This window comes from Mytilus californianus, unplaced genomic scaffold, assembly GCF_021869535.1.
Source record: "Mytilus californianus isolate M0D057914Y unplaced genomic scaffold, xbMytCali1.0.p SCAF_13, whole genome shotgun sequence".
Taxonomy (NCBI): domain Eukaryota; kingdom Metazoa; phylum Mollusca; class Bivalvia; order Mytilida; family Mytilidae; genus Mytilus; species Mytilus californianus.
This window is the reverse complement of record NW_026262615.1, coordinates 36,661,226-36,726,524: the sequence shown is the minus strand read 5'-3', so window position 1 is coordinate 36,726,524 and position 65,299 is coordinate 36,661,226. Positions and strand designations below refer to the sequence as shown.

The 65,299-nt window shown below is 32.8% G+C and overlaps 1 protein-coding gene and 1 long non-coding RNA gene across 2 annotated transcripts; both read right to left on the bottom strand.

The window, feature by feature from the left end:
- Nucleotides 1-4,619: 4,619 nt before the first annotated feature.
- On the bottom strand, nt 4,620-34,747 carry LOC127723582 (FAS-associated factor 2-like). The gene is made up of 14 exons (XM_052230254.1): nt 34,595-34,747; nt 28,758-28,826; nt 26,636-26,745; nt 25,588-25,703; nt 24,936-24,965; nt 23,977-24,077; nt 21,759-21,844; nt 20,145-20,236; nt 18,908-19,006; nt 17,177-17,255; nt 14,887-14,968; nt 10,313-10,402; nt 7,478-7,621; nt 4,620-5,786 (listed from the first exon to the last, which is right to left on the bottom strand). The coding sequence occupies exons 1-14, from the start codon at nt 34,652-34,654 to the stop codon at nt 5,607-5,609; spliced, it is 1,338 nt and encodes a 445-aa protein (XP_052086214.1). The 5' UTR covers nt 34,655-34,747; the 3' UTR covers nt 4,620-5,606.
- A 20,160-nt stretch (nt 34,748-54,907) lies between these two features.
- Nucleotides 54,908-55,718, bottom strand: LOC127723813 (uncharacterized). Its single transcript, XR_007992267.1, has 3 exons — nt 55,666-55,718; nt 55,356-55,406; nt 54,908-54,999 (listed from the first exon to the last, which is right to left on the bottom strand). It is a non-coding gene; the product is annotated as an uncharacterized LOC127723813 (long non-coding RNA).
- Between the last annotated feature and the right edge of the window lie 9,581 nt (nt 55,719-65,299).

Below are 65,299 nucleotides of genomic sequence, written 5' to 3'. Positions count from 1 at the left end.
AAGTATGGACACAACATTCAAGCTTGATACAGCTCTGAATTTGGATTGTTATTAAATATTTGACACAGCATAGGTTTCTGACACAGAAAGAATGTGGTCTAAGAACTTGAATTTTTTTATTTACCTATTATGGTCCAATGTCCAAAATCAAAATACATGGTTAGATTCAGCATATCAAAGAACCCCATATATTCATTTTTTGTTGAAATCAAACAAAGTTTAAATACTGGACCCTATCTTGGACCAACTTGAAAACTGGGCCCATAATCAAAAATCTAAACACATGTTTAGATTCAGCATATCAAAGAACCCCAAGAATTCAATTTTTGTTAAAATCAAACTAAGTTTAATTTTGGACCCTTTGGACCTTAATGTAGACCAATTTAAAAAACGGGACTTAAAATTAAAAATCTAAATACACGGTTAGATTTGGAATATCAAAGAACCCCAATAATTCAATTTTTGATGAAATCAAACAAAGTTTAATTTTGGACCCTTTTGACCTCAATATGAACCAATTTGATAGCGGGGCCCACAAATAAAAAATCTAAATACATGGTTAGATTCAGCATATCAAAGAACCCCATATATTCAATTTTTGTTGAAATCAAACAAAGTTTAATTTTGGACCCCAACTTGGACCAACTTGAAAACTGGGCCCATAATCAAAAATCTAAAAACATGTTTAGATTCAGCATATGAAAGAACCTCATATATTCAATTTTTGCTAAAATCAAACAAAGTTTAATTTTGGACCCTTTGGACCTTAATGTAGACCAATTTGCAAACTGGACCCAAAATTAAAAATTTAAATACACTGTTAGATTCGGCATAACAAATAAATAAATGTGATCAAAGATTTTACAAATCTAATGCGCCATACTGTGCAATTAAAGATTACTTCTTGAAATTTTTCAATATTTGAAATTTGAAAAAAAAAATAATATTTGAAGAATAATTCTTTTTAATTTCTAAAATGTGAAATGAGAAAAAATTGACCCCCCACAATTTCTTTTTATCCCCCCCCCCTTTTTTCCCCAAAAAATTCTTTCCCTCAAGATATGGTCATAATCTCAATTCAAATTTCCAATGGAGTTGGCAACCATAATTACCCATTTAAATTTACCATAGTGCTAACTTAATCTATTTTATAATAGAATTAAAAATATAGTGTCAAATCTTTCATATGGATTTTTTTGTAAAAAAAAAAGATGCAACATTTGCAGATATTTTTACTGGTCTTCCTTTATAAATATGCATTTCTTTAAACATAATTTAAAAGCAGTGTAAGGGAAGTAACCAAAACGTTGTATTTGGATTACCTCCCTTACACTGTTTTAAATTATCTTTATTGTTCATTAACCATTACTTTATACATAATTTAAAAGCAGTGTAAGGGAGATAATTTCAATGATGCATTTGATTTATCTCCCTTACACTGCTTTAAATTATGTTTTGTACTAAAGTATTTGTCCATTAACCAGGACAACCTTGTTTTTCCCCCTTTTTTGCCCCTAATTCCTAAACGATTTGATCCATAACCCCCCAAAGCAAATCCTAACCATCCCTTTGTGGTATGGAAACTTGTAGTATAATTTCAGAGAGATCCATACACCGTTCCACAGTTATTGTCTGGAAACTAGAAAATGCTTATTTTTGGCCCCTTTTTGGCCCCTAATTCCTTAACTGTTGGTACCATAACCCCCAAAACCAATCCCAACCTTCCTTTTGTGGTATTTAACCTTATGGTCAAATTTCAAAAAGATCCAATCACTTAAACTAAAGTTAGAGTGCGAAAACCAATGTGTATTCGGACGACGACGCCGGACGACGACGCAAACGTCATACCAATATACGACCACAAAATTTTTTTGCGGTCGTATAAAAAGACCATCAGACATCAGAGCAATCTCAGACTATGTGTTCAGAACAACCAAACCAAACTCATGCTTCAAAGCCATGCACTGTGTACATCTATCACTGATGATATCATTAATGCATTATGAAAAAAATAAATGGGGAATGTGTCCATGGGACACAGATGATGCTCCTGCTTGCATATAACGTTATAAAGGGACATAACTCAAGAACTGTAAAAGTGACGCTACCCAAATTTGAACTTGATTTGAGTTTTGTGGTAATACGCATTGTGTATAAGTTTCATAACATTTGGTTTAGGCAAACTTAAGTTAGAGAATTGAAAGGAAAAATCAGCAATTTATCCATTTGTAAAGGAACATAACTCTAGAACAGTACAAGTGAAGCCACCAAAATTCACACTTGGTCTGTGTTTTGTTGTAATAAGCAATGTGCATAAGTTTCATAACATTTTGTTGATGAAAACTTAAGTTTGAGAAGAGAAATGAAAAATTCAGCAATTTTTTTACCTGAATAAAAGGAGTAGGTTCGATAAGGGCCTAATATGGCCCCTACTTCTAGCTGAGATTTGAAATTAGGATTTATTGACCAATGTCACAAGGAATCATAGGTAATATGATGACTAGATTGGAAAAACGTTTTTTTGTTGACGATTTATGTTTTTGCGTTCTATTCATGACGTCACAAATAGCACTCATTTTGATTTTCCGTGAAAATTGGATGAATATGGGTAAATTTACGATGATTTTTTAGCGGTGAAACAAAGAGCACATGCGGCGATGACAAAGATACTTAAAAATGTTAAACCTAATGTCTGTTATGACATTTTACATATCTGACTTGAATATTTTGTTTGTCGATGCCTGGGCTCTATGTTTCATAGGTCTTAATTCGGTTGAAATTCGGACGATTTTATCCAATTTTGCAAAAATCTCTATTTTTAACCTATTTGGGATGTCAAAATCAATACTAAAAAAATAAAACTCTGGCAAAAATAGTTCTATATAACTTTTTCACAAGTCTTTTCATCAACTTAAAACACATTTTATCCTGAAACTTTGAACTTAATAATCGGGGCCAAATTTAGCCCTTACTGAGCTTACTCCTTTGTTCCCTATGACGTTTATTCAGATGATGAACTTTCAATGGAGTATTTACACTACAGCTCGGGTGGATTTTGCTTTGTCCACCGGCCCACCATGGGAGTGGGCACCGGGTGGGCAAAATTTGTACCTTGTCCACTCTGCCCACCTGTAGGAGTGGGCATTCAATTTCTTTTGTTTCATCTAAAGACTTGCAAGTACAATCACTTGAAAAAAGCAGATAAGCATTTGTAATCAATATTTTTACAAAAAAGAGATTATAGCTAGAGTGGGCACGGGTGGACTGCCCATGGTGGGCCGGTGGAAAAAGCAAAATCCAATCCACACGGGCTGTTGTGTATACTTCTTATATGTTTCATACAGCAAATCAAAACTATTTTTTAACCATTTCCAGATTTTTCTTAGAAAAACATCAATAAATTCAATGAAATGTGTTTATTCCATTTATAAAAATTCTTAGAAACCAAGTAAGTGAAGAAGCACAATAAACTTTGTTTATTATTATAGTAATCATATATTTAATTAACCGAAAAATTTAAGTCATCAAAAAGTTTACCTCTGCTTAAAAGTTCTGATCATGCCGTCATAAAACTTTGGAGCATGATTATTGTACTCAGACTCAGAAATCAACCAATCAAAATACTGGATTTGGTGTTTCAAGCACGAATTTTGTACTCCGAGTACCGAGTAAAGTTTTATGACCGAGGGCCCAGATCTTTAACATGTTTAATATCATAATGAACATGTGAACTGTTTGAAGTTGATGTGATCATACCTTTATGATAAGCTATCGTAAACCAAAACTTTAACCTGATTAAAGATGAGGAACAGATGGACACACAAATGGATAACATAATACCCCTTAATATCCTAGGCGGGGCAAAACAGCAAGAACTTTTACAGCTAGGGCAAATAATTATACATTGGTTCAATATTGAATTGATATTTTAATATTTTTCTGAAACTTTTTGATATTTCTAGCATTATGGCATTTATCCTTGCATTAATATACCACATAGCCATTAACAATACCAGGATGTAAGTTTAGATTGTTTTCTGTTGATGTAATTTGAGGCAGAGTTACTTCCCTTTGCCACCATTTTAGAGGACAATATTCAAAAACTCTTTCATAAATAAATCAAATCCAATTGTTATACTAATTGCTAGACTTAAGAAAAAATTGTTTTCTTCACAATTTTCATTCATGTAAGCATTGTATACTTCTTAACTTTCAAGACTACCATCTAGGAAGAATACTTTATCAGATTTTCTTGTTCCATATGTTTAAATTCTATAATAGTCAAATAAGAAAATCAAGAAGAAGCTTACCAAAATCAAGGGAAAAAACTCACAACTCAAATTACATCAATGGAAAACTATCTACAGCAACCAATATATTAAATGGATGTAAATCTTTAAAAAAAAAACTTGGACATTAACTTTTAACTTATGTCTTATGTCAATAAACCATGAAATATGGTTAACATGAACTTCTGGTAGAAAGTAGGACTATAACTTTGATGCAATGATTGATGATCGTAGGCCAAGCAGTTCTCCAGATGTGACTCTGGATGCGAAACTTGATGTTGTTGGTACTCCCATAATTCTTAATCAACTTTGTTGAGACAAACTAAAAACTATTTCTCATTAGTTTATTATTTATCTATAATTATTACTTTAAAACAAAAATAATCGATTTTTTTTACTTTGAATGCATATTCATTTCCACAATTGTGCATTAAAAACAAATAAAGGTGTATTTTGAACTGAAATGCTGATTTATTATAACATTATTAAGCATGGACTTACTTTCATGCAAAAAATGTACTTCTAACAGAAAACAACAAAATTAATATGCTACCAAAAAAGTGTAAAAAAGAATTACTTAAAATATGAAATTCATTATTAATTTATTTGGTAAGATATTTCCAAAATCTTAACAAAAAATCTAGCAAACTGATATTTATAAATTGTTCATAGCAACAGATTTTGAAGAAAAACGTTCAATGGGGTTTGAAAGTCTGCAAAAATAAAGAAAACTTTAAGGGTACAACTACTAAATCTAAAGGATAAAAAAATACCATTCTTATGATTTACCTTTCATATTTAGTGGTTGTCCCAAGTAGGAGTTTTCTGAGATATAAAAACAAAGGATCATACTTGTACAGAATAGAACAGGGTTTAATTTAATTTTGTATTTTGTAACCAATTTGCAACATTTATTCTAAATAATAAACATACATGACATATGGGTGATTGATATACAAAAATTTTAAAAAAAGGAAGTACTTTTGATTTCTTTTAAATATTAAATTCCCCTTTTACATTTTTCAGAATAGCCCTTATTGAAGAATATATTTACATTATAAATATGCATAACTACCAAATGTTCAATTCCCTAATTCGTTTCGCTAAGCTTTAGGCAATTTACACATGGCTGCTTCCAAACTCAAACCTGATTCAAACAGAATATATTCTTTCAACATGTAACACAAAAATTCCTTTTTTGTAATTCGAACCTTGTCAAGATTACTCAAATAACTTATATAAATGCACTTCTTCCAATTTCTGCAAATCCTTTCGCACTTCAACATAACAAATTCGATTTCAATCTATTTTGGGAATTTATGCCTCGTTATCTTGCACAAATAACATTTCGTTTTTTCCAAGTCCTGCTTCAGCAAAAGTTGGAGGTTCGGGTTCACCGTCTTTAGGTTCACATGGTAGAGTCCGTCGTGGGAAGTTTGTAACTATATGAAAGTCATCAGGACAGTCTTCATGACAGAAAGCGAAGTGATATAAATCCTGCAATAGAAATTGTGACATTTATTAAAGTATCAATTTCTTTACAACAATGATTAATGATGATGATGATCATAACGATGATGATGATGATGATGACAATGATGATGATAATGAGGGTAATGTATGGCTGTTTACCATCAAGTGTCAAATCAAATGCATATTTAGGAAAAGAACATGTAATCTGATAGGAATACAAACCAGGCTTTGTACTAGACTGAGACAGATTTTTAATGTGTTACTTTACAAGATAAAAGTTCGCAAGAAGAAATGTCCCCCTACCCATACAAATATATTCTGACTCCAGGTCGACTGGTCTTTGTTCTTATTCCTAAATGTAGCATGCATAGCAGAAGCAAATACCAGTTTACAAGAGTTTACATTTGTCCAAGCTGTTGATTGAACACAAGATATCCCAAACTGGAGGCGAGCAGGCAACCAGGGGACCACGGAGGCATTGTAGATTTAAGAAAAATAAAATTTTTGTGATCATACTTAATTTTATGGTGTTGACTAGATCATACTTGATTTTATTGTGTTGATGAGATCATACTTGATTTTATTGTGTTAACTAGATCATACTTGATTTTGTTGTGTTGACTAGATCATACTTGATTTTGTTGTGTTGACTAGATCATACTTGATTTAATTGTGTTGACTAGATCATACTTGATTTTATTGTGTTGACTAGATCATACTTGATTTTATTGTGTTGACTTGATCATACTTGATAGTATGATTTAGACTAAATCATTATACAAGCCTGTATATTGTTATTTTTTTTGTTGAACACTACTATTCGTTGATTGCCTTTACCTACAAAATCCACTAAAATCAGTACCTCACATATAATTAAGAATACATAGTCCTCTACTTAAACAGTGAGGGGGCATTTTTTTCTACATTAGGAACTAGAAATATCCATCAGCATAGAAAAATATGTATAAAACAATATGGAAGTCATGTGAGCCTCAAACTTTCTTCAGCCCATCTTAAAAAAATTTGTTTATTCAACTCATCCATATAATTACCTTTTCTTCTAGTAACTTTCATAAATTACTAGTCATCTGTTTTCTAAGTATATAATTAAATTATTGTGATTTTTTTAATCAATGAAAAGAATGTGACTGGTTAGCATTATTTCTTAATCAAATATTTACTCTAATCATGCATACATCAATTAAACATCTATCTAAGATATAAGAAGATGATACATTTCAAAAAATTCTTATTTAATAATTGCAAGCATTAGTTCCAGACTTTTGGCAGATCTTCTAATTATCTAAAAAAAAATTTACAATTTGTTCATGTATTGTATATGAATTTAGAACGATTCCTCATTATATGTTACACACACAATTGTGGGCTGATCTATCTATGAACCACCTATTTACCGGCAATCACTAAGGCAGATAAAATATGTATTACCTTTTCCAATAAAAACAATAATTTTTTTACCTAAGCAGTTGATTGCAATTGCAATACAATGGATTTTGCCTTCGTGTACTGCAAATTTTGAAGTCTCTGCTATACAGAAGTGGGTAATAGGGTGTTTATTATATTGCTATGTCTCTGAAAACAGAGAGACAGTATCTTTTATCCGCAAAATTTTCGTATTCAAGAATTTAACAGAATGTACATAATTTGTAAAGACACTATCATCTTTTTTGACTCGATCTAATGTTTTTTCATACCTTTAAAGACTGAGATTTTAAAAATCGTCTCTCTACTCTAGCTCCATGGGGAAGTTTTAATACAATTTTTACGGTATCTGGGTCAGTAGAATTTGGCTCTGCAGGTATTTCATTCTTTAATACTACTTTTCTATTTTCTTTTTCCTAAATATAAAATTGCAAATAAATTAATTTTCATTGCATGGTCACAACATATTGACATTTTAATATACACAACAGCCCTTGTGGATTTTGCTTTTTCCACCTGCCTGCAGTGGACAGCCCATCTGTGCCTAATCTATCTATATTCTTTTTTTGTAAAAATATTGATTACAAATGCTTATCTGCTTTTTTCAATTGATTGTACTTGCAAGTCTTTTGATTCAACAATAGAAATTGCATGCCCACTCCTATGGGTGGGCAGAGTGGACAAGCTAGAAATTTTGCCCACTCAGTGCTCACTCCCATTGTGGGCAGATGGACAAAGCAAAATCCACCTGAGCTGTAGTATATGGCAGTGTTCTCCCCAGGCCCTTAAAGGACCGCGGGCCCGCGATGTATAATTTTTTACCGTGGTGGTATCGTTCTTACCGCGATGTATAATTTTTCTCCGTGGTGCTAAAATTTTCAGTTAAAAAATCGTAAATCGGTAAAGTTTTAAAATACTTGTTAAATCTTTTCCGTGCGGTATAAAATTCCAGGTGAAATTTGACCAGTTCAAACCAGTTCAACACAGATTGTTTACACCACGTGATCGATTTACCTTATGAGGTTAACCTTGTTGATTGGATTTAATCGATGTAATTAACACTTGTAACATGATTCTTTTGTGTTTTAATTAAGAGTTCATAACTTTATGATCACAGATAACTATTTTATGGCTTCACTCTCCACCCAAGCACTGACCTGTGACAAGTCGGCAAATACTTTGTACACAAACAGTGTCTTGACCCGATAGGATCATTTTTTGTACATCATAATGGTGGCTCATTACGTATAATGGACAACTATACATTTCCCAATTCTTATATTACAGTATTATATGTCTCTGATTAAACCATGGCCAATATTATCTTTTATTATGACATTGTTATTGCATGAAAGTCGGGTTTCAAACTGTCTGTACATATCACATGACCCAGTTAGTTCACGTAGAATATTCAAGTTTATTTACAATTAATTGCAATCTATTATATTTTATAAATAAAATGCATGACTGTACCTTCAAACTGGATATCTATATCCATAATTAATGAATAACAGAAGTAATCTTGCAAATTTTATCCATAAGCACATGTTAAATCTACTTATATCTACTTCCTGTCATTTAGGCGGGAAAATAGGGAGACTTAGTTGTTGACATTGAATATGGTTACTTATAGATCTATAGACCAAAGATAAATTTATAGATTTAGGAATTCTTTTTAAATGGTTCATGACAAATAAAGATTTAGATTTTAGGGCAGTATTAAGTCTGTATCTATGTTTGATTATCACCAAAGACAAGAAAGGTTAATATTTACATGAAATCTATGGCAAAATGTTCTAAAATTTATGAAAAATTTCTTTTTATTAAAATCTAAGACAGAAACTGGTTCAAATAATAAAACAATATTTGCAATTGTTCTTGTTTATTTTAAATCTTTTTATGACAGGAATCCTTTCACATACAACAACTTTTTTTCTAGAAACTAGAAAAGTTTTTTAAATTGAACATTTTTGTTCTCTTTTGAATGATATTTTATTTTTATTGATTTTGGATTTTATAAAAGATTTAATTACTTTAAATTCAGATGAATATTTTATTATGAGTCATAATTTATTTATTTTAAAAAAATATTAAAGTATACAAACTGTTTTTTTTATTTACTTCTTTTTTACCAATAATTTTCTGAATCAATGTCTACATAACACAGTACCACAGTGTTAAAACAAAACAAGAGACATAAAAACTACAGTAACTAGAGCTAAGCGAGGCGACGCGACACAACTGATTGCATGAAATATTTCACCAAGAAGTCCACATGCGTTACCCTGGTGCTATCCAAAAATCCTGGGGAGAACACTGTATGGTACATGTATGAACTGTGGATTAATTATTATTCATTGGGTACCAGTTTTCATGTATTTCATAGGTTTAGATGAATCATGAATTAAACATTTCAACAAAGATAAAACTTCTCATAGGCTTGTATGCAATACCACAAATTCAAGTATCCACGAAAAAATACAATTCTTCTTCAATCCACGAAAATTTGTACCCATAAAAATAAATGAATTCACAGTATGCTACAAGCATTTCCTTGCATCTGATGGTATCATTTGTTGTTCTTTCTAATGTATTGCAAAGATTAGTACATGGCCATCAAATATGGATATCATCAAGACTTTTTACATTTGTCATTTCAGGGCCTTTTATAGCTGACTATGCGATATGGGCTTTGCTCATTGTTGAAGGCCGTACGGTGACCTAACATTGTTTATATAATTTCTGTGTCATTTGGTCTATTGTGGAGAGTTGTCTCATTGGCAATCATACCACATCTACATTTTATATGCTATACATCATTTTTTATAAGGTGGTTTACTTTCAGCAAAGGAAAAATAAATATCGTGAATTTAGCTTGGGAAATTTAAATTGACAAATCCCAGAAAGTTTTGTAAAGTAAAGAATCAAAATATGTATTATGTCAAAATAATTATGACCCAGTTCTTATTTGTTGTCACACTTACCAATCAATCACTGTCAAGCTGCTAAATTAATATGAAGGTAGTTCAATAATACTGAAGAATTGTGTGACAAAAATTATAAGTTAATTCAACATATTGAAAAATTAGTAGTATCAGCAAAATAACCTGTATTAATCTTAGTCTCTCTAATTCTTCTTCTTCCTTTTGTTGCTCTATCTGCCTAACTTCCTCTTCTTCTTCCTGTCTTTTTCTGGCCTGAAAAGTTGATATAACACATAATTAAAAGTAATTTATAAATAAAGATTTTTCAGGAATTATGAAAAATAAAAAAGTTCCTACAAAGATTATTGAAGCCTGATATCTATTAAAGATTTCTTTTTAAATGCGTTAAAATCATGACATTTTGATTGGTTGATTTGCCATCATATGTCAAAATAGTGGCCTACCCAAACTTAGTTGGAAAGATTCCATTGAAAGACTACACTATAACTTTGTGAAAAATTATGCAATTTAACTAACCTCCCTTTTATAGGTTACTTTTTGGGTTTTGCTCAATGTTGAAAGCATATTGATGTTTCCATTCTTGTCATTTGGTCTGATCATGGTGGATAGTTCTCTCATTGGCAATCATACCACATCTCCTAATTTTTATACATATTACTTTCTTTTTTTCATTTTAAGGCGAAGTGTACGTAATATAACTACTCCACAGAATTTTTTTATATTTTACATGTTGATTCTGCTTGTAAAATTACATCAGAATATAAAATAAAAAAAGGGGGTAACTGTTCTCGTTTTTCAGATACAAGCTGTTTAAACTAACAGCATGATACGCCAGAAATACAAAGGATATATAGGGAAAATCATAAAAAACCTCAGATATTTTTACTTAATCATGATTTTCTAATTCGTTGGTCAACGGATTTTTTTTAAAATTCGAAATGCTATTCAAAAACAAATGACGAATCCATTGGTGCAAAGAAAGTCCTTAGCAACCGTGCTAGTTTTCAAGCTATATTCTCTTGAAGTTTGATTTAAAATTAAAAAATATTCGGCGACGTTATTGATGTCTGCTGTAACGTCACCACAAATTCTACTCTATAACGCTAGTATACCAATTGTACTGTACAGTATTGTCATACAAATCGTGAGTGTGTGCAACACATTTTCCTAAGTATTGGAAATGCTAAAAAAAATAAAAGCGTAATCGGTTGACATGGTTGATAATGATACAAACTGAAAAATGTTTAAGGATATCTCTGCTGCCAAAATAATGCAAATTGGCAAATAAATATACAGGAAGTGTTAGAAAGTTACTGTATAGACTTTAACTCCATCTTTTCTTGATTAGACATGGTTCCACATCTTTTTTTTTAAATATTTGTATTGTTCTAATAATTTTAAATAAAATATCCAGTTATCCAGATTAGTACAGAATGATTCTATACATATTTGAAAAATTCGGTTATGATATTGGGATCGTTTCTTTTCATCCTCACCATTTCCGGCACTATTCGAGGTATTGAGTACATAACCCATTCTATTTGTCAAGTTCACACACGTGCACGTGATTCTACAATTTTACTTGAAAATTTCCTGTCTCGATAGCTTTCCCTTTTCTTTCACTACACGACAAGGCATTATACATGGTATAATGTTTGCTGGAGATTCATTAACAAACGAAATAATTTCTTGTACCATTATTTCTTAAATTTCCACATGTACGACTCATAAAAAATAAGAAATCTGCAAATGCATATTATCTTGAGAATGGCTGTAATAAGGTCAAAAGAAGAACCCGTATATGAATTTCAGCAAAATAAATCAGATCGGAGTTTTTATATAACTTCCCAATGCATAGATCACTGCCTGTGTTACGCCTTAGCATTGTTTATATTGTAATGCTAAAGCCATATTGTTAAGTCTAAGTCTAAAGCTTTGTGTATTATAGTTATATGCTATAAATGTGCTGGTGTCAGGATATAAATGTACTGGTGTCATGATATAAACGTACTGGTGTCATGAAATAAATGTATGCTATACGAAATAAATTAATGTATGCTATACGAAATAAATGTATGCTATACGAATGTACGTATGCAATGCTATACGAAGGTACCTATGTAATGATATACTAATGTACGTATGTAATGCTATACGAATGTACGTATGTAATGCTATACGAATGTACCAAGGGCGATGTTATGAGAATGTAATCATCCAGTATGATGCTAAAACATGTTTCTAGTGTAAGTTCATTAGATTGTATCCAGTATAATGTAAGGAGACCACTTCTAAGCAAGGATCGAAGCTCATAAACTCAGCAATAAAATCAGGACCTCTAGAAAGTTCAGAGAGCCGACAACCTTGCTTCAGAAGTTGGCAAGGAGACTGTTCATAATGTAATGCTATACAAGTTTACCTTGTGTATTGTGTCTGTATCTAATGCAAATAAATTGGGTTTTTTAATGTGATATTAAAATAAGGAGATGTGGTATCATTGCAAATTGGACAACTTTTTGCCACAGTTTAAAGTAGATCTATCGGGTGTATTTTTTCTGAGCGTCCTTTCTGGTCATGTTGCAAAATTACTTATTTGTTTTACAAATAGTTTACCAAGTATCATTCAATATACAACAAAATATCTACAACTTGAAATTTAAAGATTGAACTATCAATATTTTAATTTTTTTCAAGAAAAGTAAGCCCGTGACCCCCCTTATATATATATAAACAAACAAGTCTAAATTGAAAACAACGTTCAAACCTATGATTGCGTTGGATAAAAACCGCAATTTGTATACGTGTGCATGCAAAACAAATTTATATATATATATATATCAGAAGTATTAATTAACGAAATTATCTCTTCAAATTTTAGACAATTATATCATTTAATGTTTCTTCAATAGGGAAAACTTAAATTTCCCCTATATGAACAAAATAAAATACTCTAAATGTGGTTAATTTCAATGTAATGTTACGAAAATGTGGTTAATTTCAATGTAATGTTACGAAAAAACAAGGTCCGCGATCCCTAGTTTTTATATTGAAATTTGAAATTTGAAATTACTTTGACCGAAAAGTCTTTTACAGAAGCTTACGAAACATTTATTGCCGAAAATTTTGACACCCCAGCTGCCTTATTGAATGAAGTGGATATAAGCAATTATAATAGGCAACCATAAGGCCATCAACCATGAGAAAAATCTCTAACGTTTAATCGGTTATAAAAGGACCCGACATAGTAATATTATTTTCTTCACCCTCTCCCTTCTTCCCTATACCTTATACTCTATAATTCTATAATACTAGTAATCTTCAATATTGAGACTTGAGAAGAAAAAATTACTTCAAAATTGTATTCTCTACTTCTAAATGATTCACAAAAGAACAATACAAAAATGCAAATTTCCCTTTCCTTTCGAAATTGGAATTTGATCAAGAAAAAAACTGCATGTTCTATTTTTATCATACATGTGTAGTTTCAGTTTCAACCATGGTTCTAAATTTAGATTTTACTTTCCCAAAAAATTGCAGACGGAATAGAAGACACCTGTTTATTTTCTGCTCCTTGAGAACTGAGATTTGGATGATATAGATGATTTACTTATTCTGAGATAAATGTCACAGTGCTTAATTCTTAGTTTCTGTGTAACGTTTTGTAGACGGAATCTGATTTTTTTGTTCGTTTTTTTTCTGTAAGCTTTGTCCTTCCACTTAATATGTATACATGTTAAAAATGTTTCACTTTTTTTTTTTACCCTTTAGTATCGTTTATACTTTTCACACAAATATAAATTATCCTAAAATTTTCAATTGCTTAAAAAACGGGACATGCCAACGCCTTTCTAGTTCAACATACATATTTACATGCAATTTACAGGTAATTATTCGTTACCTTCAAGATTACGCTACACTGACACTATGAATTTCATTCAAATACCATTGTGGGGTCAATTCTGGATTGATTTTAACGAGTATGATACGACTAGAAGCAGAATTGTCACTTACTAGTTTGTTTATTTTTAATTTCTGTTAAAATAAATACGAGCGGTATTATGTACCCCCTAAAACAAATAATGTTGCAGACTAACACACAATAGGATACTAAGATAGATCTAAGATTTCTGATTGGAGTCAACTAATTTCTTTGAAATTTTGACATAGCACAGGAATACTTGTTTGGGTTCATGATAGACCGCACAAAGTCATTTAAATGATGATTTTTCTTTCATGTGCCCATTTCCCGTTCTTGGAGTAGGGGGGATAACTTGCATAACTAACGACGCACGTTTTGTATCCCGAATTCCGCTAGAGGCGTGCAATTACGTATACTTCGCCTTAAAGTTTTATCTTTATACATAGTTTTAGAACCAATGATCATAAAACATCATTAACCTGAAAGAGAGGCAAAAGATACAAAAGGGATATTCAAACTCATAAGTCTAAAAGCAATCTGACAATGCCATGGCAAAATACGAAAAAAAACCAAAAATTCAAACAACAGAACACAAAACACAACATAAAAAACTAAAGACTGAGCAACACGAACCCCAACAAAAACCAGGAGTAATCTCAGGTGCTTGGGAACAGTTAACAGATCCTGCTCCACTAGTGGCAACAATTGTGTTGCTCATGTAAGTTCAAAACCAGTAATAAGTCTAATTCAGTATGTCACATTCAAGTAAAAGAGGACAGAATTGTGTTTACGACAATTGGAACATATCCAAAGTTACCTTTTCTTGGTCAGCTTTCAATGATTCTAAATAGGCTTCATCTTGTTGTTGTCTTAAAGTTTGGTTGAAATTACGTTCTTCTCTACAATTAATCAAATCAACAGTAAGACATAGTATTAAGTTACACATTATATCACTGTTCTCCCCAGGGCCTTTTAGCATCATGGTAATGTGATGCTATATTGCTTGAATGTGATGCTATCTGAAATGATTTCCGTATAGATAGTGTAAGGGATGTGATGCTTAAATTTCTAGAAACAAGATGGTATTTTATAATTTTCTGTTTACCATGATGCTATATGAAATTTGTAGGGAGAACACTGATTATACTAATCATGTAGATACATTTTACAGAGTTTTCAAGCACTGTGGATTCATTTATTTTCCTAGATACCAATTTTTCGTGAATCGGGGAAAAATTATATTTTCATTGATATCTAATTCGTTGTTTTGCCAGTCTGCATACAAACATATATATAGTTATTTGAACATTTAAACTCATGGTTTACCTATACACATGTAATTCACTAAAACTTATATCCCAAGAATAATAATGAATCCACAATACTAAAATTTATTAAAACTTTATTATTCAAGGCCAGGCCTGCTTGAATTTGATAAACAGCTAAGCCATCAAAAGTTCTCGGCAGTGCTGTGGAGAGACCGTAGATCATATGTAAACAGCTTGCTGTTAGGTGAGAACCAAGGCTCCATGTTGAAGGCCGTACTTTGACCTATAATTGTTTACTTTTTACACATTGTGACTTTGATGGATATATAGTTGTCTCATTGGCACTCATACCACATCTTCTTATTTATATCTACCACTGTATCGAGTGTCATACTATATTTTTCCACTTGAGACAGTAAAATCTTTATATTGTCAAGTGTGGAGAAATATCATACTGCTCGAGATTCAGTGGTGGAATCTGTTTCTCTAACGATATTCAGCCAAACTTAATCTTTCTATTTCAAAGATTTTTCTTTTTCATGTAATCACAATAGGAAATTTAGAGGAGAGCAAGAAAATTTGACGTCATAAATGAATTTTAGCCAATGAAGAAATGAGATCAAAGGAACCTAACATTGTTTATACAAAATATAATCAACCCGTCTGTGATGGTATAAATCAGCTAAGAATTAGAGAAACATATTTGTATACTGTGGATTCATAATAATTCATGGAGAACTAGTTTTAAGGGATATCATGGATATATGTGAAACAACAAATATCAGTGTTAAAAAACACAAATTCACAACCACTTTTACTCAGAATTTGTCGGAGTCAAGTCTCCATGAATCAGAAATATAAATAACTTTCAGAAGTGGATAAACAACTTATCGCTATTTGTCCTCCATAACTAGCCATCACAGATGTTCCTGGAAAATGTTGACGTTATAAGAGAAAATGTTCAAACCAACAATGCAAAAATGATTGTTGAATGACATCAATAGTTCAAGTGTCACAAAATGTCTTATCTAATTTAGCAGATTCCAAAATAGCCATATGGTTTATGAGTTCCCTATCAATTAAAAGTTAAAGTTGAAATTTTGTTGTTGGGTTGCTGTTGCATTGATGTTTACCCCACATTTGCTGTTAGGAAGGGTGAAAATGTAACCATCTAGACATGACATTTAAGACTTTTTTTTACTTTGTGTATATGTTATAAATTACCTACTTAACCTCAAATTTAAAAAAAAACCAAGGAAACTGCGAGCTACTGCTCCCTGATGATACCCACGCCCAAATACTTGATGGTAAACAGGAAGTTGTTGAGTGATGAATCTGAAAACGCATCACAAGGTATAGCTGACTTATATAAACCCTGAAACCAAATTTCAGAAATCCTTGTAATGTAGTTCCTGAGAAAGATGTGACGAAAATTTTCAACTTAGATGTCATGTGTAAAATGATGTAAGTGTTTGGTAACAGGAAGTTGTTGAGTTATGAATCTGAAAACACATCACATGATATAGCTGACAAGATGCAACAAAAAATATTCATGGGATGGACGGACGGCCTGAAGGATGGACTGACAGATGGATAGAGGGACAGATGGACAGACAGAGGTAAAACAGTATACCCCCACTTTTTTAAAGCAGGGGTATAATAAAAATCAACATAAACAACTGTTAACTAGTGATAATATAGACACCATTAAAAATTTCAATTCTGAATCCAATGAAAGAATTGTTCAAAATGGAGTTAATTGTTCAAAATGAAGTTATGATTTATAAATTTTTTTTTATCAGAGTTAGGCTCTTAATGACTCACTAACAATTGTATTACCTATCTGCCCTTGCTGCTACAAGACTAGTTTCATTCTCGTTCATAAGTCTCTCTAATCGCTGTGTTAATTCTGCTGGACCTAAAATAAAACATTATTTATTATTATTGTGTTACTTCTTATGTACCTTTTTTCCTATTTATAACTGTACTGAAATTTTAGGCCATATAGAATCAATGTTCTGGTTCTTGCAGGGTTTTAAAATAATGATGGACAATTACAATTATCTTATGCATTTATTTGAAAACTATTTCAAAATTTCAGATGTGGAAAAAAGGCCTAATTCTAAAAGTGAAGTTTATCATTTATAAAAACTTTGATTTTTCAATGTATCACAAAATTTCCTCTTGATTCAATTTTCAGTATTTTAAATCTGTATTTGAAAGGAACGGCCATATTACATTTGAGAAATCTAACATATCATACCTACATTTTGTAAGCATTTTATGTTTAATGTATTATGCTTCCTTCTCTGCACCTTTGTCTATTGGTTTTAGAGAAAAAAGTATCTATCTATATACAAAAAATTAAAACTAGAACAAAATTAAAGAACCTTAGTGAGCACGCTCACATACCCCACGTCTCTACATTTTCATTGGAGAAATAAAATAAGTGTAAGAAAAAAAAAATTGTATAAGAAAAAAAAATTGAATCATAATTTCCTGTCAATATGCACATCTACATAGTATGTCCTTATTATCTACACAGTTTCATGAAATTCTGTTGTGTGGTTTGAGAGGAGTTGCGATGACAAGAAATAGGACTGACGGACTGACGGACGGGTCAAAAACATTATACCCTTCGCAACTCGTTGCGTGGGGTATAATAAACAGACAGACAAACAAACACAAAGATCAGCCTTAAACCCTCACTCTATTAAGCACAGGTTAAACCTTAATGAATACTTTTTTGTTAGATTTTATCCATTTTTTTAAGTATGCAAAAAGCCAAACAATTCAGGAATTATCTTGTTACTCCAGAACATACAACATCATGTTGTTCCTATGATGTACAAAGTTATCAACAACATTTACAAAATTTTTTTTCATTCACACAACCTTGGACAAAAACAAAGGAAGCAAAAACAGAATGTGGTGGATTCAATTATTTTTGTGGATTGAGAAAAGCTTGTATACGCATGGATATTTGATTTTGTGATTTGGTAAAAGTCTGTATACAAGCCGATTAAAAAATTTAACATTTCAATTCATGATACTCAAAATTGACAACAAGACTTCAAATGGTCTGCAATTTTATTTGCTATGGTCTACATGTTTCACCTGCAGGGCAGGCGTCATCAGGACAATTTTAATACAGAAATTAATTACTGAAGTACTCAAAGTGGTACATTGAATTTGACGTTGTCATGGTGAGAGAACAATGAAAAGTGAAAGTAGCAATAAAGAGTTATAAATAGATAAGATAAATATAGAAAAATAAAGTTTGTTTACAATGTAAATGGAGTTCGTTTTACTTTTATATGATAAATGACATTGTTCTAATGGCTGGGTATCTAAATGGACGATCTTCCTATGGTTCCTACCACTTCGCAAGGCTTCTCTTCCAACCTGGCCATTGTTGGATGTTACTACTTCCTGGTGCGTCGGCAACAAATTTCAATTCATGGTTTACCTATACTAAGGAAATTCGCTTGAAATTGGTACTCCACAACTAATTTTGAATCCGGAGTATGTCATTTACTATTGCTTTTGATGAAAATGACTGAAACTTACCAATAGGACCTTCTATTCTAGCTACAACTGTCATTTTATTTTGACGTAAAACTATTAAAGCTAAAAATGGATATGTATTCTCTCTTAATGCCCGAGACACTGAAATAGAGAAAAAATATTTTCCTGTAGGAAATATTGTTAACATATTAGAATGGTATCAAATATATTTACATAGCATGGGCAATGTATCCACATTTTTTTTTTCAATTCGAGGCTTTTTAGACCTGACTTATCAAATAGACACCTATATATTGAATAGACTGTGCTGAACTCTAGATGTCCTTAGGTTTTTAGTGTTGTTTTTAGAGTATTTGTATAGCTATCTCATTGAGGTAAACAAAACTTCTCCTTTTATTCTTATAAATAAATGACTCTTTCCGATGGGTCATTTTTTTTAAACCAAGTGCTCCACAGAATAGTGTTCTTTAAACACAGATTAATTGTCCAATAATAAATAAATCCAAGATCTTTAGATTTTCTTAAATTGTAAAAAGTGCATATAATGGTGTTACAAATGGAACTGTTTTCATTGTGTTGCAAGCAACAGTCTTTCTCAGTCTATGTAATACATAGTAAGTTTCAAAACACATTTACTTTCTGAAAAAAATCCTTCATAAAAATATTTCTCCTTGTTTTAAGTTTCACTTTGTAATTGATTTAGAGTTTGCAATATGGTTATGGGGGAGTGTTGAGCAAAAACAAGATAACCCCTCTACATTCTTTATGAGCCTATCCAAAGTCAAGAGCCTATTATTCAGTACTTGACGTTAGTGCTGTCTACCGTATATATTTTTTGTTTATAGTTTTAGCTTTAATCAGGCCGATAGTTTTCTCATTTGAATCTGGCCCTTTTATAGCTTATTATATGGTATAGGTTTTGCTTATATTTGGAGGCCCTACAGTGACATATAGTTGTTAACATCCATGTCCTTTGGTTTCATTGGCAATCATGTAACATCTCCTTATTTTATAATCTGTCTAAGTAGTTCATCTACTGTATCACTAGCCTGTCAACACTGAGGTTTAAGTTCAAACCTCAAACGTGGCATGTGGGTTGACTGCAATCTTATTTGATTAGGATAACAATTTTTCCTGCAGATGATCTGTGGTTCTCTCTGGACACTTAAGCTTTCTCCACCAATAAAGATTGGCCTCCACGAAATAGCCAATAATGCTGAAAGTGGTGTTAAAACACAAAAAAAAACAACCAAAATCCTTTATTTTATATGCTACATACCCCTGTATCCTTCAGGACTGTTAGTATTACATGACCAAAATAACATACTGCTATTTATAAAATCTATCACATCATTATTCCCTAATGTATTTCTGAAAATAAATAAAAGAACAGAGTTCCAATGTCCCCCGCATTGCACATATTTTATCTATCCAAGGTACAAGGACAACACATTTTTTGTTTGTTCTTCAAAACAATTTATAAATATCTTATAGAAATGAAGACTTCAGAGCAAATGCAATGCGATTTCCGTTATAATTATAATATTTACAAGGGGGATGACTTGCTAAAAATATTTGATCAGCTTTTATTTTCAAAAGTATAAAAGACATTGCTGATATAAACCTATGATATAGATTTCATAAAATTTTAGCAAGAATTGTACACATCAGAGTGCTAACAATGCAATTTTCCATGTAATCAATATTTCCAAGGGCCATAACTCTTTAAAAAATAAGTGATCGGGACAGATTTTCCAATTTGTCTGAGACATTGCTGATATAAACCTATAATATAAATTTTCTAAAAATCTGGCAAGAATTGTATACATGAGAGCGCTAACAATGCAATTTTCCATATAATCAATGTTTCCAAGGGGCACAACTCTTTTAAAAATAATTGATCGGCACTGATTTTCGAAATCATCCAAGACATTGCTAATAAAAACCTATGACATAAGTTTCATTAAAATCTGGCAAAAATTGTACACATGAGAGCGCTAATGATGCAATTTTCCATAAAATCAATGTTTCAAAGGGGCTTTACTTTTTTTTTAAATAAGTGATCGGCACTGATTTTCAAAATCATCTAATACATTGCTATCATAAAGCTATGATATAAGTTTCATAAAAATCTGGCAAGAATTGTACACATGAGAGTGTTAACAAGACGGGACGGACAGAAGCCTGGTATTTCTATGCCCCACGCAACACGTTGCGGGAGGGGGACAATAATATAGGTCAAATGATATTCTGGAAAATGAATGCTAAAATAAAATCTATTTCTATTGATAAAACTGTTGTGTATCTGAAAATATAGAAGACCATATACTAAAACAAATTGCTTCACAGGCTAGTTTCTTTAATTTTTATGAGCCAGAAAGTAATTTTTCAACAACAAAAAACTACCATGTACCTGGCTTGAAACAGTTTTATCTGATAAAATATACCAAAAATTTTGTAATACTCAATTTCACTTCAAACTATATCTTATTACACAAAGAAATAAATGTTATAACAAATGTAATACCTTATAATATGGTTTTTATTTTGACATTGTCTCAAGATTAAAATTGTTAACAATTAACAATACAGAAAGCAGAAAATCAATAAATTATGTTAAACAGAAGATTTTATGAATACCTGGAGAAAATAAGGCTGATTTTATGCCAAAAATACAATACAGAAACAAAAAAGGTTTTTCATAATACCAAAGCATATGCAGAAACAAAACCATTTACAGTTTTTTAGACGATCCAGGATTTTTTTAAAGAGAGTGAGCCATACAAATTTTTTGGACGAATTCGTACAAGTATGCAAATACAATCTTGATAGTCAAAATCATTAACCTGAATAATTGTAAACCAATTTTCCCTATGTGTATTTGATAACAAACCTGCAAAAATCTGGTGTATCCTGATGGTTATCACCATGGAGATATACCAACAAAAATCGTAGCTCACTCTTGGCATCATTTAAAGCCTGAAAAAGAGAAGAAATACACTACAGCTCAGCTGAATTTTCTCCGTATTTTTCTGACGAATTACAAATCAGAGCTTCCTGAAATGTTGAAATAATCTTCATATGATCATGCTTTATTTGGTGAGACATTTTTATATATCCATTTCTCATTAATTTCTTATTTTTTCATACTTAAAACAGGGGTATCTCAGTCAGTAATAGTTGATTAATGATATACTGTTGATTCGTTATTATTCGTTGGATACCAATTTTGTTTCGTGGGTACAGGTGAATCATGAATTCAAATGTTCAACGAATTACAAATTTTTTATAAGCTTTGTATGCAGGGATTGGCAAAACCACGAAATCAAATACATGTATCTTCGAAAATACAAGTTTTCCTTAATCCACGAAAATTGATACCAACGAAAATAAATGACTCCAAAGTAAACGAGAAGTTTTACGTATTCGAATTTTGATGTCAAATTAGTTTTTTTCTCCTGTAGTTGAAGACAGACTTATAGGCAAAAGAAGCTTTCCTTCTCATTCCCATTACACATAACAATGGATGGAGACAAAGGTAACTATAAAACTAAAATGTTTTGACTGAGAAGCTGACAATAAGTCTTATATTATAACTTGAATTAATTCCTATTAAAACTAGAGGCTCGCAAGAGCCTGTGTCGCTCACCTGACTCTACTTTGGTTTTAGAAATCATTGTAAAGATAGATAAAATTCATAACAGATACCCAAATAATGATTGAGGCCAAATTTGGTTTAATATTGGTCCTGTTATTTAATAAAATATCCTGGTGGCCATCTTGAACAGTAAATCGGCAACAAAGTAGCAACACTTGGTCAGCACCTAATAAGGAACATTCATGCCATGTTTGGTTTCATTCCATTTAGTGGTACTCTAAAAGAAGACATTTGTATGTATTTCCTGTAGGGTCCTATGTTAAACTAAGTCCCCCCCCCCCCCAGGCGGCCATCTTGGATGATGGATCAGCTGCAAGTAACAACACTTGGTCAGCACCTCATAAGGAACATTCATGCCATGTTTGGTTCCATTCCATTCAGTGGTTTTCTAAAAGAAGACATCTGTATGTATTTCCCGTAGGGTCCTATGTTAAACTAAGTCCCTCGCTGTCGGCCATCTTGGATGATGGACCGACTGCAAGTAACAACACTTGGTAAGCACCTCATAAGGAACATTCATGCCATGTTTGGTTTCATTCCATTCAGTAGCTCTCCAAAAGAAGACATTTGTATGTATTTCCCATAAGGTCCTATGTTAAACTAATTCCATCCCCCGCTGGCGGCCATCTTGGATGATGAACCGACTGCAAAGCAACAACACTTGGTAAGCACCTCATAAGGAACATTCATGCCATGTTAAGTTTCATTCCATTCAGTGGTTCTCTAAAAGAAGACATTTGTATGTATTTCCCTTAGGGTCCTATGTTAAACAAATTCACCCACTGTCAGCCATCTTGGATGATGGATCGGCTTCAAAGTAACAACACTTGGTCAGCACCTCATAAGGAACATTCATGCCATGTGTGGTTTCATTCGATTCACTGGTTCTCTAAAAGAAGACATTTGTATGTATTTCCCATCTAGGATCCTATGTTAAACTAAGTCCCCTGCTGGCGGCCATCTTGGATGATGAACCGACTGCAAAGTAACAACACTTGGTAAGCACCTCATAAGGAACAGTCATGCCATGTTTGGTTTCATTCCAGTCACTGGTTCTCTAAAAGAAGACATTTGTATGTATTTCCTGTAGGGTCCTATGTTAAACTAAGTCCCCTGCTGGCGGCCATCTTTGATGATGGATCAGCTACAAAGTAACAACACTTGGTCAGCTTCTCATAAGGAACATTCATGCCATGTTTGGTTTCATTCCATGCAGTGGTTCTCTAGAAGAAGTTCAAAATGTAAAAAGTTAACGACAACGACATTGATGACGATGGACGATGACGACGGACGCCAAGTGATGAGAAAAGCTCACTTGGCCCTTTGGGCCAGGTGAGCTAAAAATACAGAATCAGGTCCCTAAAAATTAGTTTTGATCCAAAAAATTGCTTCCAAAAATCTCAGAATCATTGACCACAAAAATTGACATTCATGACTTGGCTATATTTATTACCTGACTGTATGATCCCTGGTAAAATACTGGATGGTCCTGTCCATATAAATCATTATATGTCTGTATAAATCTAACCACATCCCCAACTGGGTCTACTACATCTGGTAATAAATAATGGAATTACAAAGCCATAATACCCGGTAAATATATTACTGAACACTGTGTCAATCAAAGTATATTTATGTGAATTATAAGACACTTATTTATCGTTTCATTGTACTAATATACATTTACTATGAATTCAGAAATTTTTGTGTGCATTTATTTTTTAGATTTTTTTAAGAATTGGCAGAAAGCTTGTTTTATTATTGAGATTTAAGTGAATGCTGCGTACAAATAAATTATAATGATAACAAAAAAGTCTGTAAACTGTTAACTCTCCTTCACATAATAATACAAATTACTGTAAATTCATTCATTATTTCGATGGTTGGAAAATCAACACAAAAGTCTAGTTATTGCAATTTAAGAAAATACTGCAAAAGGTATTTAATTTTAATTGTGAATCTTTTTTTTTTCACAATGATAAAAACATCACTAAAATTTCTGAATTTAAAGTATAATATTTTCGAAGATTCTAGTTATTCTATTTTGTTGTGCACAGTGATCATATACATGTACATCATGCATTCCCTTTTATTTATTCGGTTCACATAGCCTTTTTCTATGACCATCATACATATCATTTCATTATTAAACTACAAAAGTAGAAACTGCATTTAAAAAAATACTTACTGACAAACTTTCATGTATAAATATAAGAAGATGTGGTATGATTGCCAATGAAACAACTTTCCATGTTGCATGAATCGAAACAGATCTCATTTTTTTTTACTTAATCTTAAGCTTGTCCTTTATTCATGATATGTTCTATACCTTTCTTTTCATTGCATTTTTTTCTATTTTCCTCGACTGAAGATGTTTGTGGGAATGTAAAATCTCTTACTAATAATACTTACTTCTCCTTGGATCTTGTCTAAATAAACCCCCTTAAATAAAAGAAAATATACATTGACATTTCACCAATGAGGGAAGTACATCTGCAGTTATATTATCATGGGTTTTTTTATGCACTGATGCATAAACTGTAAACTTTGATTTTTTTTTTAATTTCAATTTTCACAATTGCTACTTTTGAAATTTTAAATCACGGTTTAAAACTTTGCATACCAATCACGACACAAAATGCTTTCTGTTCTTAAACCTTAAGAATAAAATTTATTTCATAGAATATAGAAATAGAGGTCGTATTACAGGTAAAGACAGAAATGATCACAGTGAGCTGAAAGGATGACCTGAGATAATTGAGATGCTTTCCGTCACATTTCTAATTCTAACAGTCCTGTAAAATTTGAACATCATAAATAATTTCTTTCATGAGATTGTTCTTATACACAAGAATAAACTCATTTCAGGAAAGTGTTACCTAATTCAACCAACATGGCAGCCTCCCTCGTCTGGGTTACTGCACATGAACGAAAAACAGAAAAACTAAATTGATAGATTTTGGATTCACTAGTATATAGATTTTCATATCAATTTTTCTATTGTAATAAAAGTCCTCTATTAGTTTAGTTTAATATTAAAGACTTCCATCATTTGGCTACTTACAAATAAATGTTAAAATATCTGTAAAAGTTGTGTAAACAAATCTAAACGGAAACGCCATTATAAAATATGTCCATTGAAATATTCCTTGTGGTCTTCTACTTGCTACTGTAAATACCCTGGAAATAAAAAAAAACAAATGTAAGAATCATTATAATGAATACTGGGTCTAATGTTTAATCTGGGAAAACATGGTTTATCTATTAGTTGACATTTTGGCTATGAACAAGCTTTTAGTAATTGTGAGTACTAACAGATTATTAGATCAGTGCTTTGTGTCTTTGAACGCTGATAAACCTGGTTAACCCAGCCTGTCCCAAGCAAGTAACCTGTATTCCAGTGGATGTCATTGTCAAATCAAATTATCTGAGGTTTCTCCCCTTATAAATTAAAGTTTATGAAAGTTTGTAGGAAAATGTGCTAATTTAATTAAAAATAAATTGAGAATGTGTCCATGGGACACAGATGATGCCCCTGCTTGCAAAAAAGTTATAAAGGGACATAACTAGAGAACTGTAAAAGTGATGCAACCCAAATTCGGTTATTTATGGAAATAAGCACTGTGTATAAGTTTCATAACATTTGGTTGAGGCAAACTAAAGTTAGAGAACAGAAACCAATTTTGGGACGTACGTACGTATGTAAGGACGGACAAGGGTAACACTTAATGCCCCCTTCGCCTTAGGTGGGGGCATAAAATTCTTGGTCAATCAATTTGATCAATGTGACAGAATACTACATTACACAAAACTAATTTATCATGCAGAACTTGAATTTCAAAATACATCGTTTTTAATAATTTGCTATATCTTTATTTTTCTCAATCCTTTGAGTCTGCGCAATATGCGGTAGTAGTCAACCATGGTTAGGGTGTGTCATTATTTTTGTGTGTCTCATGAAATATTTGTCTCATTTGTGTCTGCCAAATGACATTTCTTTTTCATTTAATTTTATGTCATTCTACATCAATTATTTATTGAAAAGATGGTGAAAAAGGGCACAAAATGGCAGACATTTGTCATCACTTAAATTACACTGAGTGCAAACTGACCTTTGGTCTGAAGGTTGAGTGTTAACTGGTGGTGTTCGAGGCTCAGGAGGAGGTTGACTATAAACTGAAGGAACTCCCTCTTGTTCATTAAACGTGTCCTGCACAGCAGTCTAAAATGTATAAACATTGTCTTGATTATGCCATAATTTGTCATTATGTGTTTTAGTTTTTTTTCCAGTTTGGAATTTGATGTTTGTATCTGAGTATCAATTCTCTCTGCTAAATTGATTTACAACCCGTGTTGACTTGGAATGGTTTAATTCAGAGCTTGACTTACGACCTGTATTGACTTGGAATGGTTTAATTCAAAGCTTGACTTACAGTACCTACAACTATATTTACATTAATAAAAATCTGTTCATATATCATGCATAAAAAAAAAACTTTTTACTCCTAAAAATATTACCCGAATTTTCATTTGGATGGAGATAAAAATACATAACGCAGTATTAAAATAATTTTGAAAACACCATAAAAGGTTAACAATTTTCCTGCACCTTTCACTGATATCTTGAACAATGCTTATTTGATTTGGTAATTACATACAATGATACAATATGTTTGTAAACATCATGGCTGAATTTGGTTCACAAAACAGTGAAGGCATTAGGATTATGTCACACATGAGGGTGAACCAAAAGAAAATATAATGCTGTGAAAATCATGATTGATTGATTGGTATTTAACACCACTTTCATTACTATTGTGCTATTTCGTGGTGGTCAGTTTTTATTGGTGGAGGAAGCCGGAGTGCTTGGTTGTTGATGCAGTCTTTTGTATTGCTTAATATATAGTTTTGGTAATTCCTGTTTTTCTTTTAATCTATTATGGAATACAAATTTGGCACTGCCAGTTAAAGATGAACCCCTTTTTGACTTAATGGATCTATTAGTTTGTGATAATTTCATTTAAAGATATCATTGAAATACAGGAGTTTAAACTAGTGTGGGTCTGAGATCGGTCTTTTCATTTTTGAATTACATTAGTCAAGCAGGGATTCAAATTAGTGTGGGTCCTAAGTCCAGGAGCAGTCTTTTCTAGGAGGGGACTTTTCATTCTTAAATTACAAAAGTCAAGGACCTACCATTCTATACAGATGCTTTATACACAACCACTGGTTTCTTTTGGAGGACCTTTCACTTAAAATTTCAAAGGTCCTGGACCTTTCATTATCTTAAGCAAATTTGAACCCCTGGTCAAGGGCCTCCCATTCTTTACACTGACGTTAAAACAGGACCTTTAGTAGACTTTCTAAAGGAGGACCATTTACTTAAAAATTCAAATGGTTCTTAACCTATCATTATTTAAAGAAAATTTGAACCCCTGAAATATAAATAGTTTTGTTCTTGTTGTCTTACTGTCAGTAACTGAAATAATAAAATTCTTTATTAAAAAAAATATAGCTCATTATTTAACATGGAGGATAAAGAAACAAACATAATAAATATTCCAAAAAACAAACAAAATTTACCAGTACCACCATACTATTTTAGGAAATGTGAAACATCATCCTATATGTGCCAACTTTCATGTCACAAATAAAATGAATAATCATAATTATGTACACAACAGCCCGTGTGGATTTTGCTTTTTCCACTGGCCCACCGTGGGCAGTCCACCCGTGCCCACTCTAGCTATAATCTTTTTTTTGTAAAAATATTGATTACAAATGCTTATCTGCTTTTTTCAAGTGATTGTACTTCATTGTACTTGCAAGTCTTTAGATGAAACAAAAGAAATTGAATGCCCACTCCTACAGGTGGGCAGAGTGGACAAGGTACAAATTTTGCCCACCCGGTGCCCACTCCCATGGTGGGCCGGTGGACAAAGCAAAATCTACCCGAGCTGTAGTGTACTAACATGACTAATACAAATATACATAAATTGAACATGAACCTGTAATTCAAGTAACACCCAAAATTAAGGCTAAACAAATCTGCAAAAGGTGATTCAAGAAAAATTCAAATTTGAATTTTGCAGTGAATACTTATGATTGATGATGACTCTAAAAATATCTCTCCAATGGTAGGACAAGGTAAGCGTCTCTTGCTATGCCATGCATCACACCACCAAGCAAATTCAAACTTAGTCAACCATATCACCTTTTATTCATAATACAAACCTCAATATTCCACTCATGCTGTTGTAAAATCTGTTGACATCTCTCTAGATCTTCTATTCCTGTCATGTCCTATAAATAAAACATAAGCAACCATTAATATCTATGACCCGCCTACAGAGTTTGCAAAGGCGTTGATTGGTTGGTTGGATGAAGGATCTTATTGACAATTACAATATAGTATACAATAGTCTGAAGAAAATTTATTGATCGATTTATAATATTAATTATATCATTAAAAATCCCCCAAAAATTTCAAAGGACTTTTGATTTTCTGATTTTCTAGTTTGACATGTGGTTTACTGGTTTTGGATGCTGGACCTGTGTCTTTTCCAAAGCCTGAGCTGTAAAAAAACATGTGTTCTACATCTTCCTGTTTATTCATTATGTATGAGAATCAAAATGAAATGGTTTTTGTACTGATCTAATGAGTCAAGCCTTAGCTTACTGCTGTTTACAGTATGTCTTTTGATGTGTTGTTTGTTACATTTGTACATTACTGTCCCATAATAGTTTGAGGGCTCACAAACACGTTATACACCGCTACATTCATAACATTCTGTCATACATTACTGATGCCTTTTATAGCTCACTTAAGATTTGACATTGGTACATTCCTGTAATATTGCATTAGAAAGTGAAACAAAAAACAGTATTTGTATTCTAATCAGCATGTTACTGTTGTAGATAATAAAAGCTTTTGCAGCGATCTCCATGGATGAAAATTTAACTGATGGAGGAATTTTATCCATAACAAAACACAGGGTATACGGTGTGGCGTGATCGAAAATATTTCATTCCCCCATTTCCATTTAAGGAATGGTGAACAGAATGATATATTGCTTATTATGTTTATTTCATTATAGAATAACCAATATAATAAAATTTTACATTAATTGTCATTTGTAACAATTCCAATGTCAAGCCTGCATGGCTACCCCTTAGTCAAGAATGACCACAAGCTGTCCTTGAGGTTCTGAAGTCGTTTTCTTGCTGTTTTGGTAATTGTAAATGGCTTAAAAATCTGTCAAATTCAAAAGTCATGAACCGGTATCGACGATTTGCAGCATCAACAACAAGAAGTTTCGTACCTGTTTTGTGAAACGTTGAAGAAAGATTTGGAGGGCAAACATTTACAACTCAAAAGGTTTTAATGACTTTAAATTGCAAATCTCGTAGTAATATACTGTGCAACATGCATCTTTTGATTCTGAATTCAAACCAGATGTATCAATTTGATAGTAAACTACAAAATGAATTCGGAATTACAATACGAAATTTCTTCAGATTGTCAAGTTGCAGTCATTTGGCAGTTAATCAGTTAATATTCATACATAAAAAATTTACTTTTAACAGTCAGGGGACTTACTTAAATGAGTGATTTTCTCAATCACTGATTCAAGTAACATTATGTACATAAAAGTTGGAAGTAAGAGTTGTCTTTCTTTAATAATCACCTATTTAAGTAGTACAAATTAATCACTAGACTAAGTGATTTAATTTTATTGTAGCTTTAAATATAGAATACTAATGATCCAGGAACTAATTATGTTGGTAAAATTATCAGAACCAACATCTGTGTTGATAGGATGACCGGGTCATGTCAGGTGATGACCTTGTACTAAATCTAGGATAATGACATAAAAATCACTTGTTCAAGTATCATACCTCAATTTCCTTCCAAAAAATCACTTCTTTAAGTATCATTATTTTAATAACCCCCACTAATTTCAACACCCCCGAACAGTGAAATTTTTATCGCGAACAGTAGAATTTTATTACATAATCTATAAGATGAAACCTTGAATTTTACAGGAAAAATACTCCCACTGCTGGGAAAAATCTGTTGAGAAAGTATCAGTTCATTATGTAAAGCCATTTTTATAGCATTTTTTCAAGTAAAATAGAATTTGCAGCTAAATGATTGCATCAAAGGCATAAACCTTGATGCTTAAAAGAGGCAAAAAGTTCATTTTTTTCAATTTTACTAATGAAAAGATATTATTTAAAGCTATGTGTTTAAAATTTTGGTAAAACTACAAAACCACAATTTGTGACAAAACTTTGAATTTGCTACTTAAATAAGTGATTTAAAAATCACTTATTTCAATAAGTCCCCTGACTGTTTAAACTTTTAAATTGATTCAATACTGTATTATCGATAATTGCTATACTCGTGTTATTTGGCATGAAATTATGTTCTGTTTTACGTCTTATTTTAAACTCTTTTAAAAGGGGGATGCCGATTGCGTAAGTCAATATAAAAGCACATGTTCAACTTGTTAAACTTTTTCTTTGTAACTGGATTTAAAATTTACTTTTTAATCTCAATTTTCATTAGCATTTGCTGAAACTTAATTAAATAATGCAATCAATTGTCTATCTTGATCAAGTGATCTCGTCAGGTGTGTTGATCTACCTGTACAAGTGATTAGCGATCTTCTGTCGGATATCCCTCAGGGCTTTTAGATCTTTGGATTATAATACAAATTATACAATAAGCCTAAGGGTTACGGGGTATGCAATTACATGTAATTGATTATAATTGCTAACAAAAATGGCGGGGGCTAGCGAGAACGAAAAAACACATTTTGACAATGGCGGAAGATAATTTAAAGATGGCTGGGATCATTTGACAATGGCGGAAGAAATTTTAATGATGGCGGTGCACCATCATAAAACAGGTCATAGAGATCCCTGCTTTTGGAAACAGAATTTACACAAAGGTTGACAATTTTTACACACCCACCAATAAATTGTGATGTACAATGCAGCATGTGTGATTGAAGTAGGGGTTAACTAGTGTTTCTTACAGGAGGTTTTGGCATGGTATGGCACCCTGCCCTTTTTTTGGAAAAAAAATTTGGCGCCATGCCCTTTTTCCATTGTATTTTATAACACCCTGCCTTAATTTAAGATCGGTTCTGCGATTCATATTTTAGCAAGACCATTTCGAGTTATTTCCCTTTGAACGAAATCAAAATTTTACTGGCCGACATTCTATTGAATTTCGTTATTATGTTGAACATGTTGAACATTTTTGAAGCGACTCAGTACAAATACGGTTCATGATTGAACATCATCACACTTTGTACCTCTACAAATTTAAAATGTAGACAATTTAAAAGGGAACCAGGTGATCTTTTGAGTTATAATAATTTCACGATGCATGGGATGAACATAACGTAAACAATCAGCTGTTTGTTTATATTTTCATTTTAAGTTTGACCACTTTAACTTTTCAACTTGGTCGAGATGACAGAATGGGTGTGAATTTACGACTGCTTTTTTTACAGTTGTTATCTAAATAAAATGAAGTTAAAAGAATAGCTGATATTGTTTTGATTAGTACCTTTCAATAGACAAAAAATTACAGAATTAAATGGGTGAAAAGGATTAATAGCCTTAAAAGTTTTGTACAGTTATGAGCTAAGGTAATTCTGGGAAATAATATATTGTATAATAGTCCCAGGGTAATTATAGCTTTGATTGGTATAAACATGTCACATCCAAAAGGTATTTGGCACTAATTCTTTTGTGAAGCTAAAAAGCAATGCAATATGCTCCTTGTCATACAAGTCTTGACACTTTCACCATTGTTCACAACACATCCTTGGCTATATAGAGTCAATCAGCCGCAGTGATTAAGTATCAAAGTGTAAAACTGGTGTTATTGATGAGGCAGTTTCACCATCAAGATTACTATTCTATTAGCTGAGTCTAGAAGTGATAATATTATTGCAAAAAGCTTAAGGAATTAAATTAATAACCTGATATACACATCTTTATTTTTTTACCAGTAAATATGAATCAATGGTATATCTAATTAAACATGTTAAATCCCTATCCATAACATTGCCTTTATATCTATGTAAAGTGTAGTCCATCACACAAAGGGTGCCCTCAAAGCGTAGCCAATCGTGCTAAGGGTGCCCTCAAAGAACAAAATTACCCTGCGCTTTTCATGCTTTTCAAAAGCTGCAGGAAACACTTTTAACCCCCAGTTAAAGAAGTCAAATCGAGCTGTAACCCAATTACTGCTCTGGATAATCAGATTCTGTCACAATAAAATTATGTTAAATATATGTGAATATTTGTACTAATCCCATGCATTCCCAGCAATTAGCTATATATATATAGTGATAGTATTCATCAAAAGTTGATGGACAACTGGATACCTTTATGTCAGTTAAAAGCTCATTAGAGCTTATGTTATGTCATTGCTTGTATACTCTGCCAACTCTAATTAAAGCTTACTTATTTTTTATTTATTCAGGGTTTAAGCTAGGATTTTGAGGGCTTTAGTCACTTTTGCGCGGGACGAAAATCAACCTTATTTTGGGTAGCAGCAAGGGACCTAGGATGTATATTACTATATTTACATCTTTGTCAGACTGTGTAGGACTTAGGCATACTAGGCAGTTACTGCATGATTTGACTGATGTGGCACTTAAATACAAAGATTAGGATATAAAATGTAGAAATCTAGTTCACAATTTCACTTCAGTTAGTTTCAGGGTACATTCCTTATCAGCAAAAGTTGGGATCCATTTTTTTTAAGCAAGGAATCACAGCATAAATGAACTTGTAAGGACTATTTCACTGCATTATTCATACTCATTATCCTTAAAAACGTTTTAAAGCGATATTTAGAATTAATTCTATAAAGTTGGAACCAAGGATTTGTACAAATCCTTATTGGAACAATTTTAATGACTTTAAATTGTAAATTTATCATGAATAGATCCAAATGAAATGAGAACGGGAAGTGACAAGTGGATAATAAATTCAGAATGAATCCGGATTCATCTACGGATTGGTTTGTGTTTAAAAAGGCAGTAAATTATCTTTTTTAATTTAAATTTGCTAAATAAGAACTATATTTGTCTCTCTTGTTTAGTTTGATACTTAATTATTTCGTATTTTACGTTTTAGTGTCTTTAAATTCATAATAATAATTTCGCGCATGCGCAGTTCATCGTAAAGGAAGCACCTGTTTGACTCGCGTAAACATTTCTGAATGTTATGAATAAAGTTCTATCTTTTTAATCGAAATTGTCGAAAGTTTTTGATTAAAAGTTATATCAAATATGACGAAAATACGTTCATTTGACGAAACTACGATAAGCGAACTGCAAATTGTGATCGTTTGGGAAATATTGAAATTAAAATGCGAACTGTTCGAGGGAAAACTCAAATGACGAAACTACGACAAACAAACTGCAAATTATGCTCGTTTGATAAATATTGAAATTGAAATGCCGACTGACTGATTTTACTGGGGAAAATAATTATGATGATCAATTATGAGGTTGATAAATGATTAACGGATTAGTGACCCATCAGATGGCGATAAGCGGATTATCTGTAATCACAACTTATAACACCTGTTGTAAATGTTAATTAGCTGAGGGTCATAAACTTGTCAGAAACAATAAGACAGGTAGAATTATAGTATATTCATGCGAAAATATTTTTACTCTTTCCAAATTTAAGTGACGAAATTGATTTGGAATACTTTCGTCATTTTGAAAACCGTTTCGTAAATGACGAAAATGACGAGCGCTAGCAAAATCACTGTTTATTTATCTAGTAAAGAAGAAACAGAAGAAAGGTCAATACTCATGATACTTGAAACAGAACTTTTTACTAGTTTAGACACCTGGTCCTCAATTCATTATACTGTGTGCAAAATTGAAATATTTGAAGTTATTAAGTATATATAATTATTCAACTAATACGGATAAGTTTTTCTAGAAATGATTGTGATGACGCAGTTGTTTTGAAATGGACCTGATCAGCATCAGTCAAATTTAGAGGTTTTATGTCACTTCGTTAACCTGAAATTGGATTATTTTTTCTGTCTGCTCTGGTGATATTTCTTCTGGTGCTTCTGCCATTATGATCTGTTTTATGTGTGGTAAATATGAAAGATGCGTCAATGACAGATTTAGAAATATTGCAACTTTCCAATTTTTCTATCCCGGATCTTGTCGAAATAAACTAAATGTGGAAACATAGAATTGACGGAATGGATACGATATGAAACACGGGTTTTCAATCATTAAACATACGCACGAGAACACAACTAAACAGACAGTAAGGGGTAAAGGAGAAAAGTAAAATTAAACTAAAAATTGCATATCATCATGTGACAATTAAAATAAAAGCAAACGAAAGCAAACTGTTTTGAACAAATCCAATAAAAACAAAACCAGAGTTGAGTTCACTTGCCGATCCTTATGATCAATGCCATATCACACTGAACACGAAACTAAGAATACAAAATAGTTCGTTTAATTCATAATCTGGATTTTTTGCCAGTCGGCTATCAGTTTTTATCAAGATAGTACAATAAGCGAGAGCCGAGATTAACTAGAGATTTTTTTATTGTACATTCGTTTATATGTGACCTTTGTTATTCCACTGACCAAGGAGAGGAGGTGACACGGGCGCGCTAATTTCGCAAATCCAGCCTTTTTATGCTATTTTTCTCACTTCCCACTTTTTTCCTCCTTTTTCCCAGAAACCACTTTGTATCCCCTATATCCAACATCAACACCTTTTTTACCCGCTTTATCCCACACCCCCATCTGATTAATTACCCCTATATACCACATCCACAAAAAGCGTGTCATTCTCACATCGAGTTTAACCTGAAGCTTGAAGGGGAAGAATTGAGATCTAAAAAAGAGTAAGTTTGACACAGTGGCCACATGTTCATTAGCCTGTCCCAATTCGGGAACATCGTCAGTGATTGTCTTATGTCATATTCAATTGTTTTGTTTTTAGATATAAGAAGATGTGGTATGAGTGCCAATGAGACAACTCTCCATCCAAGTCAAAATTTATAAAAGTAAACCAATACAGGTCAAAGTACGGTCTTCAACACGGAGCATTGGCTCACACCGAACAACAAGATAAAAAGGGCCCAAAAAATTACTAGTGTAAAACCATTCAAACGGGAAAACCAACGGTTTAATCTATATAAAAAACGAGAAACGAGAAACACTTATGAACCACATCAACAAACGACAACTACTGAACATCTGATTCCTGACTTAGGATAGGTGCAAACAATTGCAGCGGGTTTAAACGTTTTAATGGTACCAAACCTTCATCCTTATCTGAAACAATAGTGTAACATCACAACATAGAAAGACACACTATAAAATATCAATTGAAATGGCTTAACTCAACCAAAAGACATATTAACACCAGTGAACATACACTGAACAAATAAATTTGATCTATGATACAATGTAAATACAAAATAAATGTTAGTTTGTTTTGTAATATGGAGAATTTTAATAGTGTCGATTCTACTTCTACTTCTACCATTACGCGACCATGCACCACCAATAAACTGATTATTTTGCCACTTTTGTATGCGCATGTTAATATTTTAGAGAAAACAAAAGAGGGATATGTGCTATACATTCTATATACAGTGTGGTTAAAAAAATAATGAACGGACGTTGGTGGTCTAGATCGTCTTATGTAGGCGAGTCTAGAAACATTCAAGACAACCTGCACTTGTGGCGGTAAATGGTAGTGCGTTTTAGTCTCTTATTGTTCTTGGATTCTTTCCTCACTTCTGTTCTACACGATGATACTTGGAAACCGTTGATGTGTATGTTACGGGATAGTCTGTCTGGTGGAGTGAGAGTGTTTTCTGTATCAACATTACCATCCCGTTTTTCAAGTTTGTACATGATTGACAGTCTTGATGCTTTCCTACGATCTTCAAGGGTTTTCATTTCGAGTTAGGTAAGCATGTCACCAACAGACGAGGTGCTGTGATATCTGTTAGTGAAGTATCTTGCTGCCCTTCTTTATACCATTTCAAGCCGTTTTTTTTTGTTCTGCTGGAAAGGGTCCCAGACTGTGCAGGTATACTCCAAGGTTGGTCTAACTAGGGATTTGTATGCAGTTTCCCTTATGGTGGTATTGTTAATATTTAAGTTCCGTTTCAGAAATGCAATCTGCCCGGGTCCTGTCTGCCAAATTACAGATGTTTTGATGTGTTAGTTCCATTTCAAGTCTGAACTGATGGTACAACCTAGATATTTAGCAGATTTTACAGATTGAAGGTTGTGCATGGCCATGCATTGTGTACTCTCTCGCATAGGTTTGCGTTTTCTGGAATTGTTCAGTACATTGCATTTATCGGGATGAAAGGCCATTTTCCATTTTGTTTCTGGTCCATATTGCCAGTTTGTTGACATCGGCTTGTAGGTTGTCACTGTCTGAATTTGATGCTATGGTAATATATACTATGATATCGTCGACAAAGAGTCTAACCCTTGAGCGAATACCTTCTGACATGTCGTTTATGTAGAAGAGGAACAAACTGGGTCCGAGTACTGAACCTTGTGGGACGTTGTTCACATCCTTGTCCTGGGTCTTTGATTATTTATTGTGCCATTGATGTTTTTTTTTCTTCTATACCTCACCAAATCTAACTTTGAAAGGGATTGTTGTTATTTCTATACCTTAATATTAGAATTTCTTAGGTTCATATAAAAATTATACAAAGAAACTACTTTTCTCTTCCTGTGATTAATTTTCCTTCTCAGTGGCGGATCCAGAAATTTTCATAAGTGGGGGCCCACTGACTGCATGCCTAAGAGGAGACCCGCTCCAGTCATGCTTCAGTGATTCCCTATATAATCAACCAAATTTTTCCCACAAAAGGGGGGCCCGGGCCCCCTGGGCCCCCCTAAATCCCGGGCGCCTCTGCTTCTCTTGATGATGATATTCCTTTTGCTTCTTCTATGAGGGTCTGGATAGGGTTTACAGAATAGAGAATAATGGGTCAAATCTGCAAAACAATTGACCAAATAAATAAAGAAAAGACAATCATAGGGCAAAAAATATAGAATATAGAATAATGGGGGGCTAAAATATAAAAGAAATAAAGAATAATGCACAAAAATATAAAGAATAGAGAAACATTATCTAAAAAAATAAGTAACACAGAAATTAAGGACCTCCATCTGGACCCTCTTCTATTGAAATGTAAAGTTGTCACGATGAGTTGATTTGATATGTGAATTCTTATAGTGACCTTTCAAATTTAAATGAACGTAATACTTCCGTTACTAAACTTCTTTTACAAGCACTTGAGATAAACTCCGGTTTTTTGGTGTGGTTCGTGTTGCTTTAGTCTTTATATAGTTTTCTATGTTGTTTTTTGTAGTCTGTTGTTTGTCTTTTTGTCGTTTTTCGTGTTTTTTTGCCACGGCATTATCAGATATGGACTTATGAGTTTGACTTTGTATACTATTGTTTGTCTTTAGTTGGTTTTTTTTGTCATTGCATTGGCTGCAGTTCGTTTTCGACCTATCCCTAATTTGATCACTTTCGCCTTTCTTTTATAATAGAACTATATATATTATCTTTAAATTTTGTTTTTATCGGTTCAAGCATTGATTTTGTTTTTGATAAATTAAAACATAACTTAATATATGTATCTAAACGTTCACGAAAAAGTAAGGTCCTACATCCCGTTGATATCATTTTAATTTTGGCATTGCACAATGTCATGCTTTTCCATACTGTTTATGCTGTCTTTACATTAAATCCATTGGATGTGTATACTGATTGAGAGTTTAGTCTGGGATAACATGATTATTTATTAGTTGTTCTGGCTTTGAACAGTAACTTAGGGTACTCTTAAATCGGTTCTTTGTATTTTATAAAGGTAGTAAATGACTTCTAAAACATAAGTATAAGAGCAAAAAGAAAAAAAAAATCAAAGCAAAATCTTGACATTTGGATCGAAAGTGACATCTTTTTTTAGGAGATCATCAAATAATATAGCTTTTAAATGTATATCTGTGACGTTATCAGGAAATGCAACCTTTTTCTGGTTATCACTATAAAAGATCAGAATTTGATGTTTTAACTGTCAAACAGCTGTTAATTCAAAAATTATCGGACCAAATCATTATTTGGGATTGATGATCAGCCGTCAAAAACATGTGACATAAATTAATGCAATTAACAAGTACTGCAGAATTAAAAATACCAGTTCTAATTTAAGCAATCCAGTTTTCTTTTGTCAAATTTTTTTTTTCTAAAATTGTTATTTCTTTATTTTTTTATTCACCTTTTTATGAATTTTATTCTACGTATACATGCTCTCTAATCATGTGCAAGAATATGTCACATTTCCAAGCGAGATAACCCAATCTGTTTAAATTGGACAGTAGATAATTAACGACAACTCTTAACTCCTTCCAATAGACGTCGTTGCATTTACTAATCTTGTTAAATACAACAGAGACATGTCTCTGATAAAAATTAATTCGCGTCTTCACGGGAGATATAAATTACGATACTTGAGTTAGTGGTCTTTAAAAGGGCTATTTTATTGAGATCAAAACCGCGTCGAGATTATAAATCAATGTACAAAGGGGAAATTATTTTGAAAAATTAGGAAAAAAATCCATAATTTTTGTTAATTGATCTTGAGTGACATTTTTTTAACAAACACTCATAAAACGTATCTCATGAGTTTTGATGTTCATATATCTTAAAAAATACCATCTAGGAGGTTATATGACATCCTTGTTACCAAAAAATTTAATATTTTCATTAGCACTGACGGAGAAATTGGTACCGAACCGTAGATTACGCATTTTAATCACTATTAGTAATGAAATTATATGGCATAATACCAGCTGTGTTTTTATAAACATATAAACACCAGCAAACAGAAGTTTGTCCAGCATTCTAACAATAGGCTATATATATTCATTCATTTCAGTACAATCATTCATTTATGCCTTGGACAAATAAGTTTGCTTTAAAATGATGCTATATATGTCTTTGAAGAAATAACTTACAAGCTAGATGTTTTTAATTTTTTAAATGTTTTATGTAAAAACGGCTAAACATATCTCAATCATCTTTAGTTAGGTCAGGCGTAGGCAGACAAAAAGGTTCAATAAATCAAATTTAGACAATTGGTGAAAATTAAAGATATAAATTCTAAGACTAAATAATTGAAGAATAAGTCATTCAACAGTTAAAATATATTTTTATTGATATTGATAAGTAGAGCTCTCTCTCTCTGATTGATAAGTGAAGATTTATCAATTGCAACAACTAAAGACATCATCATGAAGTGAGTTAGGTCGCAAGCGCTTTTATAGTGGGTCTCCCTTTTACAATGTATGTGTGATTAGGAGTAATACTTATTTGAAAGTTTTCTTTCATATTTCAACTTATTTTCACTTATCTAAAATTTTGTAACTGCTATCAGTGCGATTTAATACTAACAGTATTTATATCTGATATCCCTCTGTCCTTATTTTTAACAGTGCAAGAAAGGCAAAAAATTTGCCTGAATTAAGTCATGGATAAAAAATCACAGGACAATAAGGGACGACACCAAAAGTTCAATGTAGTATAAACAAACTTAATTCACATAGTTTTTTCACTGACCCCAACCCCCTCTTAACTTAATTTGGGAAAAATCAAGTTGATTGACCAATACAGATATATGTAAAATCGATGTCAAATAAACAAAACTTGCAGCACTTTTTACCCCACCCCCAAATATTTGAATTAAGTTTTTTTTTTTTATCTTACATTGATCTTTTGATGTCGTCCCTAAATCAAAGCTCATTTATACGATTCATAGTTTGTCTTTGATAAATAAATCGCCTTTAAAAAAAGCATTTTACATTGTTCATGAACAATAGATTATAAAAACTTTGGAACAATTTTTCTTGTTTGAGATTTTTTTTCCACACAGCAAGAAAGAACGAAAACTTACGCCGGAAGATGGACAGACGGACGCCGGACATTTGTATACCATAATACGTCCCGTCAAAATTTTGACGGGCGTATAAAAAGAAGATGTGGTATGATTGCCAATGAGACAACTCTCCACAAGAGATGACACAGAAATTAACAGCTATAGGTCACCGTACGGCCTTCAACAATGAGCAAAGCCCATACCGCATAGTCAGCTATGAAAGGTCCCGAAATGACAAATGTTAAAACAATTCAAACGAGAAAACTAAAGGCATAATTTATGTACAAAAAAAATGAACGAAAAACAAATATGTAACACACCAACAACCGACAACCACTGAATTACAGGCTCCTGACTTTGGACAGGCACATACATACAGAATGTGGCTGGGTTAAACATGTTCACGAGATCCCAACCCTCCCCTAACCTGGAACAGTGGTGTAACAGTACAACATAAGAACGAACTATAAAAATCAGTTGAAAAAGGTTTAGCTCATCAGATGGATACAAATAAAAATACATCTAACTAAAACACAGGGTGGAAGTGGCCGTACTTGTATATTCCAACAACAAAAGGAAACTAAGTACAGATCTTAGAGTACTCGCAGTTACTGACAGGTAGTTAAAAGCCACTAACAACCTATTAAAACAAGAGTGCACACGCTGAAATGTCTCGCCTTCTTTACTAATCATTGATATTATGTTGATAGTCCTAAATATAAAGCTTTATTACAACTGTCACATAAACTTAACATTAACCCAGAAAACTAAAAATTGACCAATGAACCATGAAAATGAGGTCAAGGTCAGATGAACCATGCCAGGCAGACATGTACAGCTAACAATTCTTCCATACAACAGATATATTGCTTATAGTTTAAGAAAAACAGACCAAAACACAAAAACTTAACACTGAGCAATGAACTGTGAAAACGAGGTCAAGGTCAAATTAAATCTGAGCGACTGACATATAGATCATAAAATATTTCTATACACCAAATATAGTTGACTTATTGCATATAGTATTAGATAAAAAGACCAAAATTCAAAAACTTAACTTTGACCACTGAACCATGAAAATGAGGTCAAGGTCAGACGACACCTACCAGCTAGACATGTACACCTTACAATCATTCCATACACCAAATATAGTAGACCTATTGCATATATACAGTATATGAAAAACAGACAAAAACACAAAAACTTAACTATAACCACTGAACCATGAAAATGAGGTCAAGGTCAGATGACACCTGCCAGTTGGACATGTACACCTTACAGTCCTTCCATACACCGAATATACTAGACCTATTGCTTATAGTATCTGAGATATGGACTTGACCACCAAAACTTAACCTTGTTCACTGATCCATGAAATGAGGTCGAGGTCAAGTGAAAACTGTCTGACGGGTATTAGGACCTTGCAAGGTACGCACATACCAAATATAGTTATCCTATTACTTATAATAAGAGAGAATTTAACAATACAAAAAATCTTAACTTTTTTTCAAGTAGTCACTGAACCATGAAAATGAGGTCAAGGACATTGGACATGTGACTGACGAAAACTTCGTAACATAAGGCAACTATATACAAAGTATGAAGCATCCAGGTCTTCCACCTTCTAAAATATAAAGCTTTTAAGAAATTAGCTAACGCCGCCGCCGCCGCCGGATCACTATCCCTATGTCGAGCTTTCTGCGACAAAAGTCGCAGGCTCGACAATAAAATTAAGAAGATATGGTTTGTATAGGTATGATTACCTTTGATATTTCTTTTACTTTATAAGATATCTATTTAATATTTTAAAATATTTTGAAAGTTGAACGAATATAACAACAACTTACTAGTACCATAACTATTTTATTTACAATTAACTTTTTCATATTTCAGAACTTAACATTATTGAACGAGAATAGAAGATAAGAAACGACTACATCGGATTGAATTACATATAAGCAATAAATATTTTTGTTTTATCTTTTCTCTTGTTCTTAAAAGAGCAATAAGTTTTGATAAAATAGAAATAGTGTCATTATCTCATATTTTCAAGATGCAGTAACACTTTCAGAAGATGTTTCATATTTCATGAAATCTTAATAAATTGCGTCATTTTTTCTGTCATCAAAATAATACCTCATCACTGCTCTTGCATGGCAATATAAATCGCTGTGCTTCCAATGGAAAAAATATATAAAATGCACTAATCAAAACATGATTAAACATGTATTCAACACAAAAAAAAACGTTTTCAGAACGTTAATTTATTATGAAACAACGAAAAAAAATCGAGTTTTGGTTAATGTATTGCTATAAATATTTGTTTTTCATTGTTTCATAAAGAAACAAAACCAAACGTGTAGGGTGTGATCGGACTTTTTGGTGCGAACGTGTAGGGTGCGAAAGTTCCTCTGGTTCGTATGGGATCAGTGCGGCCCTGTACAAGACGTCATACTGACTGATTTGATAATTTCCTGTGTGAAGAAATATATCAATTTACAAACGTTCCATGACTATATAGGCATATATTTCAGAGACAAGTGAGCGCGCGTCGGACTATCGAGCTGTCGGATTAAAGAACTGTCGGACTATCGGGCTGTCGGATTAAAGGACTGTCGGACTACAGGACTGTCGGAATATGGGACTGTCAGATTATAGGTCTGACCCCTGTTGAATACGCAGTTTTAAGGCCATTGCTTAAATTCAAATTGTTTTTGGTAACATCTTTCAAGTTTCTTAATTGGTTTTGGAAGCAAAAGTAATCAAATAAGGGTTTCATAATCAATGTCGTAATTGAATAGCTAAGTATTAAAATTATTGTTCACATATATAACATCTATTAAATTTCTTAATGAACGCATCGAAACAATATATATTCGATATTCTCCCAACACACGCATGGAATACTTCCTTTATTGGTAACAATGAAACTAACTTGTGCCAAAGATGAATCATACTGTACTCGTTCAGAATGATTCGACAAAATCTGACCTGTACTTTTGAATCTCTTTTTTTATACAAATTAGACCGTTGGCTTTCCTGTTTGAATGGTTTAACACTAGTATTTTGGGGGGTTCTATATAGCGTGTTGTTCGGTGTGAGCCAAGACTCCGTGTCTTTAAGGCCGTACTTTGATCTATAATGGTTTACTTTTAACAAATTGTTACTTTGATTGAAAGTTGTCTCATTCGAACTCATAGCCCATCTTCTTATATCTATAAATCTTTAAAATTTCCCCTTAAATAACTGCTTTCCAGTCCTCCAAAACCGTCTGATGACTTCATTGTTTCGCATTGCACATCCATTTTCAGTAGTGAACCTGCAGGTAACTACATCAAAAAATAACTGATACGATATGTTGTTAAAAGGAAGAAGTTTATTGGCAAGGCTTCTGAAAATTGAAGTACCGAAGTACTGAACACCGGATGACCGCAAGTTCTTGTGGATGGTAACAAGCACTTGTCTCATAAAAAAAATCATACCGCTATACCTGAAAGTGAGGTTAATGTACCGAGATATATTTTTTTCTGAGACAAGTTCGAGCGTAAATGGTGAATAAATGACAGGCAATTCAACCTCGCCGTAATAACTATTATATTGTAGTGATGCAAATCAGTATACTCTGGTTTGTTGTTATATATTAATTTATATTACTATTCGTATATAACAGTTACATGTATATATAATTTTCATCCAATTGTATATCATTCTATTCTATTTTAATAATAGTGCAGTGCAAGTGCATGGTGGACACTTTTCTGTAATAATTCGATTTATCTAATCGATTGGATTTTAGTAGGCACTCATATTTTCCAGCAAAACGTTCTTGAGATATTCTTCCGTGTGTGTTAACATAAGTTTTCTGTACGTGTGCATAGATATTAATGATTTTTTTCATTACATATATACATATATATATATATATATATATATATATATATATATATATATAAACAAGTCTAAATTGAAAACAACGTTTACACCTATGATTGCGTTGGATAAAAACCGCAATTTTATATATATATAGATTGCCTAACAATGTACTTTTAGCACACTATTTAGTATGTAAATATTAGAAAGTTTAAAATATTTACAAAACAATAAAAATAAACGCAATATTTCGCTAGACAAACTAGCTTTATCAAGCGTGCATCTATCCAGGTGAAATCGGATGTAGATGATAAGAAACTTTTGCAGCTCAATGTACATGTTGCACATGAATTTAGCTGCCTTGTAAATAATACATATGGTGGATGAAGTTCAAGATTATATACAAAATTTGTGGTTGAAGTTTGCAACGTCCATTGGCCAATATCACAGGATAAAAAAGACGATGCTGTGTATTAAATTATTCCTTATCTTTCCTGTATCTCTTCTCGTCTTTTTCGTTAAGACCATCCGGTTCTAAAGTGTGGAGCTGGTGGATCCAAAAGTTTTCTCTTCTCCTTCTCGCCGTGCATGGTGTCCCACTCGGTGTTGACTTCTATGATTTGGAAAGTAACATTATCAAAAGGATGTTTCTTTGAGCGAAGATGTCTTGTGAGAGGACAGTTTTTGTTGGTTTTGTACCATGAACAATGGTTATTGAGCCGAATATTGAATTTATCCATTGTTTCTCCCACATACTGAATGCCACAAGTGTTACATGTTAATATATAAATTGAGTTCTCCGTTTTACAGTTGGAATTTGAGTAGATGGTATAATTTTGTTTAGTAACGGAGCTGATGAAAGAACTGCTTGTATTGGCAGCTTTACAACATAAGCAATTCCTTCGACCACATTGTTTGTAGCAACCGGGAGGTGGAGTAGGTTGTTTTGCTAAATACAGATGTCACTAATTTGTCACGGATGTTTTTAGGTCTTCTGAAGGCCATGACTGGTGGTGAGGAAAATACTTTCTTTAGATTTGAGTCATTTTCTATAATTTTCCAATGCTTCTGAACAATGGATGACACATTTTTAAAATCAGGATGGTAAGTGAGTACAAGAGGTGTTCTGTTGACTTCTTTATTTTTATCCTTGTACTCTAGAAGTTCTTGGCGACTAGTTTTGTTTGCTCTTTCGAAAGCTGTATCAATGATGTTGTTATTGTATCCTCGAACAACTAGATGTTTACGTAGTTGTCCAAGTCTAGCATTTTGCCTATTTTCAGTAGAGCATATTCTCTTGATTCGCAATGCCTGGCTGAATGGGATACCACGGGAGCAGTGTTTAGGATGGCAACTTTTAGGAGAAAGGAATTGATGTTTGTCCGTTTTTTTGGTATGAAGGTCCGTTATAATTGTTCCATTCTGGATGTAACTCGTAGTATCAAGGAAGTTTATTTTCTCCATAGATGTTTCGTAAGTAAATTTAATTGAATGGTGGAAAGAGTTACAGTGTTCTAGAAATTCATTAAGATGGTCTTGCGAATTTGTCCATTTAAAATCAATATCGTCAATGAATCGAAACCATGATAATGGCTAGTATGGAGCGCTAGCCAAGAGGCGTTTTTCAAGTTGGCCCATAAATATGTTGGCATATGACGGGGCCACTTTTGTGCCCATACTAGTGCCTTCTATCTGGAGATAGTGTTTGTCATTGAAAGAGAAGTTGTTGTTCTCCAGCACTAGTTTCAGAAGTGTGACAAGGCACTCAGTTGGAGGATTTTTTTCACTACGAGTGTTCCATGCCTCTTCACACGCTGCTATTCCTTCGTCTTGTGAAATGTTGGTATATAAAGAAGACACGTCCATGGATGCGAGTATAGTATTGTTTGGTAGAGGATTGAGGCTTTCCATTTTCTTTAGACAATCAGTCGTATCCTGAATGTAAGAGGGTAGTTCTTTAACATGAGGTCTTAAGTGATGGTCTACAAATTCGGATATCTTTTCAGTTGGGTGACTATTCGCTGAAACAATTGGTCGACCAGGATTGCCCGTTTTGTGTATTTAAGGCAACATATAGAATCTTCCAGCCTTTGCTTCGTTCTCAAGAGGTCGAAGATAATCAAAGGTGTCATTATCGATATGCTTTCACAAACAACATATAAGTACGTCTGAACCAGTGACAACTCTTCAACAGATTTATCCATCGGATCACTGCTAGTTGTAGAGTTGTCACTGGTTCAGACGTACTTTAATATAATTATTTCTTTGACTGTATCTTGCATTAATTTGTAGGATCCTTTACAACATATAATTCAGCTGATCTGTAACAATACCATCTTCATGCCTTATATATCATGTACTGTATTACGACGCTAGATTAAAACTGACGAGGAAAGGTAACACCCGGCCACCGAAAGCTTTATTATTTGTGAAGCCTAGGTGGTCGTGTACGATATCTTAGTAGCATGAGTTCGAATTCCTGCGAGGGAAGAACAAACAATTTGCGAAAGCAAATTTACAGATCTAACACTGTTGGGCTGATGTTTAGACGAGTTATATATATATATATATATACATACAAGATAAAATATTCAAGTTGTATGTTAATTGTTTTGAAGGAAGTGGGGATTAAGGGTTATATAGATTTTTTTCTTGGTACACCATAGAGGTCTAAAAATACAGAACGGTTCTTCGTAACTGTTTCAAGCTTCCATAATTATCGCCAAAAACATGCAATTGACGGCCTTCCACGTAACAAAACGTCACAACGTCGAAAGAATATCATTGTATATGCCATTAGAAATTAATAAATAAACGAAGGAAAATGTTTTATCCAGGAAACTTATTCCGTTTTTAGTTTTAAGTCAATTAAACTTACTTACCACTTTTGTTGAATATACATCATGTGTAGCAAGTAATCAAATCCCATGACTTTGATTTTCTCAAATTTTAAGCAAATTTTTAGAATTATCTTCTCATATTTCGTTTTAAAATTATACATTTTATTGTTCTTTCTATCACACAAAGTTTGTTTTTTCCATTTATCAACTATACAAATTCTGACAATTTTTACACAACTTGTAGATTATAAAAAAAAGGAATAAAGCAAGATATTAACTTTATTTTTGCAAATTATCAAAAATTCTATTGATTTTAATTTAGACCCTTTACAATTTGAGAACTTTGACAAAGTTATTTAAGAAATAATTTCTTCATGTCATGCTTTATGCTCATTTTAACATGGGTAGGCATTATATTTGTCGATATTTTACACGGAGCGTTGACGTTATCTGTTGACGAAGCTACAGCTTCAATGACAAAATGTTGCAGACTTGAAAAAAATATCTAAGGAATAATATCATATGCATTGCAAGGGAGACAAACCAATACTTTTTTGTAGTTTAATCATATTCCAGATGTCATTTGCCGAAATATTTACTGATCAATTATGGACTTTTGACGAGGTCAATACGTTATATATGGACCTGTTCTGCAACTTCAGATTATTTTGACCGAGGACGAAGTATAAGTAAATACTTTTAATTGTATTTTGCAAGAATTTTAACATGTTACTGAAAACAAGGATTTGTATAGTACTATACTGACAAATCCTTGCTGAAAATATCATTTTTTTTAATTTTTAAACTTCATAGCTTGTTGCATTAGCATTGATTCTTGTATTCTTATCGTCTGCATTTAACATAAAATTCTTGAAATCTGATAAACTTGAAACTTTTCTTTTCTGATGTGGGGCTTCCTCTGTGGTGGTTATGTGTGACGTCATGAAATCATAAATCTAAATTTAGTAACATTTTCATATTGACCACCAATTTACGTACAAGGCAGCAACCATTTGATTTTCTCGAGGGGGGGGGAGGCTATGGATTTTTTTCCCGGACAAACTTTGGCGAAAAACAATCTATTTTTTGGCGACAAGTCGAAAACAATTTTTTTCTATCAATTTTAGCATTACATATAGTGGCAGCTGAGGGTGAAACAAAAAAAAAATTTCTCAGGGTCATAAACAAATTATTTTTTTCTCCAAAAACTGGAAACAAACTTTTTTTTCCAAAAAAAATCAATAGCCCCCACCCCCCTCCCGAAAAATGGTTACTGCCTAAATAGTGTGACGGTGGTCACTTTGTTTACTTGTTACGTTTATTATATTGGGGAAATTGGTTAAAGTATGCATTATTTATAGTTCCACAAATATTTGTCCCGAGACCGGCCACGTAAATTCTCATCGGGTTACTTCCTGTTCTTGCACGTGCCTGATGTCCCGACCGGGCTCGTTGTCCATAGGAAATATAAATATGACGTCACTCACCGGGTCTTTGGGCAGTCTACGAGATGATTTGAAATGAGCAGACGCTCATACTTTGGCTCGTACATTTTGGGCAACATGTAGACTAGCTACCACCGTACTTTTGTATCTTTTTATATGTATTTATTGTATGACTTGTCTAATTCAACCATGTATTATTCAAATAAACATTCTGTTTAGTATCGTAGTTTGTCTAATATCCCAGAACTTGGGTTAGACAACGGGAAGACAGCGAAGCCAGAAGGAAACTTCACTCCCGTTAAAATAGAATCACAGCGTCAATATACGTAAAAATAGAAACAAGGCGTCAGATACGTAAAATAACATTTGAAACACGTGATCGTCATATCCAATGAAAACATTAGAATGCTACACCATATGTAATATTAATAGGTGTTCAATGAAGAACTGTTACAATGTTATCAAAAATTTGTCCCAAATGGCTTTATGACTTGGTCAGGAATGATCAGGAATGCTCACAGGGAAATGTCTTGCCCGTGTAACTGATGATGGATAGGCATTGGCTGTTTAAGTTCAACTGCAAATTAAATTAAGAATGAGAACATGTGAATCTTATATAAATATTAACCCTGCTTTGTACTAAACAGACAGGCTGAAAACTGATGAAAATTGAATTCTATGTTGAAAGACCAAAAATGCAGGTTTTAATCTAGGTATAACAGAACATTTACATTTTCATTGACCCATGAATATAAGGTCAATTTCAGATAAACCCTGTCAGATGCAAATATAAACCAAACTACACCTTACAATCATTTTATACACTCACTATAGTTCTGACCTAATCATAATAAAATGCACTGCAGGGCACAGTTTGTTACAACCACAGAGGTTGAACCATGAACAATTGGGGTAAGTATGAACACAATATTCAAGCTTGATACAGCTCTTAATTTGGATTGTGATAAAATATTTGACTTAGCATAGGTTTCGGACTCCAAATGAATGTGGTCAAAGAATTCAAAAATACATTTACCTATACCCTAATATCCAAAATCTAAAATAAGTTAGAATCAGCATTTCAAAGAACTCAAAAAAGTCAATTTTTGATTTTGGACCCTTTGGACCTCAATTTGAACTAGTTTGTTAACAGGGCTAAAAAACCAAAATCTAGATACAGATCACAGTTACCAGTAGATTCAGCATATCAAAGAACCACAAGAATTAAAATTTTGGTTTAAATCAAACAAAGTTTAATTTTGGACCATTTGGACCTCAATGTGAACCAATTTGATAATGGGCCCAATATCTAAACACACAGTTTGATTATATAAAAAAACCCAAAGAATTCAATTTTGGGTTTAAATCAAACTTAGATTAATTTTGGACCCTTTGGACCTGAATGTGAACCAATTCGAAAACAGAAATACACAAACATGGTAACAGATTCAGCATATTAAAGAACCCAAAGAATACATGATTCTCATCGAAATTGAAATTGGTCAAGAAACAAATAATGTATACAAAGTATTGGTGTTTGTTTGGTTCCTAATTCATAAACAGTTTGGGCCATAATCACCAAAATCAATTCCAACTTTCCCGTTTTGGTTTGAAATCTTGTATAATAATTTCATAGAAATCCATAAAACCCCGGAAAATCGTTTTTTTAACCTTTATTCCTAAACTGTTAGGGCAATAACCCCAAATTCAATTCATACCTTGCTTTTGTGGTATGGGACCTTGTGGTTTTATTTCTTTGAGATCTATACACTTATACTCAAGTTATTGTCTGGAAAACATATGTCTACAGACCACATTGACGACATATCTACACCATTATAAAATGGCAAAAGTTTTGCAGTCTATAAAAACTTAATGTTGACCACACTTCAAAAAAAGGCGAAGGTCAGATGTATCTCATCAGACAATCATATTCACATTACAATCATTCTGTACACCATACATTGTTGACCTAGAGAATCTGACCGAGAACAGACCAAATCATGGAACCTAAATGATGACCAAATGGTGCAGGATAAGCCACTCAAATTAACAAATTTTTCGTAAACCTTTTTCTTATCCCAATCCATGCAATGTAATACAAAATATATCTCTTCATGTGAGAAATAGATCACAGGCAATAACCATAAGAGAATTATTTGTCCTTATTACACATAAAAACTGTCAAATTAATTTGAAAACAAATAATGTACACATACCCTTAAAAATGGAATCAAGATAATGTTCATATGCCAGATTAAACCAGACCATAAGGCAACTGCATACAAATATGGATTAACTCATTCTTCTTTAGTCTGGATTATGAAGTTTTATATCAGGAGCATCCACTGCTAGATCTGTATCCCTGTGTTTTGTATCTGATGAGCCTTTATATAAACTAGATCATTTTAGAATTCTAGATCTATTTAAAGACTTGGCAGCCAATTAGGTAATCAGCAAGTCCAATGAACATTTCTGTCATGTAATTCCTAAGTATCATTTGTGTCAAGTCTTGTTTAAACTAGCAAAGAAGTTTCTGTGACATTTAAAACTCAAAACATGTTGTTGAAAGATACCAAGAGATGGAAATATAAACTGTTGACACAGATATATGTCTTGCGTTTTTTGGTGGTATAATGCAAATGTTGAAAATAAATTGCAATATTTAAACTTATCTATGCAATGAACCATGACTGACGGTTCAGGGCAAAATAAAAACACCATGGAAATGCTAATGCTTATAAAACTGCATACCCAACACCATTGACTTATCAATTGGTTCCTTGTTAAACTGTGAAAGTTTCAAAGTCCATGAACCATGATAAGGAAGTGGGACCAAATAATCTCTATGAAAATGAGACTTGCAAATGCCAATACAACTGCATACCAAATATCAGATATTAGTCACTCATCTTAAACTGATCTAATCACAAATCACATGTAAATAATGCAAAACATTCAGTCAATAAACCATGACTGACGCTGGAGCTGAACAATCTCTATGGATCTGAGATTTGTCAATGCTTATACATCTGTATACCAAATATCATTGACATACCACTCATAGTTCCCTTTCAATTGACCTAATCACAAACTTATACATGTAAACTAATTAAAAGTTTTAAGTCGACTATGACTGAGGGAAAGAAGCAAAATAATCTACTTAGAAATAAGATGTTTCAATGCTTATATAACTGCATACCAAATATCATTGACCTACCACTAGTTGTTTTCTTTAACTTGAACTTTTCACAATCAAATTCATTGTTGAAGCTGCTGCTTATGGAAAAAGCATGCCAAGTCTCGCTTTTTCAACTTTGTCCATACCATACAATAAATCAGCTGTGTGTTACCCTTGACCAAAGAAACCTCTTCCCCCTTTATTTGTCATTCAGACTTAAATAAAATATAAGATAGGTTTTCTCAATTAAATTTTTATTTACCTATTTATTTATATCATTATCATGCATCATAATATAAAATACCCAAATGAAACCAGAACCATTCTGCTCCATCAAGTGTGTACAAATACCAAAGAAATTGTAATAATAATAAGTTTTTTGTCCCTTTTAAGTAAAAGGAGGAAAAGGATCCGCATCATGGGTAAGGTATCATTGGTTAAATATTACAATTATACAAAATACCTGACAGTGCTGAGGATTCTTTTTAGTTTCTTGATACCAGTTCCCAGACAAGCTGTTTAAATAGAATTTAGAAAATCAATTCTGTTCTGAGATACATGTCTTAAATTTTAATATCCTTAGGTCTTAAAGGAATATTTTTTTTGCTCAATATTAAACTTGGTGCTTTCCAATACTTTTAAATACCAAACTTAAAATAAATTTATATAATTCCATAAAATATATGAATCCTCAGTTTGTCACATACGAAGAGGCATTTACAAATATAACAAGGAATACAATGGTAAATACTAAGATAAAAAATGCATAAAAATACATGAATCAAATTCATTTATGAGGTGTACTCAATTTATTTACTGAGTTATTTAAATAAACTAATATCGTGATCTGTGCAAAAATTATTAGCTCACCAAGGAAATAGTTAACTGCATTTCATTAAACATTTATTACCCCAAGCTTTTATATTGTATATAAAGTTTCTTTATAATTCCTCCCAATTTCTAACCAAAGTCAATTCTTTATATCAAAGTAGGATAGTTATTTAACAATACAAGTATAATATAAATATTTTTTTTATTATTTTCTTGGAACCAGAACTTTTTGCCCAGGAAGTAATAAGTAATTATTTCATATAAAATAAAAAGAGGAGATATGATTGCCAAACGAGACAACTCTCCACCAGAGACCAAATGACATAGGATTTAACAACTATCAGTCACCTACAGCCTTCAACCATGAGCAAAACTCATACCATTAGTCCATATCCTTTAGGAAATATGCCATAGTAAGCAAGTATATCATCTGTTTGCTCATCCGTCTACAACTTCCAATCACAATTAAAGGATTGAATTGTTTTTGCCTAAACTTTCAAATAATCTTCAGTATCTGTTGGCATTGTGTATATTTTTTTCACATCCAAAGGTTCCCCAATCGAAGAATGGACTTTTCCATTTATAAAATTTTATTACTCATATTGAAGGATAGGTTGGTTCAGCTGATAAGAACATAGATTTCGTTAGAGCAAGATTCTGCATTTATAAATCCTGTAATTTGGTCAATCTTCAACGACCACTTCAATATTTATGTTCATTCATTTTTCTATTTTATCCACTAAGAAGAGTTAAAAGCATAATAAATGTCTGATCTCATTATGTAAATTTATATTTTGAATTGCATGTATAATCAAAATATATAAACTCAATCATACTAAGGCTTGGTATAACAAGATTTGACAGTAAAAACAAATAAAATCACATAAAAACCACTAAAATCAGATAAAACAAGATAAAACACAAATCTTGTTATAGCAAAGCCTTATAAAATTTACATTAAAGCTACAGTGGTAATATATATCAGTGTGAACCCCAAATTTATTTTGAATTTAAGTCAGTAAAATTGTGTCATAATGAGATCCAAATACTAAAAACATGATTAAAAACAAATATATTTGAACCAACCTATCCTTCACATGATAAAATGGTGGTATGAGATGCTTCTTTCCCTTTTTTTTCAAATACTTAGGAGGTCCATACATTACAATTGAGAACCCCAAAATTGCATTATAATAAAATAAAATACACACAGCCATTAGATACAGAAGATAATCTGAAAGTTTAAATGAAAACCTTCCAATAGTTTATAAGCTGTGGATGAGAGATGATAATGGACAAACATTGACAGACAAATCTTCTTTAATAACCTTTTTATGCTCAACATGAGTGCAGATGGGCATGGGATTTGGTCCTGCCCTGGTTCATATCAAAGAATTGAAAATTGGTATTTGATGCTCCCCTGCTATTAGCATTCAGCAATTAGGAGTAGGAGCAAAGACTGGTCAGCTGGAAGTCAGAATAATGTGTTCAGGTAGGGTTAGATGTCTTGTGCAGACTTTTACATTATGAACTAGCGCATTAAAAAAATCTTGCATTTTTAATTACTAGTATCCATCCATAATCATAAATGAGAAAAAAATATAGAAATCAATCACACAAAAAATGAGAAAATATGACAAACTGCAAAAACTATGTAATTATTTTCACTTGAGTGGTCTCAGATGCTGAATAATGCATTTATAATATATAAACAAAACCAATAAATAAAACTGACAGCCATTAATTTGTATGAATGTAAAGAATGCAGAGTCAAAACAAACCATCTAACTAAACATTTTTATTTCTAGTTCATATTGCACCAAAAACTCAGTACTTAAATTGTTTAATAGGGGATTTGTTTTATTCCCTTTTAGTGTTTGGCCATCAAAGTCCTACTTAATAGGTTTCTAACCAGAAAAAAATCATTTCACAAAGGACTTATAATTCTTAACCAGTGTACATAACTTAAAAAAATATATGTAAACTGAAGCAAGTCTTATGGGTATCTTGTGAAACCATACATCATACCTTTGGGACCTCTCAAATAACAATAATTTCACAGTTTTTTTTTTATATTTCTTCAATCACAAAACAATAAATGAATGCAAGAAAAAATAATGAAATAAATATTTATAATTTGAATAATAAAGCATTAAAAATTAAATGCATTTATAATTCATTCTGCTTATAAGACAAATATCTACTGATCTTTTTTTACAAAAGATAGCAACAGTTCATCCAATGGTATGCAGGATTGTAGTCTGAGGATTTTACCATACAAGGAAGGCAGCAACAGCAACTCTTTCGACTGAAAAAGAAACAAAGTTAAATTTCCATTGTTGATTCTTAATTTTAAAATAATCTAACAGGAATAAAGAAACAGACATCAGTGTATGTTAAACAATTTGTTTATTACTTATATTGATTACTCAAAAATATATAGTATCAAAAATATCCGATTTTATTGTTATCTCCCCTTCATATATCTTCTTCAGATCTAGTATCTGCTTTAAAGGGTACATTATTTTAAAATGAAAAGATTGAATACTGATTTTTTTTAATTGTAAATTAAAAAAAAATATGTATATTGAAATCTATTTAGTGACATTCATCACACTATAACATAAACACATTAAAGTTGTATGTTGATGGATAAGTTCTCACCTTATAACAGCTTTATCCCAGCAAGTAACCCAATGGAAACCTGATGCTAACCTGGAATATAAAAGTAGTCAGTTATACTAAACTTTCCTAAAAAAAATTATTACACATGTACTAAATTTAAAATTGCACTAGGATAACAAAACAATCATGGAAAAAATATTTGGTATTCTGAATTATAAACTCAAGTTTTATATTTACCAAAAAAATTCAACCGGTATCTCATCAGTGTAAAATTATTTTTTTGGTACTAATTAACCTTATGAAATTGATTTCAAATATTATATTACTAAAAAGATGCTTGATTACCTACCAACATGTTAACAATATCAGACATCCAAGTCTTACTCCCAACACCATGAAAACTATGGCGTACGGAAAGGGTCAAAAGTAAAAAGAGGTGCATAAGCTATAAAATATAGCTTATGCTGCTTTGTAGCATAAGCTATATTTGACGTCCCAAAAGGGTCAATATATATTTGTCTGGTTATGCTGCAGTTTTATCGCATATGCTATATCACCAACATTGACTATGCTATATTTTTGAATTGTAGCATATGCTGTACTATTTCAAACACATCATTAAAGGGTCAAAACTCGAAAGAAGCATAGGCTGTATAATTTATTTTGATTAGACTGTATATCTTACTGTTGGAAGGCGTGTTTAACGAATCTAGTCAATTATCATCACTAAAGTATCCGCCCTTTTTATCAGTACTTATAGAAATGAAATGTATAATGCGATAATTTGAAAACAAAAAAAAACTTTTTTAATGATCAAGTCCGAGTTTATTGAAAAACAAATCATTTTTTAATATTATTACATTTTATATATTCATATGTTTTGCCTGGTATATTAGTGGATTTTATCACACTGGCACCGGATAATTTTAAAACAAGTGGAATGGAAACGCGGCATACATGAACAATAATTTTCCTATATCATCTCTGTCTCGGGTGATGTATTAATTATGTACCCAGCAGAGCCTTTTCGCTAACAAATATTCACATGTACGTCCCTGCCGTGGCAATTAAGGGCATATCCAACAGTTTATTTCTGACGGTGAGAATTTTTCCCTTTAAGATATATAGGCTATTTTTTACCTGCTTAAATCAAATATGTAATAAAAAATATACCTTCATGTGCTACTTTTTGAGTAAAATGAGGTCAAAATTTCAGATATTTGCTCAAAATTCGGATTTGTGGACGTATTTTTCCTCCCGACAGATGTGCATAACTTTTTTGTTTTAAAAGATAAACAGATAAACACAAGCTGTTTTTTTGTTAAATTATTTATAAGTTCTCTTTTATATAAGTATCCTATAAATTTATGAAATATTTTGTTTAGAAATAACTAAAAGGACAAGCTAGGTACGATAAGCATCAGAGAACGGCCCCCGATTTCGATTCAAATTAAAAGTGATATGCCATAAATTATAGTACTATATTTTTAAAGTTTAAAACCTATATTTTTGTAAACATCAATAGATTTGTCAACTTTAGCTGATATTATTCATGCTTTGTTGCTGTAAACACCTCAAGATTCGCGAAAACGGCAGATAAATGGCAGTTTCCAAATCTTTTTCTGCATTTTAAACTATGAGCGTACCTACGGCCCACGATAATATTTAAACCTAACATTCCTTGAATATAAATGTTGATGTAGTTCAAATACCTTAGTGGGCCGTAGGTACGCTCATAGTTAAAAATTAAAAAAAGGTGAAAAAAAATCGTCAGTTTTCATTGAATCATCGAAATATTTAAACGAACTGCGGACCGGAGATGATTTCCGGTATTCGCTGGATTCGACAAAAAGACTTTTCTTCGTGCTAAAATTGCTAGTTTTTTACGACAAATTTTACATCTACGAGAAAGGAACACAGAATATTCCTGTATTTATTATTGTATGAATTTAAAGTGAGATTATAGCAGATTGTCGGGGTTTGACACAAATCAGAAGGAACTGTGACAAACTGCAGAGAAATTTTGGGAATGTAAATCACTAACTGAAACCAAAGTTATTAAATAACTGGTTCATCCTAAAATAGTTCCTTTTTGACTAAATTTCAATATTTGGAACACTGACACAGACGTTGATTGGCATGTCGAAGCATACATATGATATGTCTTTGTAGCGTAAAAACTGCACAGATTTGTTAAACATGTTATCCATGGAATGGTGTATTCTAAACAAAAACAAGTTTTGACTATAAATTCTATACTCAACAGATTGATAATGGCAATGAATGGTGTCAACATTAAATGTTAGTACAACTTTACCCGTCAGAAACACGTATTTTGTTTTATAAATGACGAAATCGTGGCCCTGGAATCTATTAATCTCCGTTGACGCTTTTGTGAAAAGTCCTTTCTTTCACGTCCGCATTTCTTTCATGTATGGCATGCCAAGTTAACATTTACGGCAATCATTACGAAAATAAATTACAGAACTACAGAACAGTAAATAATAACATACATTGTATCATACGACATAAGACGACACCATGCATGTGATAATTTTAATTATTTAATTGTGAAACTGTAACAGTAATAAAGATCAAACAAAACTATCCAACACTATTGCGAATTAATATTGTGTAATTTTTTTACCATGATGTTTATAAAAAAGAAGATGTGGTATGATTGCTAATGAGACAACTCTTGACAAGTGACCAAATGACACATAAATAAATTAACAACTATAAGTCACCGTACGGCCTTCAACTATGAGTAAAGCCCATACCTCATAGTCAGCTATAAAAGTCCCGAAAATGACAAATGTAAAACAATTCAAACGAGAAAACTAACGGCATAGTTGATGTACAAAAAATGAACGAAAAACAAATATGTAACACAGTAACAAACGACAACCACTGAATAACAGGCTCCTGACTTGGGACAGGCACATACATACAGAATGTGGCGGTGTTGAACATGTTAGCGGGATCCCCTAACCTGGGACAGTGGTGTAACAGTACAACATAAGAACGAACTATAAAAATCAGTTTAAAAAGGCTTAACTCATCAGATGGATACAAATAGAAATGCATCTAACAAAAATTTGTTTGTATTTATTGTACTAATGATTTGTAATTGTCCCCCGCCTTCCCGCTGCTCTTTTTCAACGACAACGCGTGCAACTTCGTATTTCTTGTCTGAAAATTGTTCTCTACATTACTTTCCGTCATAAACATTCATGAAGTATTTGTCACTGGACGGTCAGAAAACAACATTCAATCAATCATATCTCCTCTTAATTTGCAGTACTATAATGACTTTAAACATACTTAAATAAATAAAAATGGTTATTGTTTTAATCAGATATTCATACGTCAAAGAAAAGAAAAAAAAACGCGAATATTGAATATCAAAGGAAAAAAATGCATCATAGTCCAAGATATCATGCTTGTAATTTTGTATGTGTGTTTCGTGTACAAAAGGTCGTTTAAAAAAGTCATTAGATCATAAAAGGCCCAAGATTCCGGAACGTTTTGCCAAATACAGATCAGGTTATCTATTCCTGAATATAAAATTCGTAGTTTGTCAAACTAAGCATATCTCCAACACTCTTGTGTTTGCTATACGCAACAATTGGTGCTGTATTGAATATTTGTACACAATCTTCGTCTAACTGTAATAAATGCCCGTGTTTCATAATACGTTTCTTTATTTTACGTATATATGGATTATATTTAGTTATTAAAACTAATGGAATATTTTGTTTTTCTTCTGATTTGTTTTGTTGTAATAATTCAGTACTGTCAATTGATAAAGCATCAGTAATACTATCATCTATTTCCACGTTATCATAACCCCTATCTAATAATTTCACTTTGAAATTAGTTAGATTGTTTATTAATTTGTTATGGTCACTTGTGTTTCTAATTTGCCGTATTGCTTCACCTTTAATAAATCCTCTGAATACATGCTGTGAGTGACAGCTATATCTGTGCAGAAACAGATAAGAATTGGTTTCTTTAAAATGTAGTCAAGGTCAAGCATGCCATGTGTTGTAAATCTTTGACCTTTGATTACATCAACATCTAAGAACGACATTTTATCGTTTGAGATTTCATATGTGAACTTTAATAAGGAGTTATAATTATTTGCTAGACGAAACGAATCTATAATTTAATCTAGATTTGCAGATTTTAACTAAACAAATGATTAACTACGCAAACATTACTCCAAGTACAGTACTTGTCTGTACTTCTACAAGGAGGGTTAATATTTAAAAAGAGAGACAAACGATACCAAAGGAACAATCAAATTCAAAGGTCGAAAACAAACCGACAAAGCCATGGCGAAAAACGAAAACCGACGAGAAGACAAACAGCAGCCAACATATCACAGCATAGAAAACAAAAAACTTAGCAACACGAAACCCATTTAAAAACTGGGATGATCTCAGATGCACCGGAAGGAAATTAGATCCTGCATTTTGGCCACGGAGGATTTTTTTTCAAATATGAAAGTAATTGTGCAAAAACAATCTTTTTTAGAAAGCCTTCAAAGTTTGTTTTTATGAACATCAAGATTATTTTTCACTCGTTTTATGGGTTATTTTCTTTTTGACAGTCCGTATTTTCCTTAGATCCAGAAATTTTTGTAGTACAAAATGTATATGTTTCAACACAGGGAGAAAATTTCGCACCCGGTGGCGGGCTACATCTGGCCCCTAAAAGAAAATGTGTACTAATTCATTGAAGAGGTCCCTGACTTGGGAGAGGCACAAACATGCAGCGGGGCCAAATGTTTACAAAATTTTTTTTTTCACACGATCTTTTTGACGCAACTTTACAAAAAAATGAGACGAAAGTCAAATGATTTTTATTTGATCTCTTGATGGATATATGTGAACAGTTTGAGAAAAGGTATCACTCCAAGGGATTGAAATTTCAACTTTTGACCAAATTTTGAGGAAATGTGTGACACCTTTACACCACTTTTAGCAAAAACATGTAGGTTTGTGCCATGGATACGTCAAAAATACATTCTAGCTTTAACCTTTCAACTTCTGGATATCAAATCTATACAAAATACTGATTACATACATATACACAAATATGACACAAACAGTAGGCTTAATTTGTGAGAAAGGAAAGAAAAAGGGCTGGTAAAATTTATGTATATTGTTATCTAACATAAGTACCAATATGAGGACAAATCTCATTTCATGATGTCATTTTCAAGAAAAGAGCAACGAAAGCTACCATAACATATCAGCTTCCTACTCTACTTTGAGGACTATTTTATAAACATTTGGGGTCTTCTTTGTTGAACTCCTGCAAGTCTTTTATTTTGCCCATACAGCTGTCGTCGTGTCAACCTCTGTCTCACCTAGATTCTTTGGCGCACGTTGCTGCCTCCGACTTTTTGTTCGTCTTCTACGCCCTTTTCAAGGTACTTCACAGCTATTAACCTGACATTCTGGAGGACTAACCACATTGCCTACAAATCCAACTGTTTTATTTCGACGTAGATATCTTAAACTACTGAATCTAACCAAATGAATAGAATAGAGAATGTGTTCATGGAACACAAATAATGGCCCGCTTGCATATATAAAGCATTATAAAGGGTCATTACTCAAAATCGATAAAAGTGACGCCATCCAAATTAGCACATGATCTGTGTATTATGGTAATAAGCATTGTGTATACGTGTCATAACATTTGGTTGGGGCAAAATTTAGAGAGAAGGGAAACTAACTGATTGGACGTACACGTGTACGGACGGACAAGGTTAACACTTAATGCCCCCTACGCTGCGGCGGCGCTTTAACAAATTCAGACATTTTTTATACTGAAATTGTACATACCCGACAAATTCCCGACTATCCCTACGACCCCTATACGACCAGGTCGACCTGGTCTGGTCAAGATCGGGCTGAGATCGAGTATAGTTGATTTGGTCTAGCTAGTTGAGTAAAGAACGTCTAGAGATTGTGAATTGGTCGGAATTCGAATATGTTTTCAATTAGTGGTCGGGTGGATGGACACATTAATGAGTCGTGAATGGTCGAGTTAAAGAAATTTTGAAGTTAACAAAGTTTACTTATAGTTCACAAAAAAAGAATTAATTTGAACTTTTTGTTAAAATTCATCAAAATACTACAGTCAAAGGTTGTCGTTTTCATCTTGGACAAAATACAAAATTTAGGTTTAGCTAATGAGGACAAAGATAGGTCAAATGAAATAAAAAAATGGTTAACGCAGATTTTCTGATTGCCATTTCTTCCAGCGGAGGAAGTTGAGGACGGTTTTGCTGACGATATAATGTCAGATGTTCCTGATAATAAAAAATGAAATAAATTTGCCGACTACATAAAAGAAATTTACGTAACTAGTGAGCTGAAATTACAGTGTGGACGACTGTGTCTAATGAAGTAACAAATCGTACCAACAATGGTCCAGTCTTTTTACAGCTATTACCACATGTATTATACCCATCGCTATCGCTCGGAAATAATCCAATATAAATGCCCAACCCATTGTAAAATGAAAACAAATCTATACGGCTGCCACAAATTATTTCTTAAATATAAGAATTGAAAATGTGGTATGCAAACTATGTTCTTAACAAATATGATAAACAACCACCAACATGTTATCTCATTTTCCTAAAAAAAAAAATCATAAAAATCCATAAAATTCAGGTTATTCTCACAATAAAAAGTCAGGTGAAAACTCAGGTGAATTACAGGTAGATTCGCGCAAGCGTATTAATACAATTTCTTCGCGCAAACCGCGAAATGCTTGTCATTTTGAATTTCGCCCAAATGTAGTTCGCTCGTATAATACGTTTACGGTCGCGCAATCAAAATCCCAAAACAAGTTATTTTATACATATAAAGTACCAACGGGATTATATGTTTATGTACGTTACAATGTATTCGGCGTAAGATGCTTAACAAATATAAGAAAAACTGCAGTCGCACTATATATCATGACACCAAATATTGAAACGTAGCATCACACAAAAAAACTCTTTTGATAATAGCAACAAAAAAAAACCTTAAAAAAACCCAAATGGTATTGTCATATAAACTATTTGCATATATATGTAAGACTCATCGGTCTCTAATCGACGGCCGTTCCTCAAATCGACGTCCAAATCCGACGACATTAAAATAACATGCCAAATCGACCGCCAATTTTATACCCTACTAATCGACGTCTTTTTTGTTGTTCTCAAATCGACGTCCACTTTTTAGCTTCTCTAATCGACGTACGCTTTATTGATTTGCTGCAATTATGCAAGAGAGTACAAATGAAGTGGATGTAAGCAATTATAGACAACCGTACGGCCTTCAACAATAAGAAAAACCCATTCCGTAAAGTCGGCTATGAAAGGCAACGACATGTAAAATGTAAACAATTCAAACTAGCAAACAAACGGTCATATTTATAACAAAACAATTCAGAAAAACAAATATGACAGGCATAAACCAACGACAACCACTGAACTACCGGTGTAATATAGACATCCTTCCCTCATGCCAGTCCCCCCCCCCCCCCCCCCCCCCGGGGGAAAACTATCATGATCCAATTTTACCCCCGGGGAAATGTTGTATCATTGCCATTCTTCCCCCAGCGAAAAATTGGCAATACGTATACATATAGTCACTTTTCCCCCATGCAAATCTTTCCCCCACAGTATAGATTTCACTATATACAGTCAAACCTGTTTTAAGAGACCACTTATGGGATAGCAAAAAAGTGGTCTCTTAAGACAGGTGGTCTTTTAATAAAGGTTCGATATTTGTGAAATGTACTATACAGAGGGATCTAAAATCGGTGGTCTTTTAACACAGTTTTTTGCTTAATACAGGTGGTCTCTTAAGCAGGTTTGACTGTATTTCTAAAAATTAAAATCATTGTTAGACATAGATTTTTATGTTGACACATATTTTGCCCATTTACATTTACACAAGTCTGTCTACATTCTCATCGGTTCGTCTATGTGTCAACAAGTCTGTCTTCATGTTCACCTGTCTATCTACATGTTTACAAGTCTGACTATGTCCACTAGTCCGTCTACATTTTCACCATTCTGTCTATGTGTCCACTCGACTAGTCTGTGTCTACATGTTCAAAAGTGTGACTACATATTAACCAATCCTTCTTTGTGTCTTCTATTCTGTCTACATGTCCAACAGTCTGTCTCTGTGTTCACTATAGTCTATTAACATGTTTACCATTCTGTGTATGTGTCCACCAGTCTGCCTTCATGTCCAACAGTCTGTCGACATGGATATCAATCGGTCTATATGTCTACCAAGCTGTGTCTACATGTCCAACAGTCTGTCGACATGGATATCAATCGGTCTATATGTCTACCAAGCTGTGTCTACATGTCCAACAGTCTGTCGACATGGTTATCAGTCGGTCTATATGTCTAACAATCTGTGTCTACATGTCCAACAGTCTGTCGACACGGCTATCAGTCGGTCTATATGTCTACCAAGCTGTGTCTACATGTCCAACAGTCTGTCGACATGGCTATCAGTCGGTCTATATGTCTACCAAGCTGTGTCTACATGTCCAACAGTCTGTCAACATGGCCATCAATCGGTCTATATGTCTACCAAGCTATGTCTACATGTCCAACAGTCTGTCGACATGACTATCAGTCGGTCTATATGTCTACCAAGCTGTGTCTACATGTCCAACAGTCTGTCGACATGACTATCAGTCGGTCTATATGTCTTCCAAGCTGTGTCCACATGTCCAACAGTCTGTCGACATGGCTATCAGTTTAGTCGGTCTATATGTCTACCAAGCTGTGTCTACATGTGCATCAGTCTGCTACATGTCCAACAGTCTGTGTATGTATAGAAAAGAAGATTTGGTATGACTGCTAATAAAAACTCTCCAGAAGAGATCAAATGATCGACACAGAAATTAATAGCCATAGGTCACCGTACGTCCTTCAACAATGAGCAAATCCCATACCTCATAATCAGCTATAAAAGGTCCCAAAGTCACAAATGTAAAACAATTCAAACGAGAAAACTAACGGCCTAATTAATGTACAAAAACGATCGAAAAACAAATATGTAACACAGCAGTCTGTCAACATGTCTACCAGTCGGTCATTATGGCTACCAAGCTGTGTCTACATGTCCATCAGTCTGTAACATGTTCACAAGTCTGTCTACATGTTTAACCGTTTGTAATTGCATTTTGTTGTGTTGTTTCGTCTGATCGTCCGAATCATCAATTTGCTAACAGCTACATGCATTCTTTTGACCTGAAAATTCACTGGGTGTATTCTCCATACCAATACCTTCACCACACTACCCTTTGTTTACACCGAACTCCAAACCCCAGGGAAAAGACGTCTTTTACTTTCATTTAATTAACATGATTTTTCACAATGAAATGTATGCAAAGCTTTTCTTGGTGAGTATTTTTTTCAGGTAATGCAAGATGCACAACTTATTTGGTCTCATTTTTTTTTATCGTCTTGATATAATTTTTTCACATCGTAGGTGTCCGTAAATGACAAAGTCAATCTTCGTGCTCATTTATGTTTGTGCATCCGATCTTTAACTTTGTATTGTGCAACACAGGTCTGAAAATTGCAAACATTTTTTTAGGGGCCAGCTACAGCCCGCCTCCGGGTGCAGGATTTTCTCTTTGTGTTGAAGACTCATTGGTAACCTTGTGCTGTTTTCTGATCTTTGTTGGATGGTTGTCTCTTTGACACATTCCCCATTTCCGTTCTCAATTTTGTTGTTTTCAAGATGGAAAAAGGCATAACTTTATATAAATACAAACAAAAAACAATATCCCAACTTCTAATTACGTAGGTTTTCTGTCTCTGCACGGGTTTCTCATCGTTGTTTTTTTTTTTTTTTATTTAACTATTCCTTACTGGCAATTCTTGTTCGCGTTCAAATGCCAAACAGTTTTCGTTGGGGTTCATTATAAGCCAAGGA

Bases quoted from the DNA above. Each gene is read 5' to 3' on its own strand.
- LOC127723582 (XM_052230254.1), bottom strand. From the start codon at position 34,654: ATGGCAGAAGCACCAGAAGAAATATCACCAGAGCAGACAGAAAAAATA. The intron at 25,704-26,635 runs GTCAGTTTGCAC...TTTTATTTCCAG, and splicing joins ACTCAACCTTCAGACCAAAG to GGTATTTACAGTAGCAAGTA. The intron at 5,787-7,477 runs GTATGAAAAAAC...TTTCTATTGCAG, and splicing joins TAAAATCTCAGTCTTTAAAG to GATTTATATCACTTCGCTTT.